Here is a 72,089-nt window from a genome sequence, read left to right on the forward strand (position 1 = left end):
TTTGGTCCATGTTCAAGCTGCATAAATTTGCATACACATTTACATAATCCTGCTTGAACTCAGAAGTATTTGCATCTCATTGATCATCCCTTCTGGGAGCCTCTGAACCTGTTTGTTTCGCAACGCTCCCCATCATATATGAGCACGGCCGCACTGTGCACATTTTTTTTTTCTCCTTCATGCACAAGCAGCTCTGTGGTACTGCACAGGTGTGGGCCATCAGTGTGCCTGAAGAGGGTCTGCTGGAAGCAGAGGGGTCATGGAGGATCCAGAGGCTTTCCTCTACTAAAGTTAGTATCTAACTTTTTCGTCAATTGAAGTCACAGGGTTTGCTTTAAATCACAAAAATATTCTAATAATAGAAGCATTGTAATTTCCTTTTACTAAAAGAGTAGAGAAATTTAAATGGAACCTATTCCAAAAATACTGTATAACTGATGGTGAGTCCAGATAAAAAAAAATGCACTGAACCCAGGTTTCCAAGCTAGCTGTACCTAAAAGAAAGAAAACTGTTATTTGCAGCCTAACTACCAAATCAACAATTTATAGAGATGGCCAATTCATGCGGTAATGTGTCTCTTCTGAGCACAAAGTTCTAGCATGGATCAGAATAAGCAGGTAGCAAAGGCAAAAACTAGGACGATTTAACTTTGTTTTATTATATTTTACACAAAAAAATATACATTAACACTGACAAAATAATATTTAGCAACTGAACAGAGAATTGGTTGGATAGAAATAAGCAGAACAGAGAGAATGATGAATGTCTGTCTAAAAAGTTTTAAATACTGTTTGACTATGTCCAATAAGGAATAAAGTCTTCGCACCTAATAATCCAAGGTTTTGTGTTTTTTCCAGTGTCCTGGTGTTTCGGCAGATGGAATTCAACAAAGATGATAGACATAGGACCAAGGACTGAGTGGGTCTATGGATTTTACTCACTTGACAAACGGTAAAACTAGCTCTCCTCTCGACTGGGTGGCTGCAAGATACACACTTCTTCCCATCATAAACTCTTGCCAGGAGTTTCAAAGGAGATCCTCTCTGATCTTATCGGTTTCCCCCCAAAAACTACCTCTGCAAGCATGACAACTGAAATTAGAGTAACCCTAAAATCTATATTGTCAGGGTACTACGAGCAAGCTAAACTGAACCATCTTTATAGGAGTTACTAAGGCCAGTCTGACGTACATCGTGAAAAGTCTCCAGGCGGATCGGTTATACAGTCCCTAAGGAAAACAGGTTCTCATACAGTTCAATACTCCTGTTTCTTATGTGTGGATTCATGACACCTTACTGAACTCAAATAGGCAGGCCACTTATTGATATGACTTATGGGCATTGAGAAATTGTCGTGCCAGATTTCCCTCCTGGATGGGGGACTGCCCCCAAAAGCTCCAGTTGTTGCAAGGCTGGACTTTGCTGGTCATACTTACTCCCAGCCGCAGAGTGGGTACAATCCAGTGACCCACTCAGCCCAGGATTCTTTGTCCATCATCTGCTTTGTCAAATTCCATTTACTGACAGGCCAGCAGGACACTGGCCAAAACACGATACTTTGGATTATTCAGCACAAAGACTTAAAGGGGAACTTCAGCCTAAACAAACATACTGTCATTAAGTTACATTAGTTATGTTAATTAGAATAGATGGGTAATATAATTTTTTACCCACCCTGTTTTAAAAGAACAGGCAAATGTTTGTGATTCATGGGAGCTGCCATCTTTGTCATGGGGGCAGCCATCTTTTTGGTTGAAAGGAGGTGACAGGGAGCAGGAGACACAGTTCCAACTGTCCTTTGTCCTGATTACCCCTCCCAGCTGCACACGCTAGGCTTCAAATGTTAGATTCAAAATGTAAAGAAAAAAAATTTGCACCAAAACAGCAGAACGAGAGCAACAACATCAGAAATCCCATCATGCTTTGCACAGCATCAGGGGAAAAAAGCCCGGGCAGTTTTCTTCTGTGCAGCTAAAAATAAGGCTTAGATAAAAGAAACAAAGTTCTGATGCTGTCAAACTGTTAAAGAAACACCAGGCCTTTTCAGTGCTGCTGAGTCGATTTTTAGTCCGGAGGTTCACTTTAAGCGCTTATTGGACTGTCTTTTTAAGCTTTTTTTCTATCCAACCAACCCTCTGTTCAACTGCTAGAGATATTTTGGCAGTTTTAATGTATATTTTTGTGTATAGTTTATATAATAAAACTAATGATTTAATAATTCCAGTTTTTGTCCTTGATCCATGCTAGAACTCTGTCCTCAGAAGAGACACAGTACTGCATTGCTTATCTTTATAGATTGATTTGGCTAGTTAGGGTGCAAATAACCTTTTTCTCCTTTAAGGAATAACTATTTCTGAGGTATCCACCTTGTTTCAATCTCTAGAGAGTGGTAGCTGCAAAATACACTATTTCCAGCTCAAAATCAATTTTTTTTTTTTACCAATTGTTGCATACAATGGATTGTTTCATGTATGGACACATCCTCCAACCTTAAACATTTACTTTGCTCACAATGCAATCACCTTCAGAAGCCTTCAGTGGATGACACTTGAATGGAAACTGTGGCATAGTAAGTTGGGATTGGGGGGTGTAGTCACAAAGACTGTTTGCTTGAAACAGATTTTAGGGGGCCTAAAGCCCAGCAATATAGTATTCTACAACCTGGTACTATATTTCTTTAAGTAGAAATGCACAGATTGATACATTTGTTAGGCTATTGACCTCCATAAATCCTATAATTCTTGATCACTTATGACTCATTAGCTTTTCTATGTGGCCATTAGAATAGATATTAGTTGTATCATAGTTATTTGGCTGAAAAAGTCCATAAAGTTCAACCAGAAGGGGAAGAAAAAAAAAAGCATCCTGAACCCGCACAAATCCCAGTTGATCCAAAGGAAGGCGAAAAATCTTACAAGGCCTTGGCCAATTATCTTTATAAGGGAAAAATTTCTTTCCGACTGCCGATGACAACCAGATAAATCCCTGGATCAACTCTCCTGGGAATTGCCAAGTAATTCTAGCCGTGGATGCCCTTCAATACAAGGTAAGCATCCAAACCCTTTGTTAATGCAGATATGGAGTTTGCCATAACTACTGCCTGAGGTAAGATTTTCCAGATTTTAACCACTCTCACTGTGAAGGACCCCATTTTTTAATGCCATCTGATTTATTTATACATACTAATCAGGTCACCTCTCGGTTGCCTTTTTCCAAGCTAAATAAGCCCAGTTTCTCCAACCTTTCTTGGTAAGTAAGATCTTCCATCCCTCTGATTAATTTAGTTGCCCATCTTTGTATCTGTTCTAGAAAGTCAATGTCTATTGGGTGGTGCTCAAAACTGTATCCCATACTCAATATGTGGTCTCACAAGTGATTTATACAGAGGGAGAAGTATACTAGCATCTCAAGATTTGATTTCACATTTTATGAATCACAGAATTTTGTTTGCTTTAGCTACCGCTGTTTGGCATTGTATACGACTACTTAACTAGTATTCCAAAGTTTTTCTCCAAGTCAGATGTTCCCAGCTGTATGCTATTTATTCTATATGGTGTGCTACCATTGGTAAGTCCAAGGTGCATAACTTTACATTTATGTACATTAAATCTCATCTGCCACATGCCTGCTCATATGGCCATATTCCTGAAGATCCTGTTGTAATATGTCACTATCCTTCTTAGTGTTGATAATGCCGCATTATTTTGTATCATCTACAAAGATGGCTACGCTACATTACTCTATATCCTGTGTATTAAAACCTGAATAAATACATTGAAAAGAGCTTAAACGAGTACTGTCCCCTGCGCTACCCCACGGCTTGAGTATGTTCAGTTTACCACTACTATTTGCATTCTATCTCTTAACCAGTTCTCTATCCACATACATTTTCTCCTAGCCCCAAAAGTATTTGCAAAGTCTACGTATACTACATCTATTGCTTTCCCAAAATCCACATTTTCATTCACCACTTCATAAAAACAGAGCATGTTTGTGAGACAGGACCTAAATCTCTTCCATGGTAACATTTGCTGAAAGTCAAACTTGATGTTGTACTGGATTTCAGTAACACAATAATAGACAATTTAGACCCAGTTGAACATAATCATTAACACATTACAGCATTTATTTTAAATATGCAGTGTTGCTATTAATATTAAATACAGCATATAAGCAAATCTTGGCAGTAATACAGCTGTGGCCAGTACAACACAGTAAAAGTTGCATAAAATATGCAGTCTGCTTAAAAATATGCAGTTGTTTATGGCCATACAAGTGACAAAAAACAGGTTACCCTCTATTTACATTTCATGATAACCCATCACCTCCCAACTCGCATAGAATAAATTACAAAAGTGTATTAAAGGCAAAAGTATACACATATTTGATTACTGTCCTGTTTTGTTTCTCCTGGTCACAGATTGATAAAATAACATGAATGTTTCTATATATTCAGACTTTAAACAATTTTGAGGGAAGAAATAGGAGAAAATGTTGAAAGTACTCCTTTTTCCTCTTAGACCTATTAAAAAGGATGTCGACTCAAAAGGCTGCAGTAAAAAGGATCGAGGCAAGAGTGGTGTTAAGCTCTCTACTCTTAGTGCAAATCAATCCTTCACCCTACAGCCCCACACCAACCTATTGTGAATCCTAGCATTGTCTTTAGCCCCGTTCCAGGTATATGGGAGATCTCGAACCCTCAGAACCTGATGGTGGGTTGGTGGATCACACCACAGAAGTGGGTCATATTTAAACTTTACACTGATTCATCACAACACCCTTTCTAGTCAAACCCATGCTGTCACCAATGTTTGCAATAAGGGATTTTATTTTCTTGGAAAGAAAGCAGCCAGCCTTTGCTTTTTGATTGGAAGAATGTGTATCTCCTGTGAATTCACTTTCTTTAATTTTACATTTCTGGTTTTTGATGGTTTTCGTAAAGCCTCAGCACTTTCTCTTGCCTCTGCCAATGCCTTCATATCATAACCCTGCAGTGCTGAGTCCTGTGGTAAATCTCTCTTAAAAGAAAAGTTTTTTGTAGAAACTCCAGAAAGTCCTTTGATTTTGCCACAAAATATGGCTGGTACAGCATCTTTCACTGACACAATCACTTTTGCTGTTTGGGAGCTGCTCACAAGCTCTATGTTGTTAGTGGCTTTTGGCTCATAGCTAGATCTGCCATTTTGTTCTGAAGACCATTTCTGTTGTCGTATAAGTTCACTAGGGTTAGTGCAGATGACTCTGCTGTCCTTTTGGATCAGTTCATGATGCACTAGTGGTGTATTCAGTGTAGCAGTGGTAGATACACTCTTACCAGTAGAAGGACCTGAAGAGTCAGTGATTGGCCCATATGACAGAGATGTGCCATTCTGACTACTAGCATTCCCACATCTTTTGACCATGTGGAGCGATAAGTCTAAAACACCTTCTTCCTCGACCACATGACTTTCCATGCTACTCATATTACTCATATCATTTTTTTCCAGTGTTTCTGTTTTAAATGAAAGATCCAGTGCTTCGTTTTCATTGTTCATTTTGATAACAGAGTGTCGGTGAAATTGTGCAGGTTCTGCTTTTGTTGTGGATTCAAAAGGTTTGATATCTTCTTTCTCCAGTGGGGTTTGTGTGCTTTTGCAGCTCTTTGGGATCTCTGCTGTTGTTTTTAGAAGGTCTGCATTTTCCGTACAGTCAGTCTGTGGCACAGGTATAGGAACTGGAATGGGTAAGGGTATTGGCACTGGTAAAGGGACAATAACTGGATATGGAACAAGCAAAGTGGCAGGAGGAACTAGTGGTGATAAAGGAGAACTGAAGGCTTGTGGTGGAACAGTGTGGACATTGGCAGAGGTGTAGTCTGAAGCTATATGGCAAGGGGAAGGCGCGCCCAGATTGCTTGGTAAAGGAAAAAAATCCTGCAGCACGGCTGAAAAACCTGGAGTTTGAAAAACGGGTGGCAGAACAGTTTCTTGCACTGGACTGGCGGTTTTCTCATCTAGAATTTGTGGCTGACCAACTGTAGCAGCAGGTCCAGGAAAAAGATTGGTTTGAATGGCAGTCCCAGAGCATGGAGATACCTGGGGTAATACCAGTGGAGAGTTCAGATGTTGAAAAACATGTTGCTCCAAAAGCACAGGCAGTGGGACAGGCCCTTGTGTGGTAATAACATATGGCGGGCTGCTATTGCTAGTGGTTACCTGAGGTGGTGTACTACCTCCAACTTGCCAATGGATTGGAAGTACAACAGGAGCCTCTCCAAGACAGATTGGCTGAAGTACAGCTGCAGCTACTTTTAGTGCTACTCCACTCTGGGAATCAGACGATGGGCTGAGGACAGGAGCTGCTGGAACAGTCACCAGAGGCGAAAGTGCTTTCTTCATCAAACCAGATGAATTAATATTCCAAGCTTCTGCCGTAATGAGCTGGGCAACCCCATTCTCAAGCTTACCGGGAATAGAGGAAGGAGTGCTGTTCAAGTCAACTTGCAGTTCTGGTGTGTCTTTGTAGACTTCCTCCATCTTTCCAGCAACTGATCTGACCACACGCTTCTTCCTTTTACATGATAGATTTTCTGGCCATCCCAGTGTCGTAGCAAAACAAACACAGTGTCATCTTTGCGGGCTGGAAAGGAAGAAAGGATAACAGTCAAACTACATAAGTACTATTTAGCAGCATAATCAAATTAAAACTCCACTGATGTAAACTAAAATAGCATTATTGCTTTACATATATAGATTTTCTAGAATTACCAGGAAATGCACACAACGTAAACAGGAAAAATCTGCAAGTTTGGCTGAGGCTTTGCAGTGTATAGTTCTGACCTGAATGAGTTTTCCCACATTGTGTCAATTCACAAAACGTCTCATAAATGACTTATTTCTCACCTAATTAATAAAAATAACCTTTCAGCACATTTACAAGCAAAATAATCACTAAAAGTAAGTTTTTCCTGATTAACTTTATTTCAGTATTACTTTTCTTAACTTAATTATATTAATATTTTTTTCTCTTTTGGAGCTTAAAAATGTAACATACAGTGGTGTGAAAAACTATTTGCCCCCTTCCTGATTTCTTATTCTTTTGCATGTTTGTCACACTTAAATGTTTCTGCTCATCAAAAAACGTTAACTATTAGTCAAAGATAACATAATTGAACACAAAATGCAGTTTTAAATGATGGTTTTTATTATTTAGTGAGAAAAAAAACTCCAAATCTACATGGCCCTGTGTGAAAAAGTGATTGCCCCCCTTGTTAAAAAATAACTTAACTGTGGTTTATCACACCTGAGTTCAATTTCTGTAGTCACCCCCAGGCCTGATTACTGCCACACCTGTTTCAATCAAGAAATCACTTAAATAGGAGCTATCTGACACAGAGAAGTAGACCAAAAGCACCTCAAAAGCTAGACATCGTGCCAAGATCCAAAGAAATTCAGGAACAAATGAGAACAAAGTACTGTAATTGAGATCTATCAGTCTGGTAAAGGTTATAAAGCCATTTCTAAAGCTTTGGGACTCCAGCGAACCACAGTGAGAGCCATTATCCACAAATGGCAAAAACATGGAACAGTGATGAACCTTCCCAGGAGTGGCTGGCCGACCAAAATTACCCCAAGAGCGCAGAGAAAACTCATCCGAGAGGCCACAAAAGACCCCAGAACAACATCTAAAGAACTGCAGGCCTCACTTGCCTCAATTAAGGTCATTGTTCATGACTCCACCATAAGAAAGAGACTGGGCAAAAATGGTCTGCATGGCAGATATCCAAGGCGCAAACCACTTTTAAGCAAAAAGAACATTAAGGCTCGTCTCAATTTTGCTAAAAAAAATCCCAATGATTGGCAAGACTTTTGGGAAAATACCTTGTGGACCGACGAGACAAAAGTTTAACTTTTTGGAAGGTGCGTGTCCCGTTACATCTGGCGTAGAAGTAACACAGCATTTCAGCAAAAGAACATCATACCAACAGTAAAATATGGTGGTGGTAGTGTGATGGTCTGGGGTTGTTTTGCTGCTTCAGGACCTGGAAGGCTTGCTGTGATAGATGGAACCATGAATTCTACTGTCTACCAAAAAATCCTGAAGGAGAATGTCTGGCCATCTGTTCGTCAACTCAAGCTGAAGCGATCTTGGGTGCTGCAGCAGGACAATGACCCAAAACACACCAGCAAATCCACCTCTGAATGGCTGAAGAAAAACAAAATGAAGACTTTGGAGTGGCCTAGTCAAAGTCCTGACCTGAATCCTATTGAGATGTTGTGGCATGACCTTAAAAAGGCGGTTCATGCTAGAAAACCCTCAAATAAAGCTGAATTACAACATAGTTACATAGTTACATAGTTATTTTGGTTGAAAAAAGACATACGTCCATCGAGTTCAACCAGTACAAAGTACAACTCCAGCCCGTCCCCCACATACCCCTGTTGATCCAGAGGAAGGCGAAAAAAACCCCACCAGGCATGGTCCAATTAGCCCCAAATGGGAAAAATTCCTTCCTGACTCCAGATGGCAATCAGATAAAATCCCTGGATCAACATCATTAGGCATAACCTAGTAATTGTAGCCATGGATGTCTTTCAACGCAAGGAAAGCATCTAAGCCCCCTTTAAATGCAGGTAAAGAGTTTGCCATAACGACTTCCTGTGGCAATGCATTCCACATCTTAACCACTCTTACTGTAAAGAACCCTTTCCTAAATAAATGGCTAAAACGTTTTTCCTCCATGCGCAGCTCATGTCCTCTAGTCCTTTGAGAAGGCCTAGGGACAAAAAGCTCATCCGCCAAGCTATTATATTGCCCTCTAATGTATTTATACATGTTAATTAGATCTCCTCTAAGGCGTCTTTTCTCTAGACTAAATAAACCCAGTTTATCTAACCTTTCTTGGTAAGCGAGACCTTCCATCCCACGTATCAATTTTGTAGCTCGTCTCTGCACCTGCTCTAAAACTGCAATATCTTTTTTGTAATGTGGTGCCCAGAACTGAATTCCATATTCCAGATGTGGCCTTACTAGAGAGTTAAACAGGGGCAATATTATGCTAGCATCTCGAGTTTTTATTTCCCTTTTAATGCATCCCAAAATTTTGTTCGCTTTAGCTGCAGCGGCTTGGCATTGAGTACGATTATTTAACTTGTTGTCGATGAGTACTTCTAAGTCCTTCTCCAAGTTTGATGTTCCCAACTGTATCCCATTTATTTTGTATGGTGCTAGACCATTGGTACGACCAAAATGCATGACTTTACATTTGTCAACATTGAATTTCATCTGCCATGTATGTGCCCATATAGCCATCCTATCCAGATCCTGTTGCAATATGACACTATCTTCCTGAGAGTTGATGATTCTGCACAATTTTGTATCATCTGCAAAAATAGCAACATTGCTCACTACTGCATCTACTAGGTCATTAATAAATAAATTGAAGAGCACTGGACCCAGTACAGACCCCTGTGGGACCCCACTGCTAACAGTCTCCCATTTTGAGTACGATCCATTGACCACAACTCTTTGTTTTCTGTCCATTAGCCAGTTCCCTATCCATGCACACAAACTCTTCCCCAGTCCTTGCATCCTCAACTTTTGCACCAGACTTCTGTGGGGAACAGTGTTGAAGGCCTTTGCAAAGTCCAAGTATATCACATCTACAGCATTCCCAATATCCATATTAGCATTCACTACCTCATAAAAGCTGAGCATGTTAGTCAAACAGGACCTGTCTTTAGTAAACCCATGTTGATGCTGAGAAATAAGATTATTTTCTACTATGAAGTCATGTATAGTATCTCTTAGTAACCCCTCAAATAGTTTGCATACAACTGATGTTAAGCTTACAGGTCTATAATTTCCTGGATCAGATTTTTTGCCCTTCTTAAATAATGGGAAAACGTGGGCTGTACGCCAATCCACTGGGACTCTGCTAGTTGCAAGAGAGTCACAAAAGATAAGATAAAGGGGCTTAGCTATAACTGAACTTAATTCTCTTAGGACAACAATTCTGCAAAGATGAGTGGGCCAAAATTCCTCCAGAGCGCTGTAAAAGACTTGTTGCAAGTTATCGCAAACGCTTGATTGCAGTTATTGCTGCTAAGGGTGGCCCAACCAGTTGTTAGGTTCAGGGGGCAATTTCTTTTTCACACAGGGCCATGTAGGTTTTGAGTTATTTTTCTCACTAAATAATAAAAACCATCATTTAAAACTGCATTTTGTGTTCAATTATGTTATCTTTGACTAATAGTTAACGTTTTTTGATGAGCGGAAACATTTAAGTGTGACAAACATGCAAAAGAATAAGAAATCAGGAAGGGGGCAAATAGTTTTTCACACCACTGTAGCTAAAAAGGTGAAAAGTGATGAAAACAGATGAAAAAGCTTTAATAAGACTAAATGATGATGTAAAGGTTTGGTGTACAGTACATTTTCCAGAACCTTTTGTAAAGGATGGGAAGTGTAATTTTGCATCTTGAATGCAAACTGTTATCTGTTTTTCTTTGAAATGAATATATTTCATGCACCAGCCACTGATGTGAGTGGATCAGCATTCATAAAAGTAGCATCTTCTACCTTCTAAGCCGCTTTGAAAGCAAGGAAATGCTTTAATGTCTTCTAAAATAAAACCGGTTTTGCAAGATCATCATAAAACCTTACATAAATTATAAAACATCCACTTAAAAGCTGTACTTGTGGTATTATTTTGCTCATAAGAAACAAAAAGCAAACTAGTCTACTCATAAACATGAATCACTGAGACAGTCCAATGGTCAATGCTGATGTGCAGTCACATTTATGAATGTGTAAGAAACCATATCTCTTAAACACTACAACCGAAAGCGGTTTTTACCCTAACGGACAAGAGCGATTTTCACCTTTCAGTGCTCATCCCTTTCATAGCTTAATCACTACTAATCACAATGACATGATCTATATCTTGTTTTTTTTCACCACCAATTGGGCTTTTTGAGGTTGATATTTGTTTTCAGTAATTACTTTTTCTATGCATTTTAAAGGGAAAAACAAAGAAAAAATGAAAAAAAAAATACACTATTTTTCCAATTTCATCCCCTATAGTTTTAATATAAACACTGCTACTGTACATAAAACCCACACATTTTATCTGCCTATTTGTCTTGGTTATCGCAAGATTTTAATTATGTCCCTTGTACAAAGTATGGTTACAATATAGTATTTGGACTTGCACGCGTGGGGATGTGCACGTGCACAGCGGCAGCAGCACTGTCTGACTTATAAAAATGTCCTGGAGCCATTAAAAGTCTCTAGTAGGACGTTTTTATCAACTTGTCATTAAGTGGTTAATATGTCTACAGTACCTGAAATTTGCTAGCAATGCTTTACTCTATTTTGTGCATCCTCTAGTCTCATTATTCTGGCCTATCATTTAAGCAATAGAAATATATCCAGATTACCCTTCAGTAATTTGTTCTCATTCATATTTCCAATATATTTCACATGCTCAGGCTTTTTTCAAGAGCTGTCCTCATATCTTCAGATAATATACAGTATGCCCACTACTTTAACCACTCAATCCTATTTGGACGGATATAGCTGTCCAGATAGGCTGCACTGCTGCATGGAGCGTTCGCTCCAGCTGCCTTCTGTTAACCCGGAGATCAATGAATGGGAACAAAGTTCCCATTCATTGATCTAAGTCCCCGTATGAAAGACAGACACCGTCAACGAGATGGCTCCCTCTTTCACAAATCCCCTTCTGCCCCATCAACTCATTACTTCCGCTTTGTGGAGGAACTTTCCGCATGCAGAAGTGAGCTGCGAGGGCATCTTGTGGCCAAATAGTAAAATTACAACTGGAAATAAAGATTTCAAGATATTGACATTTTTTTACTTTTAAAATTAGCCCCTTACCTCCCACATTCCCCGATAGGTACACATAATGTTTTTTGTAAAAAAAATAATAATAAATAAATAAAGAATATATAATAAAATTACATAAATAGTTACCTTAGGGACTGAACTTTTTTTTTAATATGTATGTATTAAAGTATATTACTGTTATTTTTTAAGTTATGGGTTTGTAATAAGTGATGGACACAAAACTGAAAAAATGCACCTTTTATTTCCAAATAAAATATCGGCGCCATACATTGTGATAGGGACATCATTTAAATGGTGTAATAACCAGGACAAATGGGAAACTAAAATACATGGGTTTTCATTACGGTATCATGTATTATTTTAAAACTATAATGGCTGAAAACTGAAAAATGATTTTTTTTTTAAATTCTTAATCTTCCTGTTAAAATGGATTTATAATAAAATAATTCTTAGCAAAAAGTACCACTCAAAGAAAGCCTAAATGGTGGCGGAAAAAACAAGATATAGATCATTTCATTGTGATAAGTAGTTATAAAGTTATTGGTGAATGAATGGGAGGTGAAAATTGCTCGGATGCATAAGGTGAAACGACACTGAAAGCTGAAGTGGTTAAAGGGTTTGCTATACCATTATAAAAATGTTTTTTTTAAAGATTTTTTTTTTTTTTTTTAAATAGGAAGTCTAATAGTAAGTAAGTCTATAGTTAAATGATACAGATTAAAATGTGGTATTTGTTTGGAAGTTCATTGCTAGTTAATCTTTGCAAGTCCAGGAAAGGTCTTGTTTTACTCCTATGTAGTGAAGCTGGTCTTGTTTTACTCCTATGTAGTAAAGCTATCAAAGCTCTTTATAAAGAACAGCAAAGCCTAGCATCAGCCATTCAGTGCCTGTGCAATGTTGTGCCATGTGTAAAGCAAGACTCTTATGTTCAGAAAACCTTGCCAGTCAAGCTTGCTGTTGGAACCCCCCAAAAAAGTGCAAACTTTATCTGTAATATTTTAGTAGCTAATAGTGCATACATGCTAAAAAAAACCCACACAATTTGCCTTTTATTAGTTATATCATCATGTAAGCACCTGTAAAACATTCACATGCAGTTTAAGATGCAATAGCATGCAGCAGTCACGTTTCAGTTTATAGGACTCAAATGGCTGACATGGTAGGTGGGTGTTTTGAATTACTGTACATTACAAACCGCTTTCTGCCCTGAGTAGTGTTGCATGGAGCATTCACCTCATATGAAAACCTTTATACATATTAAAGAGAAGGGCACAAATGGCAATGCAAGGTCACTGGCAGCTGTGTTAGGCAGGGTTCACACTTTTATGCACTCAATTTCCTTTGGACACTGCACATTTGTCTGCGTTACAACCTGTGTAATATGCTGCAGTAGCTAATGATTAGCCACTAGCTGCCAGGAGACCATATACAGTATGTTCTCATGTTTACATGGGTTTTTTTCAGGACCTCCCACAAGCTCAAAACATTGTCATAGGTTAACTGATTTTCTCCCAGAAATGTGCCTGTGGCAGGGATATTAGATTGTGTGCACCCTTTAAAGGCCCGTACACACGTTAGGTGGATGTCGCCTGACATAGATCGGGACCCCATCCCTCGGACGACAACTCTGGGCCAAGGTTGTACAAATGTGTAGTCAGCCTGCAGGCTAACGATGTGTTGTGTTGCAATGCAGGAAGGCAGAGGGCCGATGGAGTGATGCAGATGTGACATTACATGGTGGGCGGAGAAAGCGAGGAGAACAATGCTATCAACCACTGCTTGCCGAATTGATCCACCTGGTGAATCACTGGCCAAGTGGCTGTTGGGGCGCTGCTGTACACACGCCAGATTATCGGCATAGGCTGTCGTTATTGGCCGTCTCAGCTGACTCTAATCTAGTGTGTGTGTGTATGGGGCCTTAAGGGAGAGAATATGTTCACCTCAATATAAAGTCCTAAGTAATATGTTGAGAATAATACATTGCTAAGCTGGTAACAATATTCAGCTCCTCAATGCCAGGGATGCATTTTGCAAGCAAAATATACTTGGAATAGCTCTGCATTTTTATCACTGCCTCCATCTAACCTCCACATTCATTTCCCTTTGTTATCCCACACTACATTGCTATTGTGTCTGTACCTTCATGAATTGCTCTAATACCAGTTATTGCTCAAGAGCCTCAGTGAAGGAGCTGCCAGGATGTCCTTGTAGCATTGCAGGCCTGTTAACTCTAAGCATACCTCATTAAGCACATCTCGTGTGGAAGACAGAGGGAACTGGCATGTTAAACTTGACACATAAAGCAAATTAATGGAGTCATTTCCATCAAGTCATGCATGTTCTGCACCTTGTCATACTCTTGCCTTTTTAAATACAAATTTTTAATTGCGAAAATGAATTCACAACATTTTCTCGTGACCTTTTAGATTTAAGATATTCAGAGATGTGCTGACCTTTAGATGGTGCCAGAGCAGCCACTCATCAAATCCATTTTAAATAAGGCGTGTTGTCACGCTCCTAAGACAGTATGCCTGTGTGAGAGCTGTAAGCTTCATCGCTGGATATCATGCAGCATGTAGCACATTCTACTCAGAGCTCTGTAGTAAAAGTATGGATGCTTTCAGGGAAAACTCCTGGTCCATCGGACCAGGAAGTGACTTGACGGGGCGTGTGGAGGAGCATAGAGAGCAGCATGTGAGAGACGCACGGCAATGGGGGAGAGCCTGTACATAAACATTGGGTGTTTTTTTTATTGCAAGCATGTGAGTGCATTTGTACAAAAAAAAATTATGAAGTCATGCTATGAGACCTATTATTCTAGAAACTGGGCTCCTGATGAGCTGAGGCATCCTGGCATAGAACGCTTGGTGAACAGTCTAATAGTGATCACACCAATCAGGTGAGTTTGTTCCCCGACGGGTACCCAGCTAATGGTCTTGCTGCTCTTGATTGATTTTTATGGATTCACTGGATGTGCACTTTTATTGATATATATTACTTTGTCATGATGTGCGCTTGAACTATAATTTGCACACAGCCTCTGAACGCTGCACTCCATGTCACATTCTTTCACTCCAATACTTCCTTCTTCTGGCTGTAAAGGAGGAAGTATTGGAGTGAGGAAAAGTGACTGGGATCGCAGCAGCCAGAAGTGGCAACAAGAGTGCATTAACCCTCTGCCACGGCCCAATGCATAGAGGCTCTGTTTTAGTTATGATACATTTGGAGCCGAGTTTACAATTCATAAGCTTATCCCTACTTAGGATGTCTATATAAAAAGAGCTGGCCGCTGCAGCCAGACATCCCTCCAACCCACACTGGTAGTTATAAACAATAGTGGCTGGATGGTGTAATGGTTAAGGGCTCTGTCTCTGACACAGGAGACCAGGGTTCGAATCTCGGCTCTTCCTGTTCAGTAAGCCAGCACCTATTCAGTAGGAGACCTTTGGCAAGTCTCCCTAATACAGCTACTGCCTATAGAGCGCGTCCTAGTGGCTGCTGCTCTGGCGCTTTGAGTCCGCCAGGAGAAAATCGCGATATAAATGTTATTTGTCTTGTCTTGTCTAGTGACATTATAACTAAAGAAACTTTGAAGAAGATGGTAGGTGGGGCTTTTGCTGGCAGAGGGTAGGGATCCTGCCAATCACAGCCATTTACTACCATTGCCCTAGTCATTGCCATCAAAAGCCCTACCTGGTGTTAGAAACCTGAAGCCACAATAATCCAAAAAACAAATAAGAATACAGCTGGCATACCAGTGTTTCAAAACCTAAATTGGGATATTTCCCTAGGGCCGGTTTTCACTTGGCAGGAGTTGCTCCGTTTTCATGCAAATTCATCACCCACATGGTTGAGCTAGTTTTCCATACCTCTGAATAGTACGGTAAGTCCCAGGTTTGCAGTACATCCAAAAAAGTATGAGCAACTTTGCATTACCCCAAAGTATGTTCCAAGTTTTCATCCCTTTTCGACTCTCACACCCAGTAATGCATTTCTGCTTTTTAGTGCCCTCCTTTTCCTAGACTGTGTGCCAACTCACATTAATTTTGCCCTCTAAAGGAGATATGTAGCAATTTTGATTGTTTTAATCAGGCAGACTGAGAGACATCTTCCCAAAAGGTGAAAATGTCAAAGTGGCAAATAATCACACCATATAGGAAAGCTTGCTCACTGCACTTTTATTCCCCTGGACATCAGAATATTAGTTTGTTGGTAGAATAAGCGATCAGAACAGCAGTTAATGAACCTTCGTATTCTTGGCAGCAGCATTATTGGTGTTTGAAGTTATGTATGCCTAACAGAATGTCTACATTTCAACCGTGAGAACAAAAGCAAATTCAACTTTTACATCCGCTCAGTTCCTAAAATATAGACTACAAAAAGACATCCTATAAATATTGCCATTGCTAAGAAAACACTGGTCTTTGTAAGAACACTTAGAGGAAGCAAGCTTTGCACAGCACTCAAGTTCATGTGAGGTTGAAGCGCTCCTGCCTGGACCAAGCAAATTATGCAGCTGAAAAGGAATCTGATTTTATTAGCTAGACAGATAAGACAGCCAGACTGTAAGCTGCCTGCCTTGCACAATAAAGAGCTAAGTGCGCTTGTTTACAGGCCATACCAAAAACCAGAGACAGAACTGTGTACATTTGCTAAGGTGCCCACTAATGCTGGGAACACAGGTTTCATTTTTCAGCTCCATAGATGCGTTTGATAAACAAATCCCGTCATGTCCGATATTCCTCTCGATCGTTTTACTGCTCAATTCCTCATAGAACTGAATGAAAAAAAGATAAGAAAAACGAGCAGAAGATAAGAGAATCGAGTGGAAAAAATGATCGAGCAGAGAATAAAATGCAAAAAACTTATCGTGTGTTCGCAGCATTGGAGGGCACCTTAAGAATAGGCATTCATGCTATTTAGATTGTTTATAATTTATTGTTTAAGTACATTTACATAATGTTTGCCTATGTGTTCTAAATTCTATTTAGCACAGTTTTAGGCAGAATGATAAAACAGTAGAGTGAGGCTCTGAGTCTTCAGCCTCCTACAGATGTTAGGGCCCTTTCGCACTGGCAGCTGATAAGCAGTGAAGGGACCGCCTGTCAGCTGCTGTCCTGCACCGGCGCTGTACAGTCCCCCCCCCCCCCCCCCCCGATACACACACACACATGGCGTGAGATCTGAGCACTGACGCAGCTGCGCTCAGAATCAACATGTTGCGTTCCTCCGCCACCTAGTAACGTCAACATTTGACACGTGTGGTGTTACAACCACTGTAATTTGGCTGCATTTAAATTGCACTCGAATAACACTGGCAGGCGATAGATGGGAGGCTGTACTGCTCAGCAAATGTGCAGTTCAGCCACCCTTCTGAAAGGGACCTTAGAGAGAAGTTGGCCAACGCCGTCAGTCAGCATATCTTGGCCTACACTCTAGCACTGGGCTTGCCAACCTACGGCCCGCGGGCCGGATTCTGCCCGTTGGTGTTTGTAATCCTGCCCGCCATTGAAGGCCGGATTTCTCTGTTCTCCTCTCCTCCCTCCCTGCGCAGTTCCTACAAAGTTGCCAACGTTCTTAACAATAGGTTTAGTTCACCCAATCGCAATTTCCAGCACCCATGTCAATGGCAGCATCATGTGACCCACCATCAGTAAGTACCAAAATGTTACATGACAAGGCCATGGAGATCACTGCTGGGTAGTGGGATTGGGCGAGTTACCTCAGCAGGGAGGGAGGAATGTGGGAGACATGCGTGCCGCTAGAGGAATGCGGCCACAGCGAGAAAAGTTTGCCCACCCCTGCTCTAGCATGTACAGGTGTCTCACAACATCTCTCAGATCAGACCACGCCTCTACTCCACTGTGTGTTGCTGGCGTTGTGAACAAGCACTGCGGGAGGGATCACACTTGGATCTGCGAGAATCAGACGATTCCCCAGCAGAACTGTATATTTTGAGCTGCGTTTTACTACATGCATTTTTTACAGCAGTCATTGATTTCAATGAGAAAATGCATGTGTTGTGCAGAAAAGTAGTGCAGGTTGTTTTTTTTTTGTTTTTTTTTTAAAGCTATGCAGAATTGCAGGTGCCTCCTAAAACTGCAGCAGCACCATAGTCCATCATTGCTCATGTTTTTGCATGTAGTTTTTTAACTGCAGCAAAAACGCTGCAGATTTTCCCAAGTGTGACCCCTGCCTTAGTGTTACAGTGAGTACACACATCTAGCAGGTTTCAGTCTGGCTTTTTGGGGGACAGGGGCCCAATAGTGGGGCAATGTGGGTGAAAAATCTTAAAGTGGAGATAGGCTTTCATTTCCAATCTTTATGTGAAGTCATCTCTAGTATTAGAATAAAGCATTAAATGGCTTTCCATATTGAACGTAATGAACTGATGATTCTTATAAAGCAATTTTATGAGGCCTAGTTCAAAAGATCAGCAAGGGGTTAAATCCTTAATAACCAGAGTCCCGCTGCTTTAATAAATGATATAATATTCCTAAAAAGTGGGACATAAAAATGTATCCTCTGGAGCTTTCGTCTGGTACGCAGCTATATTTAGCTACAAATTACAGCGGCTGGGGAGAGACTGCACAGCTACCTCCAGCTGCATGCTCTCTCTGCATCAAGGTCAAATGAAGTATGCCTGCTATCAAACCCATTGTTTACACGGATGCCCCTATTAATCTGAGAAAAGATAAAAAAATGTGCAAAGTATGCGTGTATGAGAGATACAGAGGCATTGAATCTTGGCATATAAAGAAGATCACGCAACCTGAATTTCACCATGCTTTACCACAGACTGTGAGGCCCTGGATCCAGCTAAAAGCCAAGTTTACAAGCAGCTTTGCTGGCCATTATAACAAGGCTGCTCCTTACTGGGAACACACACAGGACCCTAATTGCTATGAAAACAACCAGCCATTCTCAAAGGCAACACTACGGGCTTGTTCACACCTAGGGCGGTTTGCAGGTTTTTGTTTTGTTTGTTTTTTTTAACGCCGGCAGTTTTTAAAAACGCCATGAAATCCCTAGTGCAATGAATCCTTAATGGGATATTTCAAATCCGCGCGTTGCGGTCGCTTTCCACTCAGCAAAGACCTGCATGTACTATTTTCGGGGCGAATTTGCAACAATGGAAGGTATAGGAAAAACGCAAAACGCTCACAAATTGCTTTATCCGGCGATTGCATTCGCAATTTTACGAATAAATACATTGTATTTATTCATTTCTGGGTGAAAGAGTTCACGGTACTTATCCGTTAGCCGGGCGCATCCGGCAGGTGGCGCTAATTACTATTCCCCCTCCAGGCCGACATGGATAGTAGGGAAAGATGTAACTCTGGTGGAGTTTTGTCGCCACCTAGAGGATGCGCCCGGCTAACGGATAAGTACCGAGTTCACTTCCTGACTGAGTGAAAAAATGGAATCGCTTTGCAAAAGCACTTACAAAGCGCTTTGTACAAAATGGTAGCACACAGTGGAGCGCTGGAAGGGGGGAATAAAAAAAGTGCAAAAAATCTAAAAATGCAGACGTCAGCGATTTTGATTTTAGATGTGAACAAAGCCTACAAGCTACTGAGACATGTGCTCTTCTTACTTCCATTGTCAGCATTACTCTCCACCACTCCAAAGCCAGCTTGTAAAATATGCTAAGTGATTCCTGTCTGTTTGACACTTTATAAAGCAAATGCTATTTATAGTTGGAGCATAAGAAATGTCTGCTATCCTGGTTCACTATGACTGTGTGAAAGAGCTGGTGCTAAAATCCGCTGCAGGAAATGTTAACCATTTCCAAACCAATTCTTTTGTCGCCAAAGTTTCCCCCAGCATTTACTTTTTTCTGCTGTGTGGAAGAGTGCCATTGCTGTGGGAGCCAGTAGAGCCTCTAACTCCTCATGCTAGAGCAAGGAGGCAACCAGGCCATCAGTGTGGGGGGCAGTGCCAGCTTGCGTGCTGTAGCTCTGCCCACTGCTCACACACCAGCATAATTACGATATTATGCGGCGCAGTGTGGTGCAGAAGGGGAATAAAGTGTCCAAATAGCCTAACATCCTGCCAGGCTACATCAGTGGGAACCCCAAATGCGCTCACATAATATTTACATTATGTGCCACACTGGCGGAGCATGGGACCAATGGTGATTAAAGTTTAAGACTGGTTTCACATTGAAAACTGGCGGTAGCGTTGCAGTGTGGTGGGCGTGCAGCACCGCCAAAAACAGGCCTTCAGGGAACACTGCATTAGTAGGTGGTGTTTCCTGTCTGGCAATGTTCCAAGCAGGAAGTGACGCGAGCTTCTGGGTATGCGGAACTGCACAGACGCGTATTGTTAAAATATGTTTCTGCGCATGTGCACCACGACCCTGAGTTGCTATAGACTAACATGACTTCTGGGCTGACACAGATCGCCGCAGGTCGGCATGGGTTTGGCACGGTAACGTTCTGCGCTAGCGTTAGGTTTGGCACTTCCGGAGCAGCGTATCGCAACATAGAAAGTATGAACTTCCCTGTAGGATTACATTAGGCTGCAGTAGCAGTGCGTCAATTTGACGCAACACACCGCGCCAGTGTGAAGGACTTAGTCCAGTATTTTGATCTGAAGGGTTGGATGCCATGCCACACTAGATCTGGCAATTAGTAGTGGGAGCCATGTTTTTCTGTGTGGGACTATGCCCAACTTTGAAGCTGAGCTGGACACAATGTCGGACTGGGAGGTGGAAAAACTGAGGAAATCCACCTGCTGGCCAAGCAGCAGTAACCACTAACCCTGTGTTATCGCTCCCAATAGAAACCTGTAGCAAGTCTTCACTGTGAGCAACAACACATGATTACCGCTGCTCGGCCAGCAAGTGGATTTCTCGAGTTTCTCCACTTCCCAGTCCGACACTGGCTGGACATATAGTCCAACACAGGACTGAAAAGGGTATAGTCATGTAAATGGATATGGCTTGTTCCTATTGCCTTACAAAATTACAAATATATACGTTTTTTCTTTTTCAGAAGTGATCATTGTTAAAGTTCAGGTCCGCTTTAAAGCCCAGAACTACTGTTGCTTCAGGTAAGGCACACATATGAAGCAGCCTCTGAGGATCTGACATAGTTACACAGCTGGGATGCGCTCAGGGACATGCTAATTGCAATTGACATTTAAAGTTGGATCCCTATGGAGCTAATAATTTCTAATGATATGCCAGACATTAGCTTTCTGTAAATGCCTTCCAGAAAACAAAGCCTTCAAATCATCGTTGACATTAGGCCATTGTGGAATAATGCTCAGCACTGAAGCCTTAGCAGTCAGTATTACACACCATGGGAAGATGAAGAACGCAGAGTACCCTAGAGGCTCTTCAGGGTAAGGGCAGCATTCAGGTGGAGAATCAGAAGCACAATGCAGGTAACCTGCCAGCTGCAGGCACACTCTCACAACATGAGTATCCTTGCCCTCTTCTGTAGGCTGTGTGGGGAAGAATGGCTAGAAGGTGCACATGTAAGTACGATTGTGCTGGCATCTTTCTAAGGCATCTGATAACAACGCATGCTAAAGAAAACAAAATGTTCTATTTTCACTGCTCTCAGGAATCTTTAGAAAGCATTGTAGAGCACACTGCCAACGCTTTCCATTCATTCATGCCAGCACACATCTCCCCTGCAGCTTTCCTAGTTTAAGGAGGAACCCTGACCTCTACAAATCATTTCTATATTTTCTAAGGGAAGAACCAGCTAGACTTCTAGGCAGACTATTTATAAAGCAATATGTAGTTGAAACTCTTTTTAAACCACTTTTCTCTGCTGGTTTTTCCTATTTAATAAAGCTGCTCTCTTATTTTTCCCACTTTGTCATTGCAGTTGTTAGACAACAAAGGTCAAATTGCTCCCGACACGGCTGTGAATTGACTTTGCCAGCCTGAAGGTGGGAACAGCAATGAAAGCCGATGGGGTTTGGCCAATGCTTTCAACCTTCTACATATCATTTCAGTATTCAAATTTTTTTTTCACTCATCCTTTTAAGCCAATCGAACTGCTATCATAGCAGTTATCACACGATCTGATCGTGCACAAACGTTCGTTTATCACACGGAGTAATCCTTTGCGTGTGCAAAGCGCCGTGCACGGCAGATCGCGTGATAACTGCTGTGATAGCAGTTATCACGCTTTTGTGAATAGAGCCCATTGTGTGCTATGTGGCCTACTGCCTGCTTCATGCTAGAGCTGTTGCTGCACCTCGTGTTTTGTGTTTCATAATAACACAACTGAGAGTTAACACGTCTGACCTAGGCATGTGCAGTAGGGCAGATACAAATGTGATTATTATTATTATTTATTAGGCTTATACAGCGCCAACATATTACGCAGGGCTGTACAATAAATAGGATTACAGACAATGATAACAGGGGCGACAGAACAATACAGGTAATAGACAATAGATACAACAATACAGGTAATAGCAATAAGATACACCACACAATGCAGATAGTAGTACAATGCCAGATCATAAACTGGAGTGGTAGTGGTAAAAATTACAAGGTCCAGTGATAATCTTATTGTTGAACAGGTGGAAGTCTATAGGTGGCCATACACTCGTTAGATTAGCAGCAGATAGATCATCAGATAGATTTCTGATCTATCTGATGTGTTTAGGAACATTTTTTACTAGGAAAAGATTTCCAATAGATTTCAGTATGAAATCTATTGAAAATCGATCTGATGGCATTTTTTTGCCATCAGATTTCCATTAGGTCCAATGCAAAATGATAAGCAATCTCAACAGATCGACCTAGATTTTCCAGCATGTCAGATCGAAATCGGCAAATCGATCGATCTGTAAATCGATTTCGATCGATCGGCCTCTAATCGGCTCAGTGTATGGGCCCTTTAAGACATGCCATGCTGAAAATCACTGAGCTCTTATAATCTGCTTAGACAAATCAAATATTTGTCTAAGGAGATTAAATAGCAGTGAAGTTGATTTTATGCATGTGTCACTTCAGGAATATAGTTAAAATAAAGATAAACTCTTAGCCACTCCCATCAGGTCTGTTATTTACAAATATCTCCCTTTGAAAGTGCCAACCCCAGTAGGCATAACACATACTCTGTAGCCTATTACTATTATCAGGTCAGCTATTGTGCTTTTTTTTTTTGCAACATGCTGCTACTGAAACATTGAGAAGGGACCATGACTATTCCTGATGAGCACTGAGGGCCCGTTCGCACTTAAAGAGACTCTGAAGCGAGAATAAATCTCACTTCAGAGCTCATAGTTAGCAGGGGCATGTGTGCCCCTGCTAAACCGCCGCTAAACGGGGGTCCCTTCACCCCCAAACCCACTCCCGCAAGACTTGGTCGCAGACTTGGTCGTTCGTGGAGGCAGGGCTAACGGCTGCAGCCCTGCCTCCAGTCGCGTCTATCAGCGGCGCATCGCCGCCTCTCCCCTGCCCCTCTCAGTGAAGGTAGACTGAGAGGGGCAGGGAGAGGCGGGGATACGCGCTGACAGACGCGCGTGGGGCAGGGCTGCGGCGGTTAGCCCTGCCCCAACCAGGAAGCTCTCCCCCGCTGCACCGAGGGGATTTGGGGGTGAAGGGACCCCCGTTTAGCAGCACGATAGTGGCGGTTTAGCAGGGGCACACATGCCCCTGCTAACTATGAGGTCTGAATCGATTTATTCTTGCTTCAGACTCTCTTTAAGCGATTAACTGGTGATTCCCGCTAATCGCCGAAGTACTAGCGCAATAGAAAGTATATGGCAGTGATCTCACTGCCGCGATTGGAGTTGATGGTGATTTGCGATTAGCACCAATCGCCAAACGCGTTACCTGCAGCATTTTGCCACGATGGAGCACTCGCGGTACAATACTTAATAAAGTGCTGATCGTGATTGCTCTGAATCGCGGAAGTGTCCAGAGATTTTTACCATGATAATCGCAGTAAAATCACCCACACAAAATGGTAGTGCTACTGGTTTGTGATTTGTAGTGTGAATGGGCCCTGACAGTTTACCCATGTCTCCAGCTATGTTCAGGGATAAGTATGCTTTTAATGACTTTTAGGCATAGATTTATTATTTCAAACATCTGAGTGGTCCAGTATTCCCCTTTAGCTTCTCTTTTAACTTGCTCCTTCTGTACGCTGTGCACATAGGTAGATGCAACTAACAGACATGACATCACTTGTGTCAGACCTGATTGATGGAGGGTTCCCATATTTTTTCTTTAGATTTTAGCCTGTTTTTCATCTGTGCTACCCTTAGCAGGTATAAAGTATGTTCATTAGCCCATACAGCAGGCCTGTTCTTGTACTTACCTAGGCAACATGTTACTATCTGCATATTGAAGAGTAGGACCTGAGAGTATGCACAATAATCTTATTAATGAGGCACCATCTTGACATATAGTAGAACGCAGTTCATTTTTCAAGATACCCACTTTAATGTAAATTATCCAAGTTTCAGCATTCGGAAATTAGGAAGTGTAAAAGCTGAGCGACAGCCCTCATATCTTTTATATTCTCAATGTGTGATGATACACTCTTGTGTGGGGGAGCGTATATACATACTTTAACGTTTTTTTCTCTATTCCATTACTAAGGGCTCTTTCACATTAGACAACACGTGCAGGAGCCGTTCTCCTGCACGCATTGAATAGCCTGCTGCGTGTCAATCGGGATGCTGCGGTGCGATGCAATCAGCGGCGGCAGCTATTATTCACCCGATGGGAAAACGCCGGTTTCCGGCGGTTCACCGCACCCGGGTGCGCACCGAAACGCAGCGTCTGGTGTGAAAGGTAAAATAAAAGTCTATAGACTTTCATTTTACCTTGGTCAATGCAAAGTTTGGAGTTTGCATTAAAAACGCAGGAAAAGGGCTCTAGTATGAAAGAGCCCTAATTCCTCCCTAGAACGTCTTGTTTTTTTGTATGTATTCGTTCAATTTATAATTATTTTGGGCAAAACTGACTTGTATGGCCTCTGAGGAAGTGGTCACTAAACATGCATCAAGCACCACCAACAATTACACAGCCCTTTGGCCAATGATAAGTGACAATTTATAAGACAGACATTCTTGACACTCTATATTGTATCATATTTGTGGTTTTGCATTTGTAAATATCTATGTAAACATTGCTAAGAGCAAATGACACCCACAGGTTGCAGTCCATAGGTGTGGAACTGCTGTGGTAGTGGATGCTTCGATATTTTTAGCCTTACAAGGTGTATTATGCTTTTTATTTTATATGCCAAATGTTTAATATTCAGGCAATTTCCCCCAAAACCTTATTTGTTACTGAGCCCTTATTTTCCTATGTCTTATGCCTACACTTTATCTCACAGTTTAATGCATGTGTGAAGATATGTGTACTAATAAGTGTGCTTTAAATGACTTTTAGACAAAGATTTATTACTGGTTAACTACTGTGTGTGACCGAGGGATGTGATGGCTGAAACAGCAAAGCATTTTAATTAGAAGAAAGTACCATATGCTCTTTGGCCATGTAGACCTATATTGTTTGCAGAGACATCAAGAATCACTGATGTAGCAATGGCTAAGGAATGGACTGGTGGTTATCAGCTGAGCATAATTACCGCGGTATTACAAAGGGAAATATTAACTCCGGAAAGGCTTTATACAATAATGCACTTATGTATGTGTAAACATGTTCCTTAGGTAACCTGTCACATCTTGTATTTTGCCACAGAAGTGAACAAAGAAACATGGCTGTACTTGTTTTGTCATGACCACGTTTATTACTGTGAACAAGGTGACCTGTAGAAATAAAAATTCTAGAAATTCAACGGCAGTGGCCACCTAACAACCACCAATCATTATGGGAAAGGTAGTTCTGTGTCCAACACCCCATTGCTACTAATGGCTAGAATGATTGTGTCACTGAGATATTAAAAATTAGAATATCTGTAACATCTACTATTTAAATGTTTTAAAGCATTGTATTAAATGTTTTACTGTAAACCTAAGTAGAGGAGGAAATTAAATGTGTATCGTGCATTTTCTAGGAGCTTAGAGTCCCTTTAGTTTTCCAAGAATAGTAATAGAGATAGAGAGTACTGCAGGGCTGAGAAAGGGAGGTAAGCGGTGTGCCGGCAAACTGAGGTCTGGGGAGAATGTAACTTTGCACAACACTAGAGAAAGCCATGAAGGGAAACAAGTGCCAGTGTATATCACCAGAAATTAAATGCTAGACCTGGTGGGTGTTTGAAATTAGATCAGATCATTTGGGAGTGGGGATCGGCAGGCGTCTAATAGACACCAATGCAAATTATCAGTAATCTGGCTCTCTGGCGGTGGGTTCGGCAGATATGCAGATAGTAGCCAATCTACTACTACATTAGTACTTGGAGCAAAGAAGAAGAAAGCGTGCACCTTCCGTCAGTGGCTCTGATACATTTATTGATCCATGTGCGGCAGCATAAAAGGATAAGTGGTGGAGGCTACAAACACATCAACACTTTGATCTAGCATCATTAACCATAGATCTCTACAAGGCCACGAGGAAGTTAGCCATTTGTCAATGTTTCAGCCAGGATGCACATCCCAAACAGATGAACATCATTAATCCTCTCCCGCCCATTGAGGTCCCCATGATAGCTGGTCATATTAACAGTGTGGGGTGAGGGGGGGGGGTCACACCCATACCACCTGTTAGACCATCTGAGGGACCCTACACCCAACACTATGCCCCTACCTCTGCGACAGCAGAGAGCCTCAACATTGGTCATTTGATCTCTCAACAGGAAATTGTTGTAAATACTGTCTTTTCCGAAAGGATCCCGATGACAGACGGTCGTAATAACAGTTTGGTCCGGGTAACCCCCGAACCAACTGCTAGACCAGTAGAGGGATCTAATATTCTCCACTATACACAGGTCCCCCAAAGGATTAAAAGTAATGGCACTGAACATCTGGGCTTTAGTCCTACAATACAGTGGGACCCCTCAGATGAGGATCTGCTCCAGGCAGTGGAAGAATTTTGGGACACAGCCAAAGTCCCCTTTTGGGACGAGATACAAACATCTACAACATTAAAGTTAGGGGAAGCAGCACAGTTTCGAGCCTGTAGATCAGTTAGACCTTTCCCTATTTCAGCCGGCTCCAGCTTAGACTGTTTTTTTGATAGAGTGATATAGGACATTAAAGCTGAGGTGTATCGGTCTGCGGTGCCTAACCTGACGCCTGAGGAGAGAGATGCTTTATCCTGGCTTAAACAAAATAAAAACCTGGTCATTCGGGGAGCGGACAAGGATGGAAACTTGGTGATAATGTCAAATACCCAGTATAAAGTTGAAGCCGAAAGGCAACTGGGGGATGCTTCCACCTATTGCCCGCTCTCCGAGGACCCTACGGTCCACGACCAGACACGGCTCCGCTCTCTACTCCGGATAGGGGTGGAGAGGGTTTTTTTGTCCAAAAAACTGGCCTGTGATTTACTTCCCTCTTTTCCTCGGCGTCCGGTGTGGTACCACATACCGAAGCTGCACAAATCAATGGCCGCCCCACCGGGACGTCTCATAGTTTTTGGGTGTGGGTCTCTTACTGAGAGGCTGTCCAGGTACCTCGACCACCTCCTGCGCCCCCTCCTTAAGGGGGTGCCCTCACATTTGAGGGATACGTTGGAGGTTTTGCGAATGGTGGAGCGCACCACATGGGTCCCCGGGGACAGACTGGCCACGATTGATATGGTCAGTCTGTACAGCCGTATCCCCCAGGAACAAGGTATTGTAGCAGTTAGACATTTTTTGAATCACACTAATAAGGATGTAGAATATATTGATTACATTTGTTCCTGTTTGATATTTGTGTTGAAACATAATGCCTTCATGTTTGATGGACGATGGTACCGTCAGACGGCAGGTACGGCTATGGGGACCCCTGTGGCCTGCTCCTTCGCGAACCTCTTTCTGGGGGCGTGGGAGGAGTCTGCCGTGTTCTCGGACGAGAATCCGTTCCGGGAGCACGTCAGACAATGGTCGAGGTACGTGGACGACGTCCTGGTGGTGTGGTCAGGCTCGATGAGCCAATTTGATGATTTTGTACAATATATCAATGACAACACAATTAACATGGAATTTACTGCTGAGAGCAGTGGTCTGTCGGTAACATTTTTAGACCTCGAACTCTATGTTGAAAACAATAGACTCTGCTCTAAAGGTTATAGGAAACCTACTGCAACAAATTCCTTGCTGCATGCGGGAAGTTTCCATCCTCCACATGTTGTTAGAGCCATCCCATATGGCCAGTACTTGAGGCTTAGGCGGAATAATGTAGAGGAGGATTCTTTCCACATGCAGGCAGACAATTTGACAAAACGTTTGATAAACAGAGGATACAACCCACAGTTACTGAAACAGGCCAGGGAAAGGGCAGCCCGGCAGGACAGGCACCAACTGTTGTTCCCCCCTGTTAATAGAGCAGATAAACTAAATAGAATGACATTTACCTTTGACTACACACCAATGGCAGAGACCATAAGAAAGGCCATCTTCTCCTCCTGGCCGATTCTGACCAAAGATGAGATTTTGGGCGATAAACTAGAAGGGCCCCCGAGAATAGCTTTTAGAAGGGCCCCGACTTTGGGAGACATGCTCACCCACAGTGAATTCATTTCCCCAAGGACGGATATGTGGCTGAATAAGACGTTGCCAAGAGGCAACTACCGATGTGGACGCTGTAAACATTGTAGCCGATTATTAACTGATAAGTGTATCCAGATAGGAAAAGAACAGCTCCTGATAAGGGACTTCATTACATGCCAGACAGAATATGTGGTATACGTGTTGTTTTGCCCTTGTAGACGGTACTACATTGGACAAACAACACGACGCCTAAAAAAGAGAATAGGAGAACATTTGTGTTCAATTAAAAGTGGAAAAGGCTGTACTCGATTCATCTCCCACATGCGTGATGGCCTCACCACAGGGATAAAATTTGCAGGTCTAAAGGTGGTAGGACGTCCCAGCAGGGGCGGAGATAGGGACAAGATGCTTCTTAGACAAGAAACGAAGCTTATTCTTTTTACACAGGCCTTAGGCCCTTTGGGCCTGAATGATAAAATCAAATTGTCCTGTATGTTGGACCCTTGATAATGAGGTGTATATTGGATGCCCTGTTTCCCATTAGATCCGCTAATGTGTATATAAGTGTTACCTGAGGGCAGAAACCCTGTGTCTGTGATGTAATATATGTCTGGTTAACCTTATACCCTGTCAACATACTCCCTCCCCATGTTCTTCCTTGTTCCCGTTTCCCCCCCTTATTCCCAGTCCCACTTTGCTCCCTCCCTCTTCTTGGTTTGTGACATATATGCCATATTATATATATGTCATTTGGTATGGGTGACTCAATGTAGTGACCCCCGTTTTATGAGGTCCTTGTCCCTAGGGGCCCTAGGGCTTTTTAATGTGCACCACACTTGTCACAATAGCCCATTGTTCTGGTGGCGTGTTTCCCTGTTGCTGTGATTTGGCTCTGCATGTAAACTAATGTATGTTTATTGGAGGCCGTTTAGGTCCAGTGTACGTCGATACCTCCTGTTGAAAAATGGCACACTCTGCTGGTAGGTTCACCCCTGTGCACTCTGCAAATATGGGCAGCACTACCGGATTGAAGTATGTTGCGCCCGCAGAGTCGCACACCAGACGTGTCATGCGTTCCAGTATGTTGGAACGCAATAAGTGACCTATTGGCGTCCACTTTGAGCCTCCCCGGCCTCCGTATGACGGATGGTAGACACGCCCCCGGAGCAATCGAGCTCCTATCACAGGAGACGACGTGACACCTGCATCCGGCATCACAGTATATGAGGTACTCCTGTTTACATGATGATGTGTTTGTAACCTCCACCACTTATCCTTTATGCTGACGCACATGGATCAATAAATGTATCAGAGCCACTGACGGAAGGTGCACGCTTTCTTCTTCTTTGCTTCAAGTATTGCTATGGACTTTCTTCTGTGGGTTATACAAGCGGAGCACACGTCAGGCAGCAATAAGGAGGTACCATACGGGTTGCAGTGAGCGTTGCCAGTTTGTGCCACATCGACACCTTTCTCACATCAGCAACATCACGCTTTAAAGGGGAAGTGCCACACTACTTTTTCTATTTTGCAACTACTACTACATTAGGAATGTGTGACACGGCTGTCCCCTCTGTTGCTCTGTAAAGTGATCCGCTGTCATAGGCTGAAGCCTATGACAGCCGATCACGCTGATTGGCTGGCGGGGGGAGGGAGGGAGCAGGTAAAAATAAAAAAATAAAATACTGTAATTTAATATAAAATTAATAAAATAAATATTTATTTAAAAAAAAAAATAACTTGGGGAGCCTGGGGGAGCGATCAGACCCCACCAACAGAGAGCTCTGTTGGTGGGGAGAAAAGGGGGGAGGGATCACTTGTGTGCTGAGTTGTGCGGCCCTGCAGCTTGGCCTTACAGCTGCAGTGGCCAATTTAACAAAAAATGTCCTGGTCTTTAGGGGGATTTAACACTGCGGTCCTCAAGTGGTTAAGTACTAAGGGGAGGTTTGTGCCAGACGCTAGGAGGGGAGGGATCGTGAGAGAATGGGGGCCAGGTTAGTCTGTAGTAAAATATTGGTTATGTAAACAGTTATGCAAACGGCGGCGGCGCTACATGTATGTGTCTGAAATTGCAAAATGCAAAGGAAATAAAAAGTACAGCGGATTTTATTGTTTAAAAAAAAAAAGTAGGGGAAAGTTTTCTTAGAACTGTCATTGATGTCTTTTCAGAATATAGTGTAAAGGTAACCTGTAGTAAGTGAGATATAGGGGATGTCATTGTTGATTGCATTTAACTCATTAGCAGCTTCAATAGAGTTATCTCGTATGAGATAAGTGCACTGCTTTTGACCTCAGTCGGCTGAACTTGTGCTGTAAACTCTTGGAATGCTATGATCTCTCTATAAAGGCGGCCACACACAATACAATAAAATGATCCGATTTTACGGCAATTCGATAAAAACGATCGGATCTTCCGAAAAAATCGACCGGTTTTTTTTTCATTCAACCGAAAAATCTGATCGGATTTCACGTTTTCTTCAATCCGGAATGCTGGATATTTTTCTTCAATCTTACTAAAGATTGTATGGTGTGTGTTAGATTGTCAATTTATTACTATACACACCCTGGCAATTTTGTCAGTTTCCAATCATTTTTATCATAATTGGGGAAAAATTTAACACACGTGTGGTCATATTTTTGAAATTTTACAATCCGTCAGAAAAATTTATTGCAATTCTTAAATTGAACAGATGTTTAAAAAATTGTATGGTGTGTGGCCAAAGAGAATCTGTATTCACAAAATGAAGTATAAACAAACATCCCTGCCTGTTTGGGGTCATCTCCTAGCCCCCTCTGTAATATTTTCGCTGCTCTCCGCTGCAATAAAGAGGGTAAAAAAACTGTTTTATAAACTGTTTTGTAAGCAGAAAAGATGGCCACCAAAACAGGAAGTACATCAGCAGAGCAGTGAACTCAGTTAATACACAGTGAGTACACAGAGAATTCAGTGGGTTACACATTAAATTCAGTCTCCAGAGGTTATGTGCAAGTTTTGAAAGAGCTCTGTGTCAATGAAGCATGACAAGCTGTGTCTTTAGAGCCTGTAGTCTCGGGTCTGCACTCGTGTCAGCCTGACAGGCAGCTTCCTCATCAGCCAGCTATTCTTTGTTCAGTTTATCAGTCTGTGTTTATCAGCCTCACAGATAGCAGACAAGCTGACAGTGAGAGCAGGGACATTGGCCTCAATTCACTAAGATCATGCTAGAGATAATAAAGCAAGAGAAAACTTACCTCCACACGTGAGAGAGTTATCTTACCTCTTCATTCCTTAAGTTACCTCTCCTGTAGTTAATTTACCTCCTCTGTAGTTAATTTACCTCCTCTGTAGTTATTTTCACACGCAGTTAATTAACAGCCTGTCTTTAACTCTGGAGTTATTTTAAGGATTGGAGAGTTAATTTAAAGACAGAAGAGTTAACTTTAGGCTTGCCTGAGTTAAAATGTTTCCTGAATACTACATGCCTTATCACCATGGTAACAACTCAAGAAGAGTTATTAAAGACAGGAGATAAGCTTAGTGAATTGAGGCCATAGTCTGTAAGGAATAATCACCACAGGGGCACTGGAGGGGTGTGGAAGGGGTTAACTTGTTCACATTACTGAAGAGTTGGCAGCCTTCCAGACACAGCTGACAAGTCCGACAGGGGAAAGATAAGTTGATTTATTACAAAGACTGTGCAAGTAGAAAGTGCTGCAGTAAGCCAGAGCCCAATGGAACAGCCTTAGGAACTTGTAGAATATGAGAAATACTGCTAAAATTTTTGTTACGGAGTCTCTTTAAGGCCCAGTGCACACCAAAAACCTCTAGCAGATCTGCAAAACGCTAGAGGTTTTAGAAGCAGATTTCAGAGCGATTTTAGGCATGTTTAGAGACTTTTTGTAAACATACCTAGCAGTTTTTGGAACTTTTTTGTGTAGCAGATTACAAATATTGTTACAGTAAAAGCTGTTACTGAACAGCTTCTGTAACAAAAATGCCTGGAAAACCGCTCTGATCTAGCGGTTTCCACTTTCCTATACTTTAACATTGAGGCAGAAATGCCTCAGAAATCTCAAAAATGCTGCAGGACTGGAGATTGCGGAAAAAACGACCCGTTCTGGTGCGCACCATCCCATTCACTTTCATTAGCCAAGCGATTTTCCCCGTGCAAGCGTTTAAAAAAATGCTCCAGAACCGCTCTGGTGTGCGCCAGCCCTAATAGCAGAAAGTATAAAAGCTGAAAGCAGAAGTCCTGTTATTTTCTCACACTGCCCCTAGTGACAAGTGGCCCTAAATATATATTACATCAGTACTAATTAGAAGCATAGAAAATGTAACAAACAAACAAATAAAAAAACGCGTTAAAATACATTGGCCTGGAGCACTTGCAAGCTTTTAAATACATTAGCTGCTACAGGGTTAAAAAAGTACTTGACTGTATGCTGATCCAGAAGCAGTATACAGATCATACTCTGATTCCACTAATTGTGTGCAGGTGAGGTACTACTGAGGCCAAATAATTTGCATGACATTCAAGCAACTAGCATTTTTTATAGGAATAATATATATATATTCCGCTCAATTCAGATCTCTCAATTTCATAACAAAAATAAAAAAATAAAGATACAGATTACCCAGGGCCTATGTAGAGGCTACGCAGTCCACACAGAGAAAAGACAATTATGTACATAATCTTCCAGATGCAATGATTGTGCTATATTTATGATCTGCATTATGTATTTATTTATGTGTAGCAAACATGGGTGCAATGTGTCTGCCAAGCTGTACAGTGCAGTAGAAGAAGAGATGCGGAGAGGCACTGTGCCTTTAACACACCTTTATTTGATTCACACAGGCATCACATACAGCAGCGAGCAGTGGGGGTTAGGTATGGCCTGACAGGCGTTTCGCATGCTAACGCGTCATCAGAGGTACCAGGTGTGTTAAAGGCACAGTGCCTCTCTGCATCTCTTTTACTGACTTTGAGCTGCACATGTCCTTTTGCCACCAGCGGTTCCATCCCTACCTGCCGCATCTGGTGCCAAGCTTTCCTTCCTAACACAAGCTGTACAGTGCACTTACTGCTCCTTAAAGCCTCATACACAAGCTATATGAAACTCAGAAGAGGCAACCAATAATGAGCACCTCTGCTTAGGGTCAAGTGTGTGTACAACAATCACTCTGTTGGATCTACTTGGCTGAGCTTCGGCAGAGGGCATTGATCTCCCCACTCAATCAACCCACCGTGTGACGTAATTACCGAACCACTCCCCCCCTCCATAGCAACAGAACACGTCACTAGCTTACAGGCTAGCTACACATCTGTACAGTGTCAGCCCTGCAATGTCACCTGAGGATTTGAGTCCCGATCTTCTCTGGTCAACATGCCTCGTATGAGTGTACAAGGCTTTACACTGCATACTCTTCAGAGCCCAGTGACAATATACTGCAGATAATGATAATGGATAGGATGTGTTTGACATTGTATTCAAACAATACCAGGTGTTTATCCTGTTACATGGACTCATTACCAGAATAACTCAATACAACTGTAAAACCTGAACATCTGGAGCCCTGTAATTCCCTCTTTCTTTGGGAAAGCTGAGCATAAGTCCTATGAATATAAGTGTTTAAGCCTTTCTTGTCAGCTATGAGAATTCCAGATGGAGACCCATCCAAGAATTACTGAACACAAAGTCATAATACAAACAGGTCCATAGTTACACCAATTCACTTTATGAATTCCAAGAAGCAAACATGCAGCACTTTACATACCTAATACACAGGGCAGTTTTTAGGCTAAATTGTTTACAGAGCGAGGATGAGAGATTCTAAAAAATATTTTTTTTAGGAATAGGAGGGTAGATATAATTGTTTTTCTCCACCTCAAGTTTCCTTTATAGAAATGCTTAGGCTATGATCAGATATGATCCAGGTTAGAGTGGAAAATCCTAACCATATAATAATTGACAGTTTTTAATAATTGCAGTCCAAGTGTGCTGGATCACTTATGGTATCCCTACTGGAAATGCTTGGAGATCCACAGAGAAGGCTTAGTAAATCAGATTCACTGTGGCAGCTTCATTATAGTGACAACCAACAAATATCGGTTGATGAGGGATCACCATCCCCACTAGTATCTGCAACTTTTTCCTTCAGCTTAAACCTGGGTCTAAAGTCCAACTCCAGACAGTCCTAAATATGCCACCTGACAGCTTAGTAATGGGGCTTTCCGATACAGACGATTGAACCTGAACCAGCCTCCTAGTGTTCCTGGAGAGCAGCATGCAATGCAGTAGTGAGAGGTGGTGACAGAAGTGAGTTACCCCCCCTCTGTCGCGACCCATGGTCACTAACTGGCTAGTTCAGGCTTGCCTAGGTGAACCTAAAGTTCGCTCAGCTCTGCTGCATAAATGCTGTGTCAAACACGACTTCTGCAGCTAAATATCCAGTTTAAAAAAAATTTGATCATATCACCTGAAACAATACATCTGGAGAGTCTAACTGTAGGCTAGTGAGCAGGACTGCTCCGTTCTGAGCACAACCAAAGGCTCCGAAAGCCTGTGAAGCAGGAGGTTGCTAGTATGGTGGCTCCTGATTTACCTGCACATTTACAAAAATAAAAACAAGCTCTGCCATTGAATGCATGCACAGGACTAAGGGCTGGTGCACACCGAGCGGCTTTTTCAGCGTTTCTGCAGCCGCTTGCGGTGGCTGGATAGTGTAATGGTTAAGGGCTCTGCCTCTGACACAGGAGACCTGGGTTCGAATCTCGGCTCTGCCTGTTCAGTAAGAGAGCACCTATTCAGTAGGAGACCTTGGGCAAGTCTCCCTAACACTGCTACTGCCTATAGAGCGCGTCCTAGTGGCTGCAGCTCTGGCGCTTTGAGTCCGCCAGGAGAAAAGCGCGATATAAATGTTCTGTGCTTGTTTGTTTGTTGTTTGGTCAATGTATCTCAATGGGGTGGTTCACACCAGAGCGGGAGGCATTTTGCAGAAACGCATACTCCAAGGGTGAGGCATTTTTTGGATTGCGGATGCATTTGTGCCTCAATGTTAAGTATAGGAAAAATGCAAACCGCTCTGAAAAACGCCTGTTCAGAGCGGTTTTGCTGGCGTTTTTGTTACAGAAGCTGTTCAGTAACAGCTTTACTGTAACAATATATGAAATCTACACCAAAACCGCTACACAAAACCGCAAAACGCTAGCTGAAACGCTACAGAAAAAGAAGACAAAGCGTTTCAAAATCTGCTAGCATTTTGCGGATCTGCGAGCGGTTTTTGGTGTGCACCAGGCCTAAGTGACCATTTAAACCTGGATTTGATCTCTAAGGCAATCGGAAAGTACCAAGTATCATACGGCCTGCAACAGTAAGTTTCAGGGTAAGGGCCTGTCTCCACTTGTCAGTTTCTCTGTGCATTTTCTGCACAGGAAAACTGCAATCAATGGGCCAGTTCACACTTGAATGTGTTTGTCACATGCAGAAAAACAATTGACAGCAATGCAAAACTGTTAGAACGTATGCAGAAAAACTGCAGGCCCTTAGTGTCCTAACCCTGTGCCACAGTGCCCCGATTGTCTGCCTCCTCCCTCCTAAGACAGAGACTGTGAGTGACAGTGCAGCTGGCTGGAAGGTGGCCATACCTAATCCACGAACCTCGGCTGCTCGGTTGCACTAGTGCAGAGCTTCCACCTTCTTCCTTCCCTGTACGGTGCACACTGCCCGTAGTAGAGGCTTGTCTCAACCTGATGATGCAGTCGCATATGGATACTCTGAACGGTCGCATCATCGGGTCGGAGCAAGTCTCTAGCACGGACAGCATGCACCACACATTCAAGGAAGAAGACTGACTGTAGTCAAGCAAAGTAAGACCATGGATCAAGAGTACCCACCTCCTGGCCAGCTGCACTGTTGCTCGCTGCTTGTCCCTGTGGACAGGACTGGTTGGAGCTTCAATGGGGCCCCGGGGCAAAAAGCAACTTGAAGCCCCCCCCCCCCACCCCCCCAGCACAGCCCCATCCCCACAGCAAAATCACCACCCTGGACCCCCGAGCTGGCCTCATTTCACCCACCAGTCACAAATAATCATTAGGTGTCCAACATATGTCCCCAAAAGCATTGGTGGGGTCCCCATTCTCCTCTTTTACCTTACAAATGCAGTGTGTACAGAGTGTATACCTTTGATACGAATGACATATTAGCTGGGATGTAGTCCGTTACGATTTTATGGCAACCAACCACAACTGTACAATGCTCCATTGTTCCAGCCCATCCTCACTTTTATTCATGATAATAACATTTCAGATCTTAGATTCTGCATTAATATTTTTATTGTAATTTAGTTTGAGTTCTAAGTGGACCTGTGTGATGCATTACATGAAGTTATAAACATCACTTACAGCCCTTTCACACTAGGCATGATTTTGCCCGCTTCGACGCAAAGTCAATCATGTGCAATTTCCAAGGTGAAAGGAAAATTCATAGACTTTAATTTTACCTTTTACATCAAGCAATGTGTTAGTGTGCGTTGCAATATAATGCCTCAGGGAACATTTTATCGCACAATGCAGCGATTTCCCAAAATGCAACTTCCCGCCATGCGTCATAATGTGTGCACGAAATCAAGTTCATGAACACGTGTAGTGTAAAAGGGGCCTAAGCAAGCACATAGAGGAAACTACAAAGTGAGACTTTTTAAAGCCTGGCCTGTAAAACATTGTGGTGAACGCTGTGTTCCGGATTGGACCACTTAAGGTGCATTGAAAAAAACTTTGAAAAGAAACAGATTTGGCAACTAAGTGCTGAAACAGAGCACTGCATGTCTCATAAATACATGCAGCAACTCGCATCTGTTTTGGGGAAGGAATCACTCTCAGCTTTACTGAGTTATAAACTTGGGATGTCATCAGGGACCTAGAGAGGAAAAGCTTGATGTGGAATAAATATTGTCCACTGCACTGAGCCCAATTTACTAAGCTGAAGGATTGCTACATGTGATCTTTTAGCTTAGAACCCTAAGGTGGGTTAGATCGGCTTGTTGAAAGAAGTAAGGAATATTTACTTGCATAGTGCAATGCCAGGCAAATGTGCAGTGTGTGAAGATTCTGACTAGAAAAAAAAACATGCCTCCCTCCAAGCTCACCGTTCCTGATTCAGGCAAATCAATTAATTTGAGCTGTGGCAAAAATATGTGAGAGCCTTGGACCTGCTGGAGTTGGACATTCCTGGCATAGAGGATATTAATTTTTTAATCTACAGAAAAGTTAGAATGGGCTCAGGACCATTCAGACCATCTAATCTATTTGCTATTTTTTGGAATGTTTTACAAATATAGGCAGGGTGGGTGCTGGGCACATGCTTTAAAACACTGCCAAAGAGCTATCTCTGTAGTGAAATAAAATCAGCCATTTTTATCTCCATTTGTGATGTTTATAGCTTATAGTTGTTACTTTATATCATGCTAAAGACAAAACAATCTCTCCAATAGATGTACATACAGACTCTCTATCTGGCATAATAAGATTATTGGTGCATTAAACATTAATTTCTGTCAAGGGAGACACTAAATGTAAACATGCAGATGCTGGAGTCTCTAATGGCTAATTCAGGAACTCTAGGGAGTAGGTCATGTGGAAATGCCCTGACAAATCATAGCTGCATCTCTGTTAAATTATACATGCAGTGGAGCCCCAAGTGTGCATCAAGTGGCTGTTTTTGTTTCAGTCACTTTGCAGCTCCAGCACATGAATAATAAAGGTAACACATCACGAACTCCTCATGCAGCAGCTTGTTTAGCTTACTGTTTGCAAGGGTAAATTTACCATTTACAAGAAGAGTACATGGACCAGTAAATCTGGAGAAAACAGCAAGGTTCACTTGTTTTCAATGATTTGCAAACAGATGCCTGATGGATCGTTCAGCAGAAAATACAGAAACTGAACTCTTACAGTGAGAATGTGTTATATAATTATTTTCCATGCCTGCAATATTTCATATACCATAATCATCTTTGACATTTAGAAGCTATGAGGTTGAATTATTAAATCCGCATCATTACTACAAGGAACCTCAGCTTAGGGTTTGCCCATATGCGAGCTTTAGCTCACCTGCAAGCTTGGTGTATTACAGTTTTGCACCGCTCCTGGCTCAGCTACTATAGTGCAGAAAGCTTTATTTACCAAGTACTGATTATGTTCAGATCCAGGGAAGCAGGAGAAATTGATTCTCTCCATCCTCTGTAGCTATACCAGCTCTACCCCATCTATAGTAGCTGGTAATAAGCAGAGACTAGAGGGTGGTCTGTGTTGTATGAGCTCTTCTGTTTAACTGACATCCTGCTGCCAAATCTGCCTTTACTTACAGACTCTGCTGCTACTTGTTACAGGTTATGCAGATTATGCAGCAGCAGCATTATCCGCATCACCCTGCTGCAGGTCCTCACCACTTCTTATAAGTAGGCTGATGGAGTCAGTGGAATAGAAGAGCTCAAAGAGGTGAAATTCTCTTCCTCTGTCTGCAATCAAGCTAGAAGCCTTCAGCCAAGAGACCAGTAACTAAAAATGCCAATTTTCGTTACATGAGAAACAGAAGCGTGGTGCAGAAATCTGCAGCATGCCATACATATTTTTTCTGCATTGTACCGCATGCAAAAATTCGCATTCAATAGAAATGACTCCATTGACATTCATTGGTTCATTTTCAATACAAAAATGTGCGAATTTGTATGTAGTGGAAACTGGCCCTAAAGAGTGTAGAAAAGGATCCCTCATTCACAATCTCTATCTGCTCATCAACAACTCTTGTAGCTGGGGGCATGGCTGCTATAGCTCCAAGCATGGTTGATAGGCCTCTTTTTTAACATTTGTTATGTACATGTCTCAAGCCAATTCATAAACAAGCCATGGTAGACCTAAAAAAGATAAAATATGAATTACCTGCATCATATTCCCAAACTTCCACCCTGCGTTCACAGCAATTCTTTCATTATTTGTATATACTTGCCCCTTAGCAAACTCACAGTATTACTTACTGATCTATTCCCTGGTGACAGTCACTGCTATCAGCACCCCTACGGCATGAGGCTACAACACCTCCAGGGAAGATGATCTGCAATGCCAAAACATGCTTCATGAAAGAAAGAACTGATAGTGCCTGACCAAGCAGTACATCAAGCCCTTTCCTTCCAGCATCGCACAGAGACAGAATAACAGTAAGTGTTGCATCTAATGCATCAGGAGTATCAGTATCATACTGCTTCAAAGACCTGCTTGTGAGGCTTTCAGGATTATAATAGGCAACACATTACTGCATGCAGGCTTCATCTTTGCTGCTGTCACTTTAAGATGACTTTCACTTTAGTAGTGAAAGTCTTCTTCCCATACTGAGCTGATTAATACCATACACACTGAAGCGTTCCAGTAATCTTTAGCTACGCATTAATTTGGTGGCTTCCAGAATAGGCAGAGCAGAGAGATGAAGTGAACAAGAGCGCAGCAACAAGCAACAGAACAGAGGCTGGTCATAACACAGCCAGAAACCCAGGGCTGGAAAAGCCACTAAGGCCTGGGCCTTGGCCGGCTGCAACCCAAGGGGGGTACCAGAAAATGAGAGAGGGGTTGCTACATATGAAAAAGGAGGCTGAAAATGGGGAGCAACACATGAAAAAGGGAAACTGATGCCCAAGGGAGCTAATGATTCATGTTATGCTGATGTTAATGAAAGAGAGCGGCTACAGTACATGGATGATACACGTGGAAGAGGGGGCTGCACATGGAATGGGAGGGGCGCTTCTGTACATGAAAGCAGAACTATTTTATACTTTGCCTATGGGCACAAAAAGTATAAATCGCCTTGCAGAAACCCGTGTGGCATTAAAGAGAAACTCCAACCTAGAATTGAACTTTATCCCAATCAGTAGCTTATACCCCCTTTTACATGAGAAATATAATGATTTTCACAAACAGACCATCAGGGGGCGCTGTATGACTGATTTTGTGCTGAAACCCCTCCCACAAGAAGCTCTGAGTACCGAGGTACTCTGGGCAAACTGCCACAATGTAACAATGTTCACAGACAGGAATTAGCTGTTTACAGCTGTCTCTAACAGCCAAAACAGCTAGGAGCAGCTACATAACCTGCCCACAGTAAAAATGTCACCATGTAATAAATGTCAGAATGTAAATCGGGGAGAGGAAAGATTTTACAATGAGCAAACACTGACTAAATCATTTATACATACGGTAATTATGGTAAAAAATGAAGCACTTTTTTTACTACATTATTTTCATTGGAGTTCCTCTTTAAGCCTGGTGACATTGCTCCCACAACTGCCCTGGCCCTCTCACAGCTCTTCATCCAGAACAAACTTGTTACAATTCAGTTAACTGTAAGTTTACTAGCTATACACACAATGATTCTGCAATGGAAACGTAATGAGAGGTTTCATGTGCTGAAAATAGCTATGAGGAGAACTCCTAGATCCACATTTTAAGAGATTATTAACCACTTCACCACTGAGGGGTTTTACCCCCTGAGCACCAGAGCAATTTTCACCTTTCAGCGCTCCTTCCATTCATTCGTCTATAACTTTATTATTACTTATCGCAATGAAATGAACTATATCTTGTTTTTTCCGCCACCAATTAGGCTTTCTTTAGGTGGGACATTATGCCAAGAATTATTTTTTTCTAAATGTGTTTTAATGGGAAAATAGGAAAAATGTGGGGAAAAAAATAATTATTTTTCAGTTTTCGGCCATTATAGTTTTTAAATAATGCATGCTACTGTAATTAAAACCCATGAAATATATTTGCCCTTTTGTCCCGGTTATAAAACCATTTAAATTATGTCCCTATTACAATGTTTGGCGCCAATATTTTATTTGGAAATAAAGGTGCATTTTTTTCATTTTTGCGTCCATCCCTAATTACAAGCCCATAGTTTATAAAGTAACAGTGTTATACCCTCTTGACATAAATATTTAAAAAGTTCAGTCCCTAAGGTAACTATTTATGTATTTTTTTTAATTGTAAATTTTTAAAAAAAAAATTTAATTACAAAAAAAAAAAATGGGGAGTGTGGGAGGTAATGAGTTAATTTTTTGTGTAAAAGTCATTTATTTGTATGTGAAAAATGTGTAGGGTGTAGTTTACTATTTGGCCACAAGATGGCCACAGTAACTTTTTGTTTTAATGCGACCTCCAAGCTTCCTTCCGGAAGCTTGGAGGAAGTATAAGGAGGCTGGACACGTGAGTTTTTTCTCACAATGATCGCGCTGCCCATAGGAGAGCAGCGGATCATTGCGGGGCTTAGATCAACGAACGGGAATGGATTTTCCCGTTCATTGACCTCTGGGCGAGCAGGCGGCGGCGTGTTTACTAGCGGCGGGCGGCGTGTTTACGAGCGGGAGCGCGGACAGCGTCGGGAACGCGGAAAGTACGTATTTCTCCGTCCCTGGTTGTTAAAGGATGGAAAAAGGGGCGGAGAAATACGTACGCGCGGGGGTAAAGTGGTTAAAGCCTGCCTCCTACAACTTGTACAGCAAGCTGTGTAATGTGAAGGGTCTCCAGCAGTGAAGGCTACATTAGTTCCAGCTAGGCAATGCTGCTTATTTAGAGGGATATTAGTAAGCAGCAAAATGGTTGGTGAAGCATCTGGGTGACTGAGAGTTGGTAAGCAAGCAAAGCTGGAGCTGCAGAGCCTTCACATGTGCAGGAGTGAAACAGTTTGCCTCTTTACCTCAGACAGGCCTGAATGATTTTATACATCGTAAAATCTCCCTAAGGTGTGAGACCTGTGTGAAAGAATAAAATATTGCTAGTGCTGTTAGGTGGCCATCTGGTTGGGAGCAGCATGAGACAGGAGTATGATAGTTTCCTGGATTTATTAGCCAGACTGATTTCCCCCCCCAAATTACAGATCGGTATTATAACAAAGCAGCTCTTCTGGTTTTATTTACAATCCTCCATGTTGAGGCTCTGCTTCCACCTACACTTTGGAGAAAATGTCAACATATCTCTAAAGATGCACACCATGGAGTCTGTACTATTAGTTTGAAATACATTTTCTAAGAGATGAGCCAACGTTTTAGTGTATACAAAACATCAAAATGAACTTCCGCACACTCATGCAAATCCTCATGCGAATCCATTTACAAAATCATGCAGCAATCAATGCTGTCCCTACAGCTAAGTTAAAAGCTGGGATCTTCGTTACAAGAATAAAGTCTCTTGCATAGTCACATACATAGCGTAGAGGTAGTCCAGTGTCGTATGTGTCCTAACTCTGGCCCTGTAACATGCATAGCACAAACATGCACGCATTCAGTGCATCAAAACCTATCTAAGGAATAGGAGCATATATCATTAACGTCCTCCCTGGGACAGATAGTGCATCTAACTAATCCTACAAGGGAGCTGCTAGTACCTACATATGTACCATGCGAACACAGCAGCAAGCTATGTGTTAGGATCACTAGTAGGGGAAGAGGGAGAGCACTAGATAGATGCACTATCTGTCCCAGGGAGGACGTTAAGGATATACGGTATGCTCCTATTCCCTAGATAGGTTTTCATGCGCTGAATGCGTGCATGTTTGTGCTATGCATGTTACAGGGCCAGAGTTAGGACACATACCACACTGGGCTACCTCTAGTATGTGACTATGCAAGAGACTTTATTCTTGTAACGAAGATCCCAGCTTTTAACTTAGCTGTAGGGACAGCATTGATTGCTGCATGATTTTGTAAATGGATTCGCATGAGGATTTGCATGAGTGTGCGGAAGTTCATTTTGATGTTTTGCTGTTTTGCTTACCACACCCCTTCCAGCACCTCCCCAATAAATCTACAAGTGTCTAAATGTCCTAGCTCAAGGTGAGGAGCCTGGATTTTGTGTTTGTTACTGTATACAAAGCCAGCTTATGTGAGGAGTGGAAGCTACAGGTTCCCATAGCTCCCAACTGTCCCTCTTTTGGAGGGACAGTCCCTCTTTGGGAGCCCTGTCCCTCTGTTCCTCTTTCCTCCTCGTGTGTCCCTCTCTCAGGACTTTGTCCCTCTTTCTATATAAATATTTATATTTTTCTACTAAAAATGTGTTTGACTGACTCTAAACTTTATTCCCATCTCTTAATTTGATATATTACTAGTTTTCAAATGTTAATATGAAGGAAAATAAATCAGGATAGAAAGGACCAGTGTGGTTTGAATTATAAAACAACATATTTTTCTTACGAAATCTTTATGGTATGCATGATTAGGGGTGACGGGGGCATGATCAGGGGTGTGACAGGTGTGTGGATTAAGTGTCCCTCCTTCTCATCTCAAAAAGATGGGCGGTATGGGTTGTTATTGTGCTGGCTGAGACATAGATCCTTCACCATTTGTTTTTGAAAAATTGATTCTCCGGTTTAGAGTGAACAGAGCCTTACGGTGGCACCTCGACACAATAAAATATCCAATTTTACAATCCGATAAAAAAAAAGAAAAAAAAAATAGACTTTTTTTATGTATTCACACAAGGAATCTGATAGAATTACCCTTTTTTATCAGGGCTGTGGAGTCGGTACAAAAATCCACCGACTCCGACTCCTCAGTTTAGGATTCCACCGACTCCCACTCCTCGACTCCGACTCCTCTAATTTGCATATTAAAATCTTGTTGATTGAAAGTATGTAACATGAAATTCGTCTCTTCACTGCCAACGCTTAGGAATTTTAAAAGACAACTGAAGTGAGAAGGATATGGAGACTGACATATTTATTCCCTTTAGTCATAGACTAAAACTAGTCCTTGGTAAGAGTACTTGTAAAGTTGTAAAAGGTACAGACCGGAACAAAGAACATCTATCAGGCCCTAGGCAATGTAACTGTGGGTACATGTAAGAGTGATGTGCAGGTACTCTGCAGGGGAATAAGGAGATTCTTCCTCTATTACACATTCTTCTTGCACAATCTGAACCAGGTTTATGAGTGATAGACAACATCTCTGTGTTCAATGTGCACAACATTCTCAGTGGATTCCCTGCAGCTCTGTGGGGAGTGCATATGAAAGAGTATAGTACTACTGTGTAACAAAGCAAACCTGAGACAGATGAAATTAAAGTTTTATACATACCTGGGGCTTCCTCCAGCCCCCTTCAGGCTAATCAGTCCCTTGCTGTCCTCCTCCGCCACCTGGATCTTTTGCTATGAGTCCAGGTACTTGAGCCAGTCTGGCATAGTGTGCAGGCGCACACTACGCCGCCGGGAGCGTACTACACCTACGCAGCACTATTGCGCAGGTGTAGAACGCTCCTGGCTGTGGAGGCGGCACTTGGCCGGACTGCGCTGACTGGCTGAATTACCATGACTCCTAGCAGAAGATCCAGGTGGTGGAGGTGAACAGTGAAGGACTGATTAGCCTGAAGGGGGCTGGAATAAGCCCCAGGTATGTATAAAACTTATCTTTTCATCCTTCTCAGGTACCATTTAATTCGTAGTCACCAAACCAAATTTTAACAACATATCAAATTATTTGATTTCAAAAGCATACATTTGCATAAATCAGAATCAACGCAGAATTATTTCCATCTCATTGACCATCTCTATTAGTGACACGGCTACACATCAGGCTTTATGATGACTATTATCTGAGAAATATAATTTTTTTTTCATATTTTCTATTTTAATTACAGTTTAAATTCATTAAGAGTCGGAGTCGGTGCATTTTTTCCCGACTCTGACTCCAACTCCAGGCACCCAAAATTGCCCCGACTCCACAGCCCTGCTTTTTTTCAATAAAACTCAATCGAGAATGACAGAAATTTCTGAGCAATTTTTCAAAAGATTGAAATGGTGTTGGGTGGATTGACATTTTTTTGATTTATAGTCCTAAGCAAATGTCTGGAACTTCTTTGGCATTTCAGCACCCAAATGACTGGAGCCGATCCAGAGTGGACAAGGTAAATATAACAGTGCTCCCTGTGCTTACTCTGCACAAGCGGGGGGAAAGGGAGTGGGCCCCTATAGGCCTTAGGTCCCCCACCTAGGGCCTATAGGGGGAAGCCCTTAGTCATGCCACTGTGCTTGATATTGCACACATTATCCAGAAACATGCTCTGTTACAATGCAGAGATGTGAGCACACAATTGTATGGGGAGTACATTCACATACAGTATGTACAGGCAACAAAGCCTGAAGCAACACAGCGCAAAGTAACACACATAGGCCCATATGCAATTACAATTAACTTTTTCTCCTAAATGATATGCTCACAGTAAAATGCCCTTTATACCAACAGCAAGCAAGAAAATAGGAAATAATAATAGTACTTTTTTCATTTGCAAAAGTGCTGAAAATGTATTTTAAAGAGATAATGAAAAATGGCCTCCTAGGAGAAAACGTAGGAGAAAAAGTTAATTACATATGGGACATGCAATTAAAGTTTTTCCTGAGTTTTTTCCTAGATGATATTTTTTCATCTTCCATAGACTTTTTCAGCACTTTGCAATTCAAAAAGATCCAAAAAGTAGGTGAAAATGTACTATTACAAGTATTTTAATTATTCTTTATATTTTATTGACAAGTTTGAAAAATTCACCCAAGAGAAAACTCAGGAGAATGGCATATGGGCCATAGTGTGAAAGCAGTCTCCTCCAGGAGGAAACACAGTTCACCATTACAAAACTTCAAAACGCTTTAGCCTTTATAAAGACAGGCCATGCAGAATCCCAAGCTACCATTGGTTGCTGAAGGTCACATGGGTATTATTTCTGAGAATTTTATCATACTGTTTGACTGGACCTCTTAGTTAGTGCTCAGTAAAGTACATTCTCTTGATTTTCTCATTAAAAAGCTCATCAAAAATGTAATTTTATCAGCAATAGGAAACTTAAGCTTCTGCTAAACAGCCATTCCACACATCAGCTTCACAACTTGTAAAACTCTGACTGACCTCTAATAGTTTTCCCTTTATGGACAAATTCTACAGAGATGCATAGAAAATGCTACAAAACACAAATGCAAATGAAATGCATTATGTTGGCCCAAGCTGTATTATTGATTAAGTGCCAACATATTCCATGGTGCTATACAGAGTAAGAACCAGCACAGGGTACATAATAGTACAGACAATGGCATACACAAAATATAGACACTGATACATAAAAGCAAGAAGTTTTAAATCAGGATGATACCATTTATTGGCTAACTAAAAATGAATAAAAATAAGCAAGCTTTCGGCCTTGCAGCCTTTGTCTGGCTTTTATCCTGTTAGTTTGCAGGCTGGTACAGACAGCTTATATACATGCAACATCAAAAGGGAAAACAGATTTTTTTTCAAGCATAAATGCATGTCATTAAAGGCCCATACACACGTCCGTTTTTTGCGGTCGTTTGAACGTCCCGTCGTTCAGTCGTTCGGCCGCTAAATCGGGTGTGTGCCCAGCGGATCGCTCAAACTCACTCTTATCACGCGAACGACAGTCTGTACACACGCCCAATTTAGCGGGCGAACGACTGAACGACGGGCCGTTCAAACGACCCGTCGTTCGCAAAAAACGGACGTGTGTATGGGCCTTAAGATGCCTTAATTCAAACAGACCATCTAAATGAGGTTAGAGGTTGTTAGATAAGGATCCTAGTTTACTCCATGCTCACAACATAAAACAAATTGGTAGACATAGTAATTACAGCGACAAATGTAACATGATGAAAAAAATGTATAGAAAAATTCAAGGCACAAAAGAGTGATAGAGCCCTGACCTTGTGAGCTTGTATTCCAAAGGAATAGGGGAGTAAACAAGAGGTGGGGTAAAAACATTATACCCAGCGGCAAAGTATTTCTAGGTTATATTTAGTAATGCCTGGTACACACCACGCAATTTCCCATCAGATTGGTAAGTCGAATCGATAATTTATGACATGTCCGATCTGAGGTGAGTACCCCGCAGGGGACTGTTTTTTGTTACAGATTATCTTTAAATTTTAGGTACCGAGAGGTCATAAAAGAGGATATAGCAGAGTAAGCAGACAAGCAATCAGGAACGCGTGTAAGGAGGGAGTTAAGGTCTGTGGCTGAGAGGTACAGTTGTGCACCATCTGCATATAAGTAGTATTAAGAACCAAATACGTTTATTTAGGTTTCAAAGACTGTGTATGTAGATGGTAAAGAGGAGAGGACCAAGGGCAGGGCCCTGAGATACCCCAACAGAAAAAGGATGTGGAGAAAAGATCAGAGACTGTACAAAAACTTTCTAAGATATAGGGAGATATCCAGGAGAGAGCAAGGCCCTTTATACCTAAAGATCAAAGTATATGTAGGAGCAAAGTGTGGCCAACAGACTCAAACACTGAGGGCAGATCAAGAAGAATGAGTATGGAATAATGGCCTTTAGATTTAGCTGTAAGAATATCATTGGTGTTTTAGTAAAAGCTGTTTCCGTGGAACTAGACTGGAACTGATCAAGCAGATCGGTAAAAAAAATAAATTGCTTAAAGAGGAGCTGTTAGGTATAAGGTCTCAGAGAAAATAAACACATATATCAGTAGCTAAAGATTGGCTGTACTTACATTACATATGCATTTCACTGTCCACGTTTGGATTTCACAGATTTTGTATATAGTATATGCAGAGATAGATGCTCCTGACAGCTCATGGCAGGCTCCATGTTTGTGAAGCCAAATGTGTCGTCATGTCCTGCCTGCTTCTGATCACAGATAAGCTCGTTCTTGAACAACACGGTGTGCAGTGAATATTAATGAGCCATGTGGCTAGGAACAATAGCTGACTCCTGCAGTGTAGTCTGCCCGAGATTTATCAGTGCTTCGCGCTGGACTGATTAGAAGCTCCTGTACCGTCTCATTAGCAGCCGAGGGGAGGGCCCCAGAATGCTTTGCAGTTTAGCTGCGGCTTGCGTCTTTATGGGTCTATAACAGACTTTAAGATAAGCACACATCAAAGGTAACTGAAATGTTTATCTTCACTAATGGCTTTTGAGCTTCCTTCTAAACTGTTTAACACAGGAGAATAGAGGTTTAAATTAGCTTCTGCAGCCTGACAGTTACTCTTTAAAGAGAGACTGAAGCCCCCCAAAAATACCTCTTTTTACCGGCCATTTATCTTAAGTAATAAGATCATAGCTGAAACACCGCATTTCAGAAGGAGAACGATGTATTTATACCCCCGAAAACCCCAGGGCAAAATTTGGGGCTCCTTCCGGGTAGAGGCAGAGCTTTGTGCAGTAGCTCTGCCTCTGCTCGCATCAATCTCTGCTGATCTCCGCCTCTCCCTGCCCCTCTCATTCTTTACTTAGGATCGGGGAGAGGCGGAGATTAACGCGAGCAGAGGCAGAGCTACAGCGCAAAGCTCTGCCTCCCCCGGGCAGCAAAATCCATGACCTGGAAAGTTTTTTGGGGGTATAAATATCTTGTTCTGCTGCGGGGATGTGGCGTATCAGCTATGATCTTATTGCATAATGGACATCCGAGGTGAAAATAAACTGTCGAGATAAACAATTATACCTATCCTCCATCTCCTAAAAATGACCTTTTTAGATCCTACAGTTTTTTTTATATTTAAATCTAGTTTATAAGTTTTTACTGATTCATTTTCTCTGCTCAGTGACACTTTCATTGAAGTATGCTAGAGCTCAAATCTATGAACTATTAACCTTTTCATCTCTTTTCTGTTTTCAGGAGTCATTTACTGACGGGAAAGTTTTTTATGGCTGTAATTCCTTATCTGTGAGGGTCACGCTATAGCCTGACCCAGTCTGACTTGGGCCCAGTGCACACCAAAAACAGCTAGCCTATCCGCAAACGCTTAGCGTTTTTTGAAGCGTTTTTTCAGAGCGATTCTAGGCATGTGCAGAGAGATTTTCTACACATGCCTAGCATTTTTTGGAGCGTTTTGGTGTAGCACATTTTATTTTTTGTTACAGTGGAGCTGTAACTGAACAGCTTCTGTAACAAAAACGCTTGGAAAATCTCTCTGATCTAGAGTTTATCAGAGCGATTTTTCACTTTCCTATACTTAACATTGAGGCTGAATCATCTCAGAAATCTGCAAAAATGCTGCAGGACCCAAGTTTGCATGTGGGAAAAAAACAAATCACTCTGGTATGCACAATCACTTTGAAATACATTCGCCAAGCACTTTTCAAAGCGCAAGCACCAGCTTGGTGTGCACCAGCCTACAGTCCTGATCTGGACAGAAACTGTTACTTCCATACCTGATTTTTTACTTTTTCAGGCATAGAAAGAAAAAAAAGGAACACCGCATAGTCATTTGTGTGGCACTTGGCACTGTACAGTTCTGGCCAAAAGTTTTGAGACTGTCAAAAATATTAGTTTTCACAAAGCTTGCTGCTAAACTGCTTTTAGATCTTTGTCTCAGTTGTTTATGTGATGTACTGAAATATAATTATAAGCACTTCATACGTTTCAAAGGCTTTTATTGACAATTACATGAGATTTATGCAAAGAGTCAGTATTTGTAGTGTCGGCCCTTCTTTTTCAGGACCTCTGCAATTCGACTGGGCATGCTCTCAATCAACTTTTGGGCCAATTCCTGACTGATAGCAACCCATTCTTTCATAATCACTTCTTTGAGTTTCTCAGAATTAGTTGGTTTTTGTTTGTCCACCCGCCTCTTGAGGAATGACCACAAGTTCTCAATGGGATTAAGATCTGGTTAGTTGTCAGGCCATGGACCCAAAATTTCAACGTTTTTGTCCCCGAGCCACTTAGTTATCACTTCTGCATTACGACACGGTGCTCCATCGTGCTGGAAAATGCATTGTTCTTCACAAAACTGTTGTAAAATTGTTGGAAGAAGTTGCTATTGGAGGGTGTTTTGGTACCATTCTTTATTCATGGCTGTGTCTTTTGGCAAAATTGTAAGTGAGCCCACTCCCTTGGATGAGAAGCAACCCCACATATGAATGGTCTCAGGATGCTTTACTGTTGGCATGACACAGGTCTGATGGTAGCGCTCACCTTTTCTTCTCCTGACAAGCCTTTTTCCAGATGCCCCAAACAATTGGAAAGGGGCTTCATCAGAGTCCTCAGCATTCCATTCACCATACTTTCTGCAGAAGATCAATCTGTCCCTGATTTTTTGGGGGAGAGAAGTGGCTTCTTTGCTGCCCTTCTTGACACCAGGCCATCTTCCAAAAGTCTTCAACTCACTGTGCATGCAGATGTGCTCACACCTGCCTGCTGCCATTCCTGAGCAACCTCTGCACTGGTTGCACTCCGATCCCGCAGCTGAATCCTCTTTAGGAGACGATCCTGGCACTTGCTGGACTTTCTTGGATGCCCTGAAGCCTTCTTAACAAGAATTGAACCTCTTTCCTTGAAGTTCTTGATGATTCTATAAATTGTTGAATTAGGCGCAATCTTAGTAGCCACAATATCCTTGCCTGTGAAGTCATTTTTATGCATTTTTTTATGCATTTTTATGGCTGCACGCGTTTCTTTGCTGGTCACCATGGTTAACAAAGGAAGATCAATGATTTCAAGCATCACCCTCCTTTTAATATGTCAAGTCTGCCATTCTAACCCAATCAGCCTGACATAATGATCTCCAGCCTTGACTTTGTCAATATTCTCACCTGAGTTAACAAGACATAAAACAGAAAACCAAGAGCACAATATAGTGTAGTATGTATTGGAAAAGGAGGAAAATATGAGATGTAAGTATTTATGCTTACAAACCAGGGTTACCGCTCAGGCAACCACTGTTGAGGCAGTTGGGGAGTTTAGGCCTGTTCCCACTCAGGACTAAGAAGTCGCTCTCGGTGTACAGAAAAAAAAAAAAAAAAAAGTGCAACACCCCTCCACCTGGGGTGGACTTGTGATATCATAGAGATGTACAGAGGCGCCAAAAGGATAAAATTCTCTAAAATTGTTAAGTGATTGGGAGGCGGTGAGTGGCTCGGCTCACCCAACACAGACACAATGCTGTCGGTTAAAGCAAAATCAAATTTATTTGCATACTCCTAGATATAAATGGCAACGCGTTTCACAGGCAAGACCCCGCTTCATCAGGCAATAAAAAACTGGAGTATCACACAGCCAGCGGTCCAATATACACTTGGCTCCTCTTTGTTAACAAGACTAGTACTGAAATAATCTCAGCAGGTCCTTTAATGACAGCAATGAAATGCAGTGGAAAGGTTTTTTGGGGATTCAGTTAATTTTCATGGCAAAGAAGGACTATGCAATTCATCTGAACACTCTTTATAACATTCTGGAGTATATGCAAATTGCTATTATAAAAACTTAATCACCAACTTTTCTAATTTCCAATATTTTGGACAGTCTCAAAACATTTGGCCAGGACTGTACATTCACATGTCTACCTATTCATGTCACATGTCACCTCAGTTGTCCTTTAAGAAAAGGTATTTTTATGGCTTCAGACTCTCTTTAATTCAATATGCTTTAAATCTGCATGCAAGCTGAAATTATGAACTATTATGTAAATCTACCCTTAACCTGAGCATGCATCTCTCTCTATAACAATTCATTGCATACTTCAGTGAGTCTAGAGTTTCAAGGGCCACAGAGACTGAAAGCACTAGCAGTGTCTGCTGACTCTGCTTGTGGCCCTTGCCTTGCCCACTCCATGGCATAACACAGCTAAGCACTCCTTACTGCAGGACTGCCAACAGAGTGATTACCTTGAGGGCAGCCCAATCACGCCTGCATGTCCCTATATGTCCAATGCCAACTAACATTGCTCTATGGACCCTGTATGTCCAATGTGAGCAGTTTCAATGGATGGTCAAATCTCATTAGACACCAGATGGGTTGGATAAAAGCAGTAAACATGGTCACGATATTAAGTCACTTTCCACAAACCCTTAGGTCCACAGAAATCTTACCGTTCAGATGCAGACCTGTATGAGAAATTGCATTGTGACTCCACACACTGTAATTTACAGCCAATTAAAACACTAATTGCCTGTCAAAATCACAGCAGGAATGGGTGGCATTGCTGGCACGGTTGTCTAATTTTCTTTCATGTGTTAAAAAAGGACAACTAGTGTTCTATAGCTCATGCACATTGGTTCATATGAGGATAGCATGTAAAATACTCTGATTTACACCTGTAATTCCCCAGTATAAAAAGTAAAGAGTAAATATAGCTGGAGCGTAGATCGTTTAAGATGGTTACTCAACAATACATGGTGGTTTAGAATAACAAAAACTATGCTATGTGGTATTGTCATAAGGCTTTGAAAATAGTCATTCTTAAAATAACATCAAATTATGCAGAGCACCTCCCCAAGCACAGCGTAAGCTACCCAGGCTGATATAATTGCTGGTGCCTCCCATACAGCTTGTACAAAGCTGCATGATCCCCCAATGCCAGGCAGACAGGTTCCCTTTACCATACCCCAGAACCCAACTGCTCTTCCAATACTAATCCTGCTAGATAACAGCCTCCATTGATTGAACTCATCTAGTGTTTCAATATGATGTCAAAAAGAAAAAAAATCTTAACAGTGATTTGTATATATATTGCATATATATTTCATGCATATATAAATATAGAGACAAACACCATACTGATTATTTTTTTTAAAGGCTTTCTGATTTAAAATGCAAATTCAGGATCCTCCTACAGTTACTTTTTAAAAAGCGATCAGTTGACACTTGGAGCTGCTTCAGATATTTGGCAGTGTGTCACAGTATTGTAATACAATGCAACATTGTAACAGTAGCAGACTTTGGTTAATTATTGCCTTATTGTCCTGCACAAGAAAAAGTAGCAGCCACTTACAAATTAATTCATATAGAACACAACATTCACTGAAAGTGTGTGAAATCTATAATTCCCCTCCCCCCTCCCCCAATTGACTTATTATGGAGCCATTGAATATATCTAGCTGTCAAGTAAAAAAGAGATAGAAGCACTCTTGGGATTTGTGCATGTAACACACAGGCAGCAGCTGTTTGGCAACATTGCTACAGTCTAAACAGCAACTGCCCTAACATGTTATTATACTAATAGGACAGGGCTTTAATAGCAATACATTTGTGACCATGCTGAGACATATACATCTATATATACATACACACACCGTGTATGTGTATGTATATGTATATATATATATATATATATATATATATATATATACACATATTATTATTCTTATTATTGATTTATAAAGCGCCAACATATTCCATGGTGCTGTACAAAGTAAGAAACAAACATGGGGTACATAATACAGACAATGGTGTACACTAATATACAAGATACATAATTAGTGACAAAATACAAAAAATGGTACAGCATACAGAATGCAAAATACAGAAGTGGTAATGACAGTGATAAAAGTAACATGATGAATAAAATGTATAATGTGTATACACACACGCACACACACGCACACACACACACACACACACACACACACACACACACACACACACACACACACACACACACACACACACACACACACACACACACACACACACACACACACACACACACACACACACACACACACACACACACACACATATATATACACAGCAATCAACACTTTAAGGTGCATTCCCCAGCAAGTGTTCCAATGCCACCCATCATGTGCCAGGGGTCCAGTACAAATGACTGGCATGCTCACCAGGAATCTGTTCCTCTTTATCTGGATAGCATCCACTGTATGTGGTCCTGATCCAAGCCCCCCTCCCCCTGTAGTGGCAGCCCTGGCAATAGAAGAGATAATACAGAGCTGGAGCAGTGTGCTGTATCCTCTCCTAACCTCCACCCCCTCTATAGTGTCATCATAGCGCCAGTGTACTGATAGCACCTAATGGTTACAGGAGCCCAATGTTCTGGAAGAATGAGAGCCTGGATGCTGCGCTTGTGCTGTGTGTGGCAAGCAGTGCGTTACCTGCTGTGTGGCTTGTCTCCCGGCTTCCCAGGGAAGGATGTGGCTGTGCAGGTAATCCAGGCTGTACAGCGCGGCGCTAGTGGGGGCTACACGTATGAGTGAGACTGTATGTGTGTGTGTGCCCTGCGCACCGCCCTCTCCTGTCTGACTGGCTCTGGCACCGCCCGCCAGGCTGTGTGATGCTCTGAGGCGTCTGTCTCCCTCCTCCGGCTCCTACAACCTTCTCGCACAGTTCATTCTGCTCATCTCTTGGCCCCTCGCTGTCCTCTGAGATGAGTACAGCGCTGTGTAATCGCCGCTGCTTTTCTCGTGACCCTGTATAGCGTATTTCCCCCTTGCAATAACAGTTTTTATTATCCCAGTCACAAAACGTGCATTTTATACAATCAGTGCATCCTTTCTTCTGTTCGGCCCGTGCTTCCTCATGCTTAGATCACACCCAGCTAGAAAGCATTTATCTGCAACAATGTATCCTTTCTGGCCGTCCATACATGTCAGCCGTAATCACTGCTCTTGTTCATCCTTTCCCTAGCTGAGAGCCCTGCAGCTTTATAATGGTGGCTATAGGCCTTCTGTCATTTATTGGCTTTGACTGTCACATTGATTACCTTTTATTTGGTTATTATTATTACTATGCATTAACTGCAGACATTTTCAACAGCACTTTACAGAGTGCATTGACCAATTCATGTAAAAAGGCTGGGAGCACGCTTGGCAGTTTTCTGTATGGGTTTTCTTGCACACCATGGCCAGTGCAGTTTCTAGGCTAAAATGCACCCAGGGCGAGGGTGTAAAAATTGCGCCCCCCCCCTTCCCCCGAGCTAGGTATGGGTGCCCGCAATATAGGTTAGCCAGGTCTAGTTGCACTCAGTATAGGTCCCCCCAGTATAGGTAGCCAAGAATAGGTAATCCAGTATAGGTAGCCAGCTATAGGCCCCCAGTATAGGTAGCCAGGCATAGGTGAGCCAGTATAGTTGCCCCGGTATAGGTTAGCCAGGTAGGTGCCTCCAGTATAGGTAGCCAGTATAGTTGCCCCCAGTATAGGTTAGATAGGCAGGCGCCCCCGGTATAAGTTAGATAGGTAGGTGCTCCACTACAGGTTAGCTAGGTGGGTGCCTCTAATATAGGTAGCCAGAATAGTTGCCCCCAGCATAGGTTAGATAGGTAGATGCCCCCAGTATAGGATAGTTAGGTAGGTGCCTGCAATATAGGTAGCCAGTATAGTTGCCACCTGTATAGGCTAGCTATGTAGGTAGGTGCCCCCAATACAGGTTAGATAAGTAAGTGCCCCCAGTATAGGTTTGATAGGTAGCTGCCCCCAGTATAGGTTAGATAGGTAGGTCCCCCCCACTAGAGGTTAGATAGGTAGCTGCCCCCAGTATAGGTTAGATAGGTAGATGCCCCCCAGTATAGGTTAGATTAGGTAGGTGCCCCCCAGTATAGGTTAGATTAGGTAGGTGCCCCCCAGTATAGGTTAGATAGGCAGCTTCCCCCAGAATAGGTTAGATTAGGTAGGTGCCCCCCAGTATAGGTTAGATTAGGTAGGTGCCCCCCAGTATAGGTTAGATTAGGTAGCTGCCCCCCAGTATAGGTTAGATAGGTAGGTGCCCCCAGTATAGGTTAGATAGGTAGGTGCCCCCCAGAATAGGTTAGATAGGTAGGTGCCCCCAGTATAGGTTAGATTAGGTAGGTGCCCCCCAGTATAGGTTAGATTAGGTAGGTGCCCCCCAGTATAGGTTAGATTAGGTAGCTGCCCCCAGTATAGGTTAGATAGGAAGGTGCCCCCCAGTATAGGTTAGATTAGGTAGGTGCCCCCCAGTATAGGTTAGATTAGGTAGCTGCCCCCCAGTATAGGTTAGATAGGTAGGTGCACCCCAGTATAGGTTAGATAGGTAGGTGCCCGCCAGTATAGGTTAGATTAGGTAGGTGCCCCCCAGTATAGGTTAGATTAGGTAGGTGCCCCCCAGTATAGGTTAGATTAGGTAGGTGCCCCCCAGTATAGGTTAGGTAGGTCCACCCCCCATAATGGAGGGGGGAGCCGGAGCCACGGGGAGGGCAGCCCGACCTTTCCCTCCCTCTCCCCGGGCCGCCCTCCGTGCTCCCCCCTCAGACGCAGAGTAATTACGCAGCAGGAAGCTTTGTGCATAACTACTCACCTTCCTGCGTTCCACTCGCCGCTGATCTCCTCTTGTCATAGACGCTGATACACACGCTGCTTCTGGCTAAACAGGAAGCAGCATGTGTATCAGCGTCTATGACGAGAGGAGATCAGCAGCGAGTGTAACGCAGGAAGGTGAGTAGTTATGCACAGAGCTTCCTGCTGCGTAATTACTCTGCGTCTGAGGGGGGAGCACGGAGGGAGAGGTCGGGCTGCCCTCCCCGCGGCTCCGGCTCCCCCCTCCGTTACAGCGCCCTCCTCACAACAGCGCCCAGGGCGGCGGCACGGGCCGCACGGCCCTAAAAACAGGCCTGACCATGGCTTTAGGTACCCTGACCAGACGTCCCGTTTTACCTGGGACACGTCCCAGGTTCAGGGTCCCCTGTTCCAGGCTGCAATGTGTCCCAGGTTTTGTCACACTTTGCCGTGGGACTCTGTGGCCGCATGAGGCAATGTTTGCCTCGTTGACCATTTGCGGAGTCGGAGTAACCGTTTTCTGCTGCATTTCATGTGTCAGAGGTAATGGTAGTTGCATTTAATTTGTCAAAGGTAGCGGTTATTGCAATTCATGTGTCAGAGGTAACGGTTGCTGCAGTTTATCTGGTGGCCATAGAGATTGCATTTGCTACTTTGGGGTTATTGTTGCAGCATTTGGCATTTTGAGGGCTCATAATTTTTAAATGGTATGCTAATACTGTAGCATCAGCAGCTTCTGCAGATTTCGTGCACAGTCTAATCCTACCATAGTCATAGTCTAATGTCCTACGATATTATTATGTATTTATATAGCACTGGCATCTAAGGCAGCACTCTACAGAGAATGTAGTCTTGTCCTTGGCGGTGCTTACAATCTAATCCCGGCCATAGTCAAAGTCTAATGTAGCACTTGCATCTTCTGCAGCACTTTACAGAGTACATAGTCATGTCATAGACTGACATCCATGATGCAAATCTCCCATTTCACTACATCATTGTGGGAACACTGCTTTCTTATGCATTTGGGGAACATTGCCTAACTATATTAAGGGTCACTTTGTCTATCTGCATTTTGGGAGGAAACTCTGGCCCACTGCCTCAGAGTTACATTACAGTTCCCTCCGCCCACATCATGTCATGGGCACGCCCATTTCCCATCCCAGGTTAAGCCTAGAAAAGGCCCTTTTCCATTGCTGCTTGCGCTTCCGCCAGCGGTTGTGCTCAGTGATGAGCAAATCCGATCCGGATGCTACTCGGATAGTAGCTATCCGGATTTCTCCCAGTAATGCATTGCGGCCTGGGCGGGGGGTTTAATCCTTACCCATCATGACGTCTTCTTCGTCCGTCCTTCGGCGCCTCCCACGATGCGTTCCCCACCGGCGTCACGTGACTACACACTTCCTCCTTCAACCCGGAAGGAGGAAGTGTTTTTTAGTCACGTGACGCCGGAGTGGAGCACATCGTGGGAGGCGCCAAGGGACGGACGAAGAAGACGTCATGATAGGTAAGGATTAAATCCCCCGCCCAGGCCGCAGTGCATTACTGGGAGAAATCCGGATAGCTACTATCCGAGTAGTATCCGGATCGGATTTGCTCGTCACTGGTTGTGCTGGACTAAAGGAGGGATGCATATCTAATGGGACATCGAGGATACCTTTTACTCTTGAAGGACAGAAGCAGCAACATTGGAAAATAACGGCTTATGTTTTATGCAGACCACTTGTACCAGAAGAATCAGCACAGTTCTGGCCAGAAATGGGAGAACATAGCTGTAGCAGAACACCGCTTGCTGCTGAGACCCACTTCACAGCTGGTTAGACTGTTGTTTGGTTTATCAAACAGGTCTTAGTGGCTTGAAGCCATGTTTTTTGGTAATTTACCAAACTATTATATATAAAAATCTTAGTGAATTCAGAAAAAAGTTTTTTCACAGGAACTTATGTCGTCTTTTTTTTTTTTTTAGATAAAAGACATCTGACCATGGGCCTTAACCCTTTCCAATACTTTACATTGATCATCCACGCTCCCCCCAGATCTTGCTTTTGCATCCGCTGTGCAGGGAGGACATGGATGGTTCCTGCGGGTGTCCCGGGGGGAGCTAGCGGGGTCACCACCTCCTCGCTTTTTGTTAGATGTAGTCAGACATCAGGAGCTGTGGAGAATGCTCCTAATGTCGGACCATGTCTGACAATGGGGTAAAAAGGGTTAAAGAACACTAGTCATTAAAGAAAAACTGAAGTGAAAGGAAAGCTTTATTTTTATTTCCTTTAAAAAAAAAACATAGTTGGCTGGCTGTCATGCACGTCTTTTGGCTTCAAATTATTTTTCTCTTGTGAGTGGAACAAGAATGATACCTGGAGTCAGCCAGGAACCGAGACACCTGATCCACATACTGTTTCTGGGTCAATGTCTCAGTGGACTGAATATACTAAGCTGAGGGAATCCTCATCACAATTACAGTGGAATGCAGCAAGAATGGATGGCGGTGATACCAAATAATAGAAGAGTAAAGAAGACAAAAGAATTTCTGAAGAAGAAATGAGTATACACAGATTATGTACAAAGACAGGAGCATACAAAAGGTCAAAACGAAGAAACAAAGGCTTGGAGAAAAATCATAGTATTAATGTGTGTAGATAGCGCACGTTAAGATTATGGGTATTTATGCAGTTGGCGTATTGAGTTACGCATTTTGCATAACGCGCTAGATACATGCACCACTCACGTTGCTTGTGAAACATTCTACGTAAGTGGTACATGTATATAGCGCATTACGTAAATTGCGTAACTCACTACGTAAAATGTGTAAATACTGGTAATTTTAACGTTGGCTATCTGCACACATTATGATTAATGGTCATTAATGAATCAACCCAATAGTTAGTGGAAACATTTTGGGCAAAAGCCCTTCCTCAAGTGTCCCACCTGCTAAACAATCATCCTAATAAACAAAAAACACACTAATCAGAGATGGACGCAAGACCAAAAAGTGTTACCAGCCAACAGAATGAATGCCTAGTAAAACAACTTACAGAAAGAACTTTAAACAAAACTCCTCAGTGAGGTCTCCTGGTTTCAACATTCCCAAATTATTGATCCAATACTGTTCTCAACAGAGATGGCATCCATATAGTACATGCACAGGTTTGGCCACTCACCACTAGATCTTCCCTACCAAATACCCACACATTGCAAGATGTATGGCAAACTCGTTAATTCCATCCATCTGCACATTGATTCCTATTGCAGGGTTTTAAGGCTTAAGAGGAACTCCAGTGAAAATAACGAAATGACCGAAAGTGCTTAATTTTTACAATAATTGTATAAATGATTTAGTCAGTGTTTTCCCATTGTAAAATCTTTCCTCTCCCTGATTAACATTCTGACATTTCTCATATGGTGACATATTTACTGCTGGCAGGTGATGGCAGTGTAAGTTGTTATTTCCCATAATGCAGCAAGGCTCCCACAGTGTGATGTCAGAACCATGGTCTTGACATCACACTGTGGGAGGGGTTCCACCACATATCGGCCATACATAGATCCCTGATGATCCGTTTGAGAAAAGGTAAAGATTTCTCATGGGAAAAGGGGGTATCAGCTACTGACTGGGATGAAGTTCAATCCTTGGTCACTTTCTCTGTAATATTGCTCCTTTGTTGATTCAGTTGTACTCTACTCTGCCAAGACGTCTGTCCTACATGTGTCAACCTACACTGACATTTATTGACGTAGATCATTTCCTTACCTTCTCAGGTTAAAAGAAAACAACTTAAACTCTGAACTGGCCAGGGAACAAAAAGTTAGATACTATGCAAGGTAGAGGAACTAGCTATAGGCTCCTGTTACCTTCTCACCACCACTGACGCTGGCCAGGGCTCTTGACAGTTTGCAGCCATGTACAGCTGCACCTGCATAGTAGTAAAGAGCTGCTTGTGGCCAAACAGCTGTGGCTTAATGGGCAGGCTTAGCTACACTTGCGTAGCCGCAATATGGCCACACTCGTAGATGGCAGGGAGCGTGACGACAAGAACATATCCGAGGGTCTGGGGTCGAGAGAGGACATGGGAACCCTATAGACTATGCATAGACATCCTTCTATTTAGATAAGTATCTAAATGTTGGTCCCTTTGTGAGTTCTGGTTAATTTTAATGATGGAATAACAATTTTGATAGCTCTGACATGAAAATAGCCTGGTTTGTGAGATAGCAAGAAATCTGTGCTCTTTTTCTACTATTGCCATCTATCCATGTATCTGGGAAGACCACAAGGGGTCCCCATTTGAAGGGATTCCCACCATAAGTCCCCCTAGGGCAGGCATGGGCAAACTTGGCCCTCCAGCTGTTAAGGAACTACAAGCCCCACAATGCATTGCAGGACTCTTACAGCCACAGTCATGACTCATAAAGGCAAATGCATTGTGGGACTTGTAGTTCCTTAACAGCTGGAGGGCCAAGTTTGCCCATGCCTGCCCTAGAGTGAGAGGCGTTAGCCCATCTCCTTTACACTGAAGTGGGGATGTTTATAAGTATATTCTGCAGAGGGGGAACACTTCACCACCCTACTTCGCACAATACCCCCTAATATTATGGGACATATAAATTTGTTAGCTGGTATGGCTCAGGAAGGAGAGCCACAAAATGGTGGGCACTGAATTCCCTGGGGAGTACCTAACTTTAAGGAGACCAGCGGTTAATAAGGCTTGGTGGAGGGGTGCACATATTTTTAAATATTTATTTTTTTTTTGTAAATGAATAAAAAAAATATTCAGAAATGAAAGAAAAAAAAACAACATACTCTTACATTGCAGGGTGTATTGTAAGCAATTCCCCTTTAGAATAATGTCAGAAAAATAAAATCCATCCCTGCACAGACTCCCTGAGTATAATTAGTATATTACAGGTAGAGTAATACTAGACCAGGAAGCAAAGCCCAATAACATTTTAAAGTCATTAAGATAAGTAGAAGGGTATAAGTACCTGTCACTAAATAAGAGGCAGTTCACCATGTGAAGATGTCAAAGAGACAATGATAATTGCACAGATTACATGTTTCAAGAGAAATTCAGCTTTCTCGGGTCAACTGTGCGATAAACACGTTTATTTGAATTATTGAACCATTCCTAAAGTGGTTTGTCTATTTAACAGGCCGCAAAGACACTTAATGTCTCTTACTAGTTTTTTTTTCAGCCAAACATAGATATGACACAGCACAGCCATGTGTCCTGTGACCTAATCTAAATAACATGAGCTTCATCTAAGCACCATTTGATTAGGTAATCACCCAATCTTATTATTTAAACAAAATATTTTTTTCTAGGTATCTCTTCCTGATCTGACTGCTCTTTCCCATAGGTGTGCAGCCTCCTCCCCTCCCAGACATTGATTACTATGTTGGTACCCAAAGGGCTTGTTCACACTATGAGCGTTTACGTATTTTTTTAAGCGCTGGTGATTTTAGAAATTGCACTAAAAGCACTTGTGCAATGATTCCCTATGAGAGTGTTCACATATAAGCGGTTCCATTGCGATCTGCTTCCAAAAGCACTGCCTGTACCATTTTTTGAGCCTTTGGCTCAATGAAAGGTATAGGAAAATCGCAAAGCGCTTGTAAAAGCGCTTTGTATAGCGATTTCCCGAGTGCTTCTATGAATAAATACATTGTATTTATTCATTTCCAGCCCAGGTGAAAGAGTTTATGTACACAATCATTAAAGCTTATATGTACACAGTCATTGGTAAATCAAAACTGGCCATGTATACGCAGTCTAGGACCACTTTACTGCTAATAACTTCTGACCTGACCTACCAAAATTTCGTGACTGTAATACTTTCCCTCTGGTGATAATACTTTATAAATCACTACCCTAAAACAAGTATATGGCATTGTGTTCTGACTTCTCTCTGAATTTCCTGATCTGCATGTTTGTTCCAAGAATATTATATTAACAATGGATCAACAATGGACTCCGCACTCTCCTTCACTTCCCACGTCCAAAACCTCACAAAGTCCTGCAACTTCCACCTTCGTAACATCTGTAAGATTCGCCCTTTCCTGACCTCTGCCACCACCAAACTCCTCATCCATGCCCTCATAATTTCCCGCCTTGACTACTGCAATGCCCTGCTGTCTGGTCTCCCTATGACCCGAACAGCCCCACTGCAGTCCATCATAAATGCAGCAGCCAGAATTATCCACTGCTCCCATCGCTCCACCGTGGCGGATCCCCTCCTTGAATCCCTCCACTGGCTTCCTATCCAGTCCAGAATCAGATTCAAGATACTGTGTCTGACCTACAAATCTGTCCACAAAACCTTTCCAACCTACATTTCCGATCTTACTCAGAGGTACACACCTAGCCGCTCACTCCGCTCTTCCAATGAACTTCGCCTAACCGCCCCCCGCATCACCCAGTCCCATGCACGCCTCCAGGACTTCTCAAGAGCTGCTCCAACACTATGGAACTCCCTACCTCCTCCCATTAGGGCAGCCCCCTCCTTCAACATCTTCAAGAAAGCCCTCAAAACTCACCTTTTCACTCTGGCTTACTACCCCTCACAAGTGCTCTAAACCCACAGCTGAACTCTGGTCTCCTACCTCTCGTGTCCCTACCTCTCCCTTTAGATTGTAAGCCTTTGGGCAGGGTCCTCCTCCTTTTGTGTCCAACCTGATCATGCACCTCCATTACTGTGAACCCATGCTAGGCATCTGAGTGAACCTAACTTGCCTAATCTCCATGCTCCATCCAGTGACTGACTAAGCATTACCTTGTACTCATACTGTGCTGCATGATCTGATCTTTCTTGTATTCAGGTATTGTCATTTTGCTGTATGTCACCCCTGAATATTGTATGTATCCCTATTTATTGTCCAGCGCTGCGTAATATGTTGGCGCTTTATAAATACAACAAATAAATAAATAGTATTAATAGCCAGAAACTCTGCTTGTTCGTAAAGAATGTTAGCAATGACAGTGTCCATTTCACTGTCATGACCAGTTTGAAGTGAAACTGTATCTTAAGTTTTAATTGTCACTTCATAATTGGTAATATTTCCCCTCTTCCTGTCTTAATTAGAGATAGTCCAGCCTTGGAGAACTCATGGAGAAGCACATGATCAGTTTGATCAGCTGATAGATTTGTAAGCCTCTGATTTGCTGGTCATGATCATGTGTTAAACCAGAAAGTCACCTCAGCAAATCAGAGGCTTACAGATCTATCAGCTGATCAAACTGATCATGTGCTTCTCCATGAGTTCTCCAAGGCTGGGCCATCTCTAGTCTTAATGTCAGATGCCATTGGAATAAGAAAAGAACTGTACCAAAATTGTACCAAATTTTGTAGAAATAGAACTATCTACCCTCCTCTTCGCCCACCTTCCCACCAACAGACACACCTTTTATTATTTGTAAAGTGGGAAAGGGACAGCAGTTTAACAGGCTATGGCCCGCTAGAGCACTTTTAGCAGCACTTGGAATTGTCAACAACTCTAAAAGCGCTAGGCTAATTAAAGTCAATGGAGCAGAGTCCACAGAGCGATTTAGGAGAGGACAGTGATAGTCCAAAATCGCTTTTCTCTAAATTGCTCCAGAATCCTCTGTTTTAAAGCTGCAAAATCACTCTTGGCATTTTGAGAGTGATTTTGCAATCGCAAGTGGGCGTCCAGCCAGGCTTTTATAAATGTCTGTGCCCAAAGTGCAAAGATTCACTGTCTATGCATTATGATGATCTATTTGATTTAAAAAAAATGACTCTAGTTTGCTGATCTAGCGGGGAAGGGAGCTAAACTTTACACTGTATATATTTTGTCTTGACATTGTCCTTAAAGGACACCCGAGGCGAAAATAAACTAATGAAATAAAGATTGTATTTATCTTCCTTCTCCTAAAAATGACTTTTTAAAGCAGTAGTATCAGCCATACTATGCCAGGGAAAAAAACACATATATAAGTAGATAAATACTTGATCTACTTACATAACACATGTTTTATACTGTCCACGTTATGATTTCAGTGAATGTTATATAGTAAATGACAAGAATTCTGTTCCTGGTGGGGGCCATGTCTTTTGCCCACAGTTAAGGCTAACTCGTGATGTCATTTCTGCCCTTTACTTTTTTCTTGTCTCCTCCAATCGCTGAGTCGCCTCAGCCTTGCTTGTAAACACAAGTGAGTAGGGGATTAGGTTTCAGATAAGCAGCTGGCAGGGAAATAAAGGGAAGAGGAGGAATAGATTATCGATAAAAAGAACCCCCAGCATGCAATTCTTTGCCACGACTACTAAAGGGCCAGTGCTCCATAGGTATGTGATAACTCCAAATCATAATAGCAGAAAAAGCTTTGAATGCAGGATTAGCATCTTTATCACTTAGTACACTCAGACCAGTTGCTGTTGAAATTTGATTTTTATGGTGACTATACCGCTTTAAGCTATCCCACAGTTTTATTTTATGTTTAAATCTACTTTTTAGGTTTTAACTAGTTTTACTGTTTTTGCTCAATGACACATTCATTGAAGTATGCCAGAGCTAAAATCTATGAACCATTGACCCTTTTTATCTCTTTCCTGCTCTCAGAAGCCATTTTCTTCTAGGAAAGTGTTTTATAGTTGGAATTTCTTATCAGTGAGGGTCACACTGTAGTCACTTCCTGTCTGAGTCAGGACTGAGTCAGCCACTTACATGTCTGATATTTAACTCTTTCGGGCAGAGAAAGAAAGAAAGGAACACAGCATAGTTGTTTGTGTGCTAAGCACTGTACATACCCATGTCTATCTCATCATGTCACATGACACCTCTTGTATCCTTTAATGTCACAGTGTATTTGAACATGAAAATATGTTAGATCTGCCTAGAACACTCCCAGGAAAAGGATTTCTGTGGTTATGACGACTGGCCACAATATGTGTTTATGCAGTTGTGGTTATGGGATGGAGTCTTTGTAGTCAAGGTTATCAAGGCTCTTATTTCTTTTCACACAGCATTTTACAGTGAATATGAGAACTACCCATGTGGGTAGTTCAGCTGAACACTGATGGCTGTTGATAGGCAATGGCTGCACTTGGCCATCTGGAGACATGATATGTCCCTGGAGAGCTGACGAGTCACAGATATTGGAGAGCCATGTGTCATGCTGCATAGCAAGCCCTAAGACAGTGTTAGATGTTATGACTGATGCGTATGTCTGTAGGGGGCAAAACATGTCAGGAGAATTTAAACAATCAGTAACCTAAAATTAATCTCTGGTTGCAAAATGTCTCTCCGAAACCTCAAGATACAAAATGTTTAAAAGGCTTATTGCAATTTAGGACTTAAGCCTCACTGGTCGCCAAAAAGATCTGGAGTGTCACATCATCTTGGTTTACAACATCTTGGCCACCATTGTCCACCCTCCATAGCACACATCTGTACAGGCCCAAAGTATTGCCCAAGAAACTGAGTTCCAATCCCTGTGGGTGCCAATCATTGTGCGTGTGTTTGTACCTTAAAGAGGAACTTCAGCCTAAACAAACATACTGTCATTAAGTTACATTAGTTATGTTAATTAAAATAGATAGGTAATATAATCTCTTACCCACCCTGTTTTAAAAGAACAAGCAAATGTTTGATTTCATGATGGCAGCCATCTTTTTGGTTGAAAGGAGGTGACAGGGAGCATGATACACAGTTCCAACTGTCCTGTGTCCTGAGCACCTCTCCCAGTTGCTAGGCAACGTGATTAACAACATAGGAAATCCCATCATGCTCTGCACAGCAGCAGGGAAAAAAAGCCCGGGCTTTTTTTCTTTGATGGGTGGAGGTTAGCTAAAAATGCAGCTAAAAATTATGCTTTGGTAAGAAAAACAAAGTTCTGATGCTGTGAAACTGTTAAAGAAACACCAAGCCTTTTCAGTTCTGTTGAGTAGATTTTTAGTCCGGAGGTTCACTTTAAGTTTAGAAATGAAGATGTAGAACTGCAATAAAACGAACTAGATTAACCAATAGGCAGTCATTGAAGTGTGTCTTCCAGATCAGTCTGCTTGTATGTTGCCAGCTAGAAACCACAAGAAAACACAGAAACTAGATGAGGCAATGGAAATCAGCTTTATCAAACTAGGCCAAATATGTATAGAGTGTCCACCTTTTGTCCTGTCTGCTCAGTGATAGAAGATTAATAAATGCTATAGTGAGGTTGTTTCAGGAGAAACATGAAGAATGGACACCAGATGAAAGGAGAAAGTGTTCCAAGAGGAAAGAAGAGAGGTCACTGTCACATATGAGAAGAAATTATACGGAAAAGTACACGAGCTCTATAAAGGATGCCAGAGACATATAACAGCATTGATGTGCCTAGCAGTTGACTGATGGTGTAATGGTTAAGGGCTCTGCCTCTGACACAGGAGACCAGGGTTCGAATCTCGGCTCTGCCTGTTCAGTAAGCCAGCACTAATTCAGTAGGAGACCTTTGGCAAGTCTCCCTTACACTGCTACTGCCAATAGAGCGCGCCCTAGTGGCTGCTGCTCTGCTCTAGCGCTTTGAGTCCGCAAGGAGAAAAGCGCAATATAAATGTTATTTGTCTTGTCTTGTCTTGTCATACAACTGGGGACAATGATTTTTTAAAAAGTCCATCATTAACCGGGGAACTAAGCCTTAGAACTTATGGAAAACTGTCTGTATGAACAGGCCCTTGGGGTTTCATAACAACAGGAGCTAATTATTAGAAGAAGTTAAGGCTATATATATATATATATATATATATATATATATATATTCTGGGTGACATTTTTTTTCCTAATATATTATATATTTTTTCCTAATATATTACATATTCAGCTCTCTGCTCACTGTAACGTTTTAACAATCAGAAGAGAACACAACATAATAAATAAACCCTCCTTACATATGCAGCTCTTATGTCCCTTCATAGTCATACAGTGTCCCTTCTTGTGGTCCATACATCCAAAAACCTCACCAGGAAATTTGGGCTCTGGGTGAAGTTGAAGAACGTGTCACCCTGCTCCTGCAAAAGTCCCGGCGGCATTAATTACTATTCCCCCTCCAGGCTGCCATAGACTCAGGGGAAAGACGCAATTCGGCTGCCAGCTGTTGCCCAAATGTCCAGTGCATTTTTTGCCTGCCTCACTTGTAGCGTCCTCTGCTACAGTGTTCCCCTATCCAGTGTTCTCCCATAGTGATGCTCCATGGTGCTCACAGTGCTATATTAAAGGACTACTATCATGAAAAATTTAAAATACAAATACCAGTAAGATGGTCATTTTTCCCACAGTAAAATGCAAAGTATACATAACTTTTTTCCTATGTTGCTGTCACTTACAGTAGATAGTAAAAAGCTAACAGATCTGACAGATTTTGGACTACTCCATCTTCTCATAGGAGGTCATTGGTATTACCTTTATTCTTCCCAAAAACATTCTATGGAAAGGATCTATACAAAGATGCCAGCCAGCTTCTCTTCTCATTTGCATTTGGTCCGATGAGTAAGTGCTTTTGTAAATAAAGAAATACCTGAGAATCCCCCATGAGAAGATGGACTAGTCCAAACCTGGCAGATCTATCAGATTTTCACTACCTACTGTAATTGACAACACAGGAAAAGATCATTTATAGTGCATTTTACTCAGGGAGAAATGTGCATTTCATATGCACGTATTTTAAATGTTATAATTTTCCACAATAGTTGAACCTTTAACCATTTATGCCTCCAGGACATAGTACCTACGTCCAGGAGGCCACTTGCGCGTCCGCACGCTCCCGCGGCCGATTGCGCGCATGCACGCGCGCTCCCGGCCAGCGGTTCGTTAGACAGGCAATCAGTGAATCGGGCTATGGTGCCCGATCACTGATTCCTCTCCCCCGCTGAAAAAGCAACAGCTTCTCTCGGAAGCTACGCTTTTTCTGAAGCTATGTCCCTCTAAGCGTACATTGTACGCTTACAGTGACGTCATGTAAACAAACTCAAGATTGCCATCTTGTGGCCAAAAAGTAAAACTACAAGTAAAAGTAAAAAAACATTACAATACACAAATATTTCCCCAAATAAAACACTATTTATATCCCACCCTCCCAAAAATGCCGACATAAAATGTTTAGTAAAAAAAAACAAAAAACATTACTATAAAAAAAAACACATAAATATTTACCTAAGGGTCTAAACTTTTTAAATATCTATGTAAAGATGAAATATTTCTCTCTATTTTTTTTTTTATAAGCTTGTAAATAGTGATGGATGCAAAACGGAAAAAATGCTCTTTTATTTCCAAATAAAATATTGTCGCGATACATTGTGATAGGGACATAATTTAAACGGTGAAATAACCGTGACAAATGGGCAAATACAATACGTGGGTTTTAATTATGGAGGCATGTTTTATTTTAAAACTATAATGGCTGAAAACTGACAAATAATGAATTTTTTCATTTTTTTTCTTATTCTTACTGTTAAAATGCATTTACAGTAAGGTAGCTCTTAGCAAAATGTACCCCCCAAAGAAAGCCTAATTGGTGGCGGAAAAAACAAGATATAGATCAGTTCATTGTGATAAGTAGTGATAAAGTTATAGGCTAATGAATGGGAGGTGAACATTGCTCGGATGCATAAAGTGAAAACGACTGAAGGCTGAACTGGTTAATCAATAATAATATGAATAGTAATAATAATAATTAATAGTGGCTTAGCCTCATACTACACAGTTGTTTATATAATTTATCAGTTATGTTTATGATTTTACCATGGTTGTATGTGTAATGTATAAGACAATATATTAAATAAAATATATTGTACACATACATTCTGAACTTGACACTGATATCATTTGCCCATTTAGAAGCTCCACATTTTAATGATACTTAAAATAATATCTATTGGTAAAAAGGTGAAAGCTGTAAGACAGAATAAAAAGTATTAATGTAAAGTTAGAATAACTAATTCACTTAGAAAGGTTCCCATTACTCTGCTCAATGACAACATGGCCATTTAAGTAGGCTTATGCCTAGGAAGGTAAAGCAGATTTAATTAGAATCCCATCTGGCTTGACTAAAACAACATTAAACACTGATCCTCTTTTTTCTGCTGAGCAACCTGTAATGCCAGAAAGTGAACATCATGAAACAAGACAGGGCATTGTACTGCAGGTACCAGGCTGGAGGGCATACTCATATTGCTCATAGGAACAATTACAGTGACAGGAAAATAACAGGAACCATACTGTCATGATCATCTTCAAAGCTTCTCTCTCTGCTGGTTGCATGGATGATAACACGTACTCGTGGACCATGCTTCTGAGCTGTTCTGAAATTGTGTGTTTTATCAATAAGTGTGACTCTATGATTTTATTATGTTACAAATATATTGCTTCATATACACAGCAATTTGGCTGATTAAATGTGTATTTTTATAGTACTGAACTGGCAAATCCTCTCTTGAGATTCAGGCCGGTTTCACACCAGCAACCAGTGTTTTGGACGCGGTGCGATCAGCCCATCCCACTGTACCACAATGCTAAAAACAGGCTTCGGAGATTACCGGGGCAATGTATGGCACTGTGGCAGGTATGAAATGTCCCATAGGTTTTCATTGCTTTATTGTTACCCTGTGCTAAAAAAGCGTAACACAGCGCAATGAAAACACAGAAGTATGAAAGAGGCCTTACCATTTCAGCCCGCGGGTTGTTTTTACCTTATGGATGTGAGGAATTTTCACATTTCAGCGCTCCTCCCATTCATTCCCCAATAACTTTATCAGTATTTATTACAATGAAATGATCTATACCTTGGTTTTTTCCGCCACCAATTAGGCTATTTTTGGGTGGTACATTATGCTAACAATTATTTTATTCTAAATACATTTTAATGGGAATAATAAGAAAAATATGGATAAAATTCATTATTTCTCAGTTTTCGGCCATTATAGTTTTAAAATAAAACGTGTTACTGTGGATAAAAGCCACACATTTTATTTGCCCATTTATCCCGGTTATTGCAACGTTTAAATTATATCCCTAGTACAATGTATGGCAACAATATTTTATTTGGAATTAAGGTGCATTTATTCAGTTTTATATCCATCACTAATCACAAGCCCAAAATGTAATAATAATATACCTTCTTGACATACATATTAAAAAAAATGTATTACCTACTGTATGTAGGTGTAATATTACCATTTGGCCTCAAGATGTCCTCGTGCATTATTTCCTATTCCTACAATAAGTGCGCTAAATAGGAAGTAATGCGTGGCTGTTAAATTTCAGAAGTGATGCATTGATGCCAGCAATCACTGGGGTCTGAGGGGAGATGAATGAATAGGAACAAATTTCCCATTCATTAAACTAACGATCGGCGGCGGGAGTGACAGGAACAAGCGAGCGGGAGGCAGTGCGGCAGCAGCAATCGAGAATGATTACTGTTTTTGAACAAAAGCAGTGATCATTCTCAGCGGACATGCCCGGATTGGCTCAGGGGAATCTGTCCTCTGCCACCAATCCCCCCTGACGCCGGGACCGTCGCGATCGCAGGCTTCTGCCCCCACGAACGCGCGCACAGCCCCGTAGACTGCACGGACGTGAGTCAGCGGGGCTGAAATGGTTAACGATGATTGTAAAGCTAGCCATACACAGGCCAATAATGACCCAGTTCAGCTGGTGATTAATCACTCACCAATGGCATATCTGTCAGATCGGAGTTATAAACTGAACCCTCCTAATTAACACTCATAGCTACTTGATCTAAGTTGCACTGGTATCTGTAGTATATTTTAACTTAGGCAGTAGTCCTGATGATGTACTACCTGTCCCACCAATCCTGATCAGATTTCTGCAGAAAATTGATTTATCATTAACTGAATAGCTGCCACAACTAGGGTAGTACGGCAGAATGTAGCATAGTGCTAGCGTCCATTATTCCCCTGCTGCTCCCCACACAACAAATATTTACTGCCACACCTTATTAACCTTTTGCTCAATAAACTGTCCATCATTGATCAGAAGTTTATAAATTTAGTATGCTGGGGTCAGTAGATCACTAGGTCAAAGTTATCGAGGCTGCTAGGAAAATAAATTAGTTTATAATCACCTGTTTGCTCCATTCATTGCAAGGCATTTAAATACATATTAAAACACCTCTAGTACAAACAAGTACTGGTTGTGGTATTAATGCAAATGTGACACTGCTTTTTAGAGCACATACAACATTTTCTTATTATTTTTTGGATTTAAACCCATAAAATGTATTGAAAAAAAGGCATATAAAAGAAAACAACACTGCACAAAATGGCAGAAAATAATACACATGAGGCATAAAGTAAGAACAACAGAATCCTAGAGGAATAGAATGGCATGGTCCTGATGCATTACAACGTAAATGCTTTCTTACACATTGCTAAACAAAATATTAATAATAATTAATAGTAACAATAAAGCAGTAATAACTATAACAAGCCTCTCATCATCATTCATTGCAACATTGCGATTTCAGAGATAGATTATCCTTCTACAGTGTTTTATTCTGATTGCAGGGCAGCACGGTGGCGTGGTGGTTAGCGCTCTCGCCTTGCAGCACTGGGTCCCCGGTTTGAATGCCAGCCAGGTCAACATCTGCAAGGAGTTTGTATGTTCTCCCCGTGTCTGCGTGGGTTTCCTCTAGGCATTCCGGTTTCCTCCCA

General features: G+C 41.9%; 1 protein-coding gene across 4 annotated transcripts; it reads right to left on the reverse strand.

The window, feature by feature from the left end:
* Nucleotides 1-4,095: 4,095 nt before the first annotated feature.
* Nucleotides 4,096-54,432, reverse strand: RAI2 (retinoic acid induced 2). 4 transcript variants are annotated; one of them, XM_068265357.1, is made up of 2 exons: nucleotides 54,299-54,432; nucleotides 4,096-6,618 (listed from the first exon to the last, which is right to left on the reverse strand). In XM_068265357.1, exon 2 carries the CDS (start codon nucleotides 6,513-6,515, stop codon nucleotides 4,827-4,829), a length of 1,689 nt encoding a protein of 562 aa, XP_068121458.1. In that variant the 5' UTR covers nucleotides 6,516-6,618; nucleotides 54,299-54,432; the 3' UTR covers nucleotides 4,096-4,826. The 4 variants fall into 4 exon arrangements, with proteins under 4 accessions (XP_068121458.1, XP_068121460.1, XP_068121461.1 ...); XM_068265359.1 differs by lacking the exon at nucleotides 54,299-54,432 and adding an exon at nucleotides 54,029-54,107; XM_068265360.1 differs by lacking the exon at nucleotides 54,299-54,432 and adding an exon at nucleotides 38,591-38,719.
* Nucleotides 54,433-72,089: the final 17,657 nt, after the last annotated feature.

This window comes from Hyperolius riggenbachi, chromosome 2 (genome assembly GCF_040937935.1).
Source record: "Hyperolius riggenbachi isolate aHypRig1 chromosome 2, aHypRig1.pri, whole genome shotgun sequence".
NCBI classification, from domain to species: domain Eukaryota; kingdom Metazoa; phylum Chordata; class Amphibia; order Anura; family Hyperoliidae; genus Hyperolius; species Hyperolius riggenbachi.

Bases quoted from the DNA above. Each gene is read 5' to 3' on its own strand.
- RAI2 (XM_068265357.1), bottom strand. From the start codon at position 6,515: ATGGAGGAAGTCTACAAAGACACACCAGAACTGCAAGTTGACTTGAAC.